The 72,089-nt window shown below is 45.1% G+C and overlaps 2 protein-coding genes and 1 long non-coding RNA gene across 3 annotated transcripts; 2 read left to right on the plus strand and 1 right to left on the minus strand.

The window, feature by feature from the left end:
• Nucleotides 1-12,904: 12,904 nt before the first annotated feature.
• Nucleotides 12,905-17,366, minus strand: LOC127321967 (protein NUCLEAR FUSION DEFECTIVE 4). The gene is made up of 2 exons (XM_051350917.2): nt 15,289-17,366; nt 12,905-13,212 (listed from the first exon to the last, which is right to left on the minus strand). The coding sequence occupies exon 1, from the start codon at nt 17,200-17,202 to the stop codon at nt 15,331-15,333; it is 1,872 nt and encodes a 623-aa protein (XP_051206877.1). The 5' UTR covers nt 17,203-17,366; the 3' UTR covers nt 12,905-13,212; nt 15,289-15,330.
• On the plus strand, nt 13,498-15,087 carry LOC127322101 (uncharacterized). The gene is made up of 2 exons (XM_071826300.1): nt 13,498-14,157; nt 14,240-15,087. The coding sequence occupies exons 1-2, from the start codon at nt 13,690-13,692 to the stop codon at nt 14,984-14,986; spliced, it is 1,215 nt and encodes a 404-aa protein (XP_071682401.1). The 5' UTR covers nt 13,498-13,689; the 3' UTR covers nt 14,987-15,087.
• A 38,546-nt stretch (nt 17,367-55,912) lies between the features above and the next one.
• LOC127321962 (uncharacterized) lies at nt 55,913-56,366 on the plus strand. The gene is made up of 2 exons (XR_007864456.2): nt 55,913-56,040; nt 56,136-56,366. It is a non-coding gene; the product is annotated as an uncharacterized lncRNA (long non-coding RNA).
• The last annotated feature ends 15,723 nt before the right edge of the window (nt 56,367-72,089 follow it).

Genomic DNA, 72,089 nt, shown 5'->3' on the forward strand with positions numbered 1-72,089 from the left:
TCCGAGTGGATGGCGATCGACGCCACCATCATCCGCTGGCTCTTCCTCACCATCTCGCCGGACATCTTCAAGACCGTCATTCGTGAGGGTGATGACGCCCACACGGTGTGGACAAAGATCAACGGCCTCTTCACTAACAATAAACTTCAGCGGGTTGTTTTCTTGCAGCAGGAGTTTTTCGGCACTCCGCAGGGCGATCAGACCTTAGACGCCTACTGTCTGCGTCTCAAGGCCATCTCCAATGAGCTTCACGACCTCGGGTTACGCGTGTCCGTCCGCCTCAACGTATATACTAAGGATTACGTATGGGCAATACTGAAACTGTACCGGCGACAAGCTCCTCCTCTCCACCTGATGGGATTCGTAGCATAGAAAACAAAAATTTTCCTACCGCAAGAACGAAACACAAGCCAAGCTCTAACCTAGTAGACGGTAGCAACGAGGAGATGAAGAGACTAACCCTCGAAGATTCGCAAAGCTTAACGAGATTAGATCTCGGGGTGGATGTAGACGATCACTTGCCGCTTGCAAAAGCGCGTAGAAGATCTTGATCTCGACGGTGCCACAATCGGGCAGCACCTCCGTACTCGGTCACACGTTCGGTGTTGATGAAGACGACGTCCTTCTCCCCGTTTCAGCGGGCATCGGAAGTAGTAGATCCTCCTCGGAATCCCAGCAGCACGACGGCGTGGTGGCGGTGGTGGTGGAGATCTCCGGCACGGCTTCGCCTATGCGCTGCGGGAGATGTGGTGGAGGAGGAGGCGGCTAGGGTTTGGGGAGAGGCTAGGGTTTGGGGCGCCGACCACTTGGGGGCTGCGGCCTTGGAGGCTTGGTGTGGCCGGCCCCCTCCCCTTGCTCCTCATTATATAGGTGGAAGCCCCAAGAGTTGTAGTCCAAGTCTTCGAATAAGACCCCAACACCAAAACCTACCTTTGGTGGGAAACCTACTCAAGGAGGGAGTCCTACTCAAGGTGGGACTCCCACCTTTCCTTGGTGGGGGGTGGCCGGCCACCACAGGTGGAGTCCACCTGGGACTCCTCCCTCTAGGGTTTGGCCGGCCATGGTTGTGGAGTCCTTCCGGGACTCCACCTTCCATAGTGCGTTTCTTCCGGACTTTTCTAGAACCTTCTAGAACCTTCCATAAATGCACCGGATCATTTCCAAACTTAGAATATGACTTCCTATATATGAATCTTATTCTCCGGACCATTCCGGAACTCCTCGTGATGTCCTGGATCCCATCCGAGACTCCGAACAAAACTTTGAACTCCATTCCATATTCCATATCTACTCAAACGACATCAAACCTTAAGTGTGTCACCCTACGGTTCGCGAAGTATGCAGACATGGTTGAGACTTCTCTCCGACCAATAACCAATAGCGGGATCTGGAGATCCATAATGGCTCCCACATATTCAACGATGACTTAGTGATCGAATGAACCATTTACATACGATACCGATTCCCTTTGTCACGCGATATTTTACTTGTCCGAGGTTTGATCATCGGTATCTCTATACCTCGTTCAACCTCGTCTCATGACAAGTACTCTTTACTCGTACCGTGGTATGTAGTCTCTTATGAACCATTCATATGTTTGCAAACTAATTAGACGACATTCCACCGAGAGGGCCTAGAGTATATCTATCCGTCATCGGGATGGACAAATCCCACTGTTGATCCATATTCCTCAACTCATACTTTCCGGATACCTAATCCCACCTTTATAACCACCCATTTACGCAGTGGCGTTTGATGTAATCAAAGTACCCTTCCGGCATAAGTGATTTACATGATCTCATGGTCGAAAGGACTAGGTAACTATGTATCGAAAGCTTATAGCAAATGAACTTAATGAAGTGATCTTATGCTACGCTTAATTGGGTGTGTCCATTACATAATTCACATAATGACATAACCTTGTTATTAATAACATCCAATGTTCATGATCATGAAACTATGATCATCTATTAATCAACAAGCTAGTTATACAAGAGGCTTACTAGGGACTCATTGTTGTTTACATAACACACATGTATCAATGTTTCGGTTAATACAATTATAGCATGGTATATAAACATTCATCATAAACACAAAGATATATAATAACCAATTTATTATTGCCTCTTGGGCATATCTCCAACAGTCTCCCACTTGCACTAGAGTCAATAATCTAGATTACATTGTAAGGTACCTAACACCCATGGCATTCTGGTGTTGGTCATGCTTTGCCCTAGGGAGAGCTTTAGTCAACGGATCTGCTACATTCAGATCAGTGTGTACTTTGCAAATCTTTACTTCTCCATCTTCGATGTACTCGCGAATCGAATGAAAACGCAGCTTGATATGCTTCAGCTTCTTGTGTGACCTTGGTTCTTGTGCATTGGCGATGGCACCCATGTTGTCACAATAAATGACTAGTGGGCCCAATGCACTAGGAACCACACCAAGCTCAACAATGAACCTCTTCATCCATACCGTTTCCGATGAAGCCTACGAAGCCGCTATGTATTCTGATTCTGTTGAAGACTTCGCCACCGTGCACTGCTTGGAGCTGCACTATCTTACCGCAACACCATTCAATATAAACACATAACCAGACTGAGACTTAGAGTCATCAGGATCAGTGTTCCAACTTGCATCGGTGTAACTGGTTACAACTAGCTCTTGGTCACCGCCGTAACAAAGAAACATATCCTTAGTTCTTTTCAAGTACTTCAGGATATTCTTGACTGTTGTCCAGTGTTCCATTCCTGGATCACTTTGATATCTGCTAGTCAAACTAACAACATGCGCTATATCCGGTCTAGTACACAGCATGGCATACACTTTCTTCTGCCGTAGCCGGACCTTGAGTCTTACTCAAGACCTTACCTGGCAACATCGGTAAGAATCCTTTCTTACTTTCATCCATTCTAAACTTCTTTAGAACCTTGTCCAGGTATGTACTCTGTGAAAGCCCTATTAGGCGTCTTGATCTATCTCTATAAATCTTGATGCCTAAAATGTATGCTGCTTCACCAAGGTCCTTCATTGAAAAACACTTATTCAAATAACCTTTTACGCTGCTCAATAGTTCTATATCATTCCCAATCAATAATATGTCATCTACATATAATATCAGGAATGCTACAGAGCTCCCACTCACTTTCTTGTAAATACAGGCCTCTCCATAGCACTGTATAAACCCGAAGTCTTTGATCACCTTATCAAAGCGTCGGTTCCAACTCCTGGATGCTTGCTTCAGTCCATAAATGGAACGCTGAAGTTTGCATACCATGTTAGCATTTTTAGGATCGACAAAACCTTTGGGTTGTACCATATACAACTCTTCCTCAATGTCACCATTAAGGAACGCCGTTTTGACATCCATCTGCCAAATCTCATAATCGAAAAATGCAGCTATTGCTAACAAAATCCTCACAGATTTTAGCTTCGCTACAGGTGAGAAAGTCTCATCGTAGTCAACTCCTTGAATTTGTCGGAAACCCTTTGCGACAAGTCGAGCTTTATAGACAGTAACATTACCATCAGCATCTGTTTTTCTCTTGAAGATCCATTTATTCTCGACAGCCTTACGGCTATCAGGTAGATCTACCAAAGTCCATACTTTGTTATCATACATGGATCCCATTTCGGATTTCATGGCTTCTCGCCATTTGTTGGAATCTGGGCTCATCGTCACTTCTTCATACGTCGCAGGGTCCTCATCATTGTTGTCCACAATCATGACATTTAGACAAGGATCATACCAGTCTGGAGTGGTACGTTCCCTTGTCGATCTGCGAGGTTCAGTAGCTACTTTGTTCGAAGTTTCATGATTTTATCATTAGCTTCCTCTGTTACCGGTGCGGGCGGCACAGGAACATCTTTCGGTACTGCGCTACTCTGATCAACGAGAGAAGGTTCAGTAACCTCGTCGAGTTCTACTTTTCTTCCAGTCACTTCTTTAGTGAGAAACTCTTTTTCAAGAAAGGTTCCGTTCTTGGCAACAAAGATTTTGCTTTCGGATCTGTGATAGAAAGTATACCCTATAGTTTCGTTAGGGTATCCTATGAAGACGCATTTCTCCACTTTGGGTTCAAGCTTGTCCGGTTGTAACCTTTTTACATAGGCTTCGCAACCCCAAACTTTAAGGAACGACAGCTTAGGTTTCTTATTAAACCATAATTCATACGGTGTCATTGCAACGGATTTAGATGGTGCCCTATTTAAAGTGAATGCAGCTGTCTCTAATGCATAACCCCAAAATGATAATGGCAAATCAGTAAGAGACATCATAGAACGAACCATATCTAAGAGAGTTCGATTACGACGTTCGGACACACAATTGCGCCGTGGTGTTCCCGGCGGTGTCAACTGTGAAAGTATTCCGCATTTCTTTAAATGCATGCCAAACTCATAACTCAGATATTCGCCTCCGCGATCAGAACGCAGAAACTTGATCTTCTTGTTACGTTGATTTTCTACTTCACTTTGGAATTCCTTAAACTTCTGGAAAGTCTCGGATTTATGTTTCATGAAATAGATATACCCATATCTACTCAGATCATCTGTGAAGGTTAGAACATAACGATAACCACCGCGCGAGGCTACACTCATTGGTCCGCATACATCGATATGTATGATCTTCAATAAGTCTGTAGCTCGCTCCATAATACCAGAGAATGGAGTCTTAGTCATTTTTCCCATTAAACATGCTTCACATCTATCAAGTGACTCAAAGTCAAGTGACTCAAGTAGTCCATCAGAATGGAGTTTCTTCATGTGTTTCACTCCAATATGACCAAGACGACAGTGCCACATATAAGTAGAATTATCATTCAGTTTAATTCGCTTAGCATCAATGTTATGAACATGTGTATCGCTACTATCGAGACTTAATAGAAATAAACCATTCTTCTCAGGCGCATGACCATAAAAGATATTATTCATAAAAATAGAACAACCATTATTCTCAGACTTAAATGAATAACCGTCTTGCATTAAACACGATCCAGATATAATGTTCATGCTCAACGCAGGCACCAAATAACAATTATTGAGGTCTAAAACTAATCCCGATGGTAGATGTAGAGGGAGCGTGCCGACAGCGATCACATCGACCTTGGATCCATTTCCAACGCGCATCGTCATTTCATCCCTCGCTAGGCTTCGTTTATTCCGTAGTTCCTGTTTCGAGTTACAAATGTGAGCAACCGAACCAGTGTCAAATACCCAGGCACTAGTACGAGAACCAGTGAGAAAAACATCTATAACATGTATATCAGATATACCTTTCTTCTTCTTGACAAGGCCGCTCTTCAGATCAGCCAAGTACTTGGGGCAATTCCGCTTCCAGTGCCCCTTCCCATTGCACTAATAGCAGTCAGTATCAGGTTTAGGGCCACCCTTAGGCTTCTCAGGAGGAGCGGCATCTTTCTTGCCGCCCTTCTTGAGGTCCTTCTTAGGTTTGCCATGTTTCTTGAACTTGGTGGTCTTATTGACCATCAACACTTGGTGCTCTTTCTGTATCTCAATCTCAACAGATTTTAGCATGGAGAAGAGTTCAGGTAACTCCTTGTTCATGTTCTGCATATTGTAGTTCATCACGAAGTTCTTGTAACTTGGTGGCAGTGATTGGAGAACACGATGAATACCCAGTTGATTGGGGATGATAATCCCCAAGTCACTGAGCTTCTCCGCGTGTCCGGACATAGCGAACACGTGCTCACTAACGGAGATGCCCTCTTTCATCATGCAGCCAAAGAACTGCTTCGAGGCCTCATAGCTCTCCACAGCCGCATGAGTTTCAAAGATAACTTTGAGCTCATTGATCATATCACAGGGGTCATGGTGCTCAAAACGCTTTTGGAGCTCTGACTCTAGGCTTCATAGGATGGCACACTGAACTTGAGAGTACACTTTAGTCCGATTCTCGAAAGCATTCCTTTCTTCCTCGGATACTGCAGGAGGTGGTGGGGAACCTAGCGGTGCATCAAGCACATATTGCAGATTTCCGCCATTGAGGAAGATCCTCACATGACGGAACCAGTCGGTGAAGTTGCTACCATTGCTTTTAAGCTTTTCTTTCTCTAGGAACTGGTTAAAATTGATTGATGGGGACGCCATGATCTACAACATATATTTGCAATAGTTTAGACTAAGTTTATGACAAATTGAGTTCAAATTTTAATTCAACAAAATTAAAAAACTAGGTGAACTCCCACTCAAAACAATATCCCTCGCATTATCTTAGTGATCACACGAACCAAATCCACCACACCAAATCCGATCATCACGAACAAGATGTAATTTCAATGGCGAACACCCAAGTGTTCATCATATCAATCATATGACTCATGCTCTACCTTTCGGTATCCCGTGTTCCGAGACCATGTCTGTACATGCTAGGCTCGTCAAGGCAACCTTAGTACCCGCGTGTATAAAACTGGCTTGTACCCTTTGTATGCACATGTAGAATCTATCACACCCGATCATCACGAGATGCTTCGAAACGACAAGTCTTAGCAACGGTGCATACTAAGGATGAACACTTTATTATCTTGATATTTAGTGAGAGGGATCATCTTATAATGATACCGTCGCGATCTAAGCAATATAAGATGCATAAAAGGATTAACATCACATGCAATTCATATGTGATATGATATGGCCCTTTTGTCTTTGCGCCTTTGATCTTCATCTCCAAAGCACGGACATGATCTCCATCATCAACGGGCATGATCTCCATCATCGTCGGCGTAGCACCAAGGTCAATGGCGCCGTCTTCATGATTGTCCTCCATGTAGCAACTATTACAACTACTTTGAAATACTACTCAACATGAAATTTAAAGACAACCATAACGCTCCTGCCGGTTGCCACAATATAATAATGATCATCTCATACATATTCATCATCACATTATGGCCATATCACATCACCAAACCCTGCAAAAACAAGTTAGACGGTTCTAATTTGGTTTGCATATTTTACGTGGTTTAGGGTTTTCGCATAAGATCCAATCTACCTACGAACATGAACCACAACGGTGATACTAGTGTTGTCAATAGAAAGAGTAAGTTGGATCTTTACTATAGTAGGAGAGACAGACACCCGCAATGCCACTTATGCAATACAAGTTGCATGTCGAGCGTGGAGCAAATCTCATGAACGCGGTCATGTAAAGTTAGCCCGAGCCGCTTCATCCCACTATGCCACAAAGATGCAAAGTACTCGAACTAAAGACAACAAAGCATCAACGCCCACAAAACAATTGTGTTCTACTCGTGCAACCAATCTATGCATAGACACGGCTCTGATACCACTGATTCGATTCGTAGCATAGAAAACAAAAAAATTCCTACCGCAAGAACGAAACACAAGCCAAGATCTAATCTAGTAGACGGTAGCAACGAGGAGATGAAGAGACTAACCCTCGAAGATTCGCAAAGCTTAACGAGATTAGATCTCGGGGTGGATGTAGATGATCACTTGCCGCTTGCAAAAGCGCGTAGAAGATCTTGATCTCGACGGTGCCACAATCGGGCAGCACCTCCGTACTCGGTCACACGTTCGGTGTTGATGAAGATGACGTCCTTCTCCCCGTTCCAGCGGGCAGCGGAAGTAGTAGATCCTCCTCGGAATCCCGGCAGCACGACGGCGTGGTGGCGGTGGTGGTGGAGATCTCCGGCAGGGCTTCGCCTATGCGCTGCGGGAGATGTGGTGGAGGAGGAGGCGGCTAGGGTTTGGGGAGAGGCTAGGGTTTGGGGCGCCGGCCACTTGGGGGCTGCGGCCTTGGAGGCTTGGTGTGGCCGGCCCCCTCCCCTTGCTCCTCATTATATAGGTGGAAGCCCCAAGAGTTGTAGTCCAACTATTCGAATAAGACCCCAACACCAAAACCTACCATTGGTGGGAAACCTACTCAAGGAGGGAGTCCTACTCAAGGTGGGACTCCCACCTTTCCTTGGTGGGGGGGTGACCGGCCACCACAGGTGGAGTCCACCTGGGACTCCTCCCTCTAGGGTTTGGCTGGCCATGGTTGTGGAGTCCTTCCGGGACTCCACCTTCCATAGTGCGTTTCTTTCGGACTTTTCTAGAACCTTCTAGAACCTTCCATTAATGCACCGGATCATTTTCAAACTTAGAATATGACATCCTATATATGAATCTTATTCTCTGGACCATTCCGGAACTCCTCGTGATGTCCTGGATCCCATCCGAGACTCCGAACAAAACTTTGAACTCCATTCCATATTCCATATCTACTCAAACGACATCAAACCTTAAGTGTGTCACCCTACGGTTCGCGAACTATGCAGACATGGTTGAGACTTCTCTCCGACCAATAACCAATAGCGGGATCTGGAGATCCATAATGGCTCCCACATATTCAACGATGACTTAGTGATCGAATGAACCATTTACATACGATACCGATTCCCTTTGTCACGCGATATTTTACTTGTCCGAGGTTTGATCATCGGTATCTCTATACCTCGTTCAACCTCGTCTCATGACAAGTACTCTTTACTCGTACCGTGGTATGTAGTCTCTTATGAACCATTCATATGTTTGCAAACTAATTAGACGACATTCCACCGAGAGAGCCCAGAGTATATCTATCCGTCATCGGGATGGACAAATCCCACTGTTGATCCATATTCCTCAACTCATACTTTCCGGATACCTAATCCCACCTTTATAACCACCCATTTACGCAGTGGCGTTTGATGTAATCAAAGTACCATTCCGGCATAAGTGATTTACATGATCTCATGGTCGAAAGGACTAGGTAACTATGTATCGAAAGCTTATAGCAAATGAACTTAATGACGTGATCTTATGCTACGCTTAATTGGGTGTGTCCATTACATCATTCACATAATGACATAACATTGTTATTAATAACATCCAATGTTCATGATCATGAAACTATGATCATCTATTAATCAACAAGCTAGTTATACAAGAGGCTTACTAGAGACTCATTGTTGTTTACATAACACACATGTATCAATGTTTCGGTTAATACAATTATAGCATGGTATATAAACATTCATCATAAACACAAAGATATATAATAACCAATTTATTATTGCCTCTGGGCATATCTCCAACATCACCGCCGGCCTCAGCGAGGACCTCGGCAACGCCGCCTCCAACCTCACCCTCATGGCCAACCCCACCTTCGAGCGCGCCGTCGACTATCTCCGCCTTGAGGAACGGCGCCTCAAGGGTGTTCGCGCCCGCGCCGTCCACTCCGCCCTCGCCGTCGGGTTCAGCCACGGCACCCCGCAGCCACCTCGACCTCCTGTGCCCACCGCGCCTCAACAGCTACCGCAGCAAGGTGGTGGCGGTGGTGGTCGCAACCGCTGTCGCGACCGTGGTGGTCGCGGAGGTGGCCCTCGCCCCGGGTACCCGCAGGCACCGCCGTCGTGAAGTGGCGGCTACAACCCCTGGATCGGGGTCGTCCACGCCTACACCATGCCCGTGCCCCTCCCCCCGCATCATGGGTCCACGTCCGTCGATGCATCAGGCTCTCTTCGCCGCGCCGCAGCCGGCCCCTGGCGCCCTACCCTACGGCGACTTCGCGCCGTACGCTGCTCCACCACCGACCGCGCCGCCCCCCTAGGACCCTGCACTCTACACCGCCCTACAGTACGCGCCCTCTCCGGGCTCCTACACCGGCTGCAAATCACAATGCATTGATGTGAGACAAATACATGTACCTATATAGGTCACAACCTCAACTATACATGGAAGGAGGTGAGCCCGTCATAAATACAGCAGATATACGTAAAGATATACACATATCTCAACAATATATACCAATTACTAGGTGAGATGGAAGTAGGGAAAAAATAGACAGCGCGTACAAAATAGATCTGGCCGCTGGGTTTCTCTCGCCCCAAACTCTTAGCAATCCAAATAAACCAAAATGTGGTGTTTGAAATGGATCGGATGGTTAAAGATGGCCTAACGCCATGATCATGTTATAGTTAAGCCGGTGGTTCCCTGCCATTGCTGCTCTGTCTCTGGTGATGGTACTGCACAACATATGCGGCTGCCCCAGCTTCTTAGAGCATCTCTACCGGCGCCCCCAAATAGGCGCTGCCACCTCCGTTTGGGGGTGCCGGCACAACATCTTTCATTTGGGAGAGCTGCTTCCACACCGGTGCCCCCAAACAGGCGGCGCCGATAGATAATTTGAATTTAAAATCTCAAACATAAGCATAGAAATTTGAATAAGTCTACGAATAAGAAGTTTGGGCCAACACACGGCCACCAAATTCGAATAAGTCTACGAATAAGAAGTTCGGGCCAACACACGGCCATCAGATCGCCGTTTCCGGCGCAAAAAAAGGCTTTCCAAGCCAGATGATCACATGATCACACGAAGGAGGTCACGGGCAGCGCAACCTCGGCGGCTTGCTCATCGGCGGCCCGCGGCAGCTCCGTCGCTGCAACAGGATCCACGGTCGCCGGGGGGGGGGGGGGGGGATGAACGTCGAGGGTGCCGGGGCAGACATGAACGAGGATGGTGCCGGGGGAGACATGAATGGGGACAGTGCCGGGGTAGACATGAACGTGGACGGTGCCGGGGAAGACGCCGACGCACCTCGCGCCGCCATCACCTCTTGGCCGATGCACTCGCGGTACATCTCGTGCCACGCCCGCGCCAAGGGGTCCATCTTCTCCATGTCGGCCATCAAGATCTTCGATTCTTGAGACATTTTGGCCAACGAGAGCTGCGTCGCTTCGTTGGTGGCCTTCATGGCAGCGACGTGAGCTTCCATCTTCGCCGCCTCCACCCTCTCCCTCTCCAACTCGATCTTGGCGTCTTGCTTGTCGAGGATGACCTTCCACACGACGGCGGCTCTATCGGCAGCTTCCTTGTTCTCCACCGAGAAGGAGGTGATCATCTTCTCGATGGAGGCGTCCATGGCTGCCAAAACCGACGCTGCATTCTTGTCGGCCTTGGCCTTCTTGTTGCCAATGGGGCGCCCGGTGGAGGCGCCGACTGGATCGACCGGCCCATCTTCCCCGTCCTTCAAGAGAGTGGATAGGAGGTCGTCCCATTTCTTGCAACGTTGGAGCTTGTTGTAGCAATGCATAAACGGGAAATCCTTGTCGTCGTTCATGTGCTTGTACATGTCGAGGGCATCGCGCATCTAACAACATATGATGCAAAACAATGAAACAACATTGATCATCAATTCATATGCACCAACATTGATCATCAATTCATATACATCATCAATTCGTATGCGACAACATTGATCAACAATTCATATGCACCAACATACATCATCAATTCATATGCAACAAGATTGATCAACAATTCATATGCAAATAAGATAGAGATCATACCCAATCGACCATCGTCTTGCCGCTCTCCTTCCGGCCATGCCTTGATCTTCTCGTAAAATCCGTGGAACTTGCTACACGCCGCCTTGATCAAGTTCCAACGGTGAGAGAGGGCGCCCTCGTTCCGGTTCATCTCCATGGTGGCGTAATCACCATAGTTCTTCTTCTCGTTGAAACAATCGAGAATGCGCTGGTAGTACTTGCCCCCGGTTTGGTTTGCGCTGGTGATGGGGCAAAAACTCACTTGCTTCCACGCCTTGATGAGGCATTCATCCTCCAAGGACCTCCACCTGGGACCACGAGTGCCGGTGGACCGCCAGCGCGTCCTCCTCACGCTGGCGCCGGTCTCGGCGTCGATCAGCTCCTCCTGGACTTCCTTCTCACCTTCGTCCTCGTCGGCCTCTTCTTCGTAGTCGTAGACCGGGGGTTCGTAGGCATGGCCGCGTATGATGCCGTTCAGGATCTCCTCCTCGCCGGCAAAATACACATAAAGTTACAAACTTTCAGTCGCCGCCGGTGTCTACGATGCATACAACACATAAAAAGTAAGGAAACACACCTCGTCCTGGCTCATGGACATGCCGGACACGCTGCCGAACACCTGGTGGGTGTGCCTGTCGTCGTCGGGGAAGAGGTGGCGGGGAAGGCCGGTGCCGTCCGTCACGTGACCCTGGACCTCGGTGCGGCGCAGGTCAGGCGAATCATTCAGGTCGGGGAAGCTAAAGGCGCCGCTGCCCCGAGCCGTTGAATCCGGCGAGAACGGCGCGTTGTTGTCGACGGTCATGTCGCTGTCGCCGAACTCGGGGGAGTAGGCGGTGCGACCGTCCATCTGCGACAGCCGCATCTGCGAGATCGACGGCGCGTCCGAGGTGTACCCCGCGTAGCAACCCGGCGAACGACGGGGAGCTCGAGATGCTGTTCAGGCCGCCGCCCAAGCTCAGGCACGCTTCCGCAGAGGCCGCCGCTTTCTTTGCGTCGAGGGCGGCGATGCGGCACCTCCTGCGGTCGGCCGTGATGAAGGCGCGGAGGTCCATCTCCGTCTCCCACTCCTCCCGCGACATGGTCGACGGCTTCTCCTTCGGCGCTACGGTGCGCGTCTTCGGCGACGCCTTCGTCGGCGGCTTCACTGCCTTCACCGGAGGCTTTCTCTTCGGTGCCATGGCGCGGCGGCGAGGGTTTTTCGGGTTGGAGGCTGGATGGGAGATGGAGCGACTGGCGGGAGATATGAGCGGCGGAGGGAACGGGGTTTTCGGGGAGAAGATGTATATTTTGTTGTTGTGCGGCTGACAGACGGCTCCCACGCCCAAAATTTTCAGCCCCGCGAGCACCGGTGCGGCCAATTCGCGCCCTTGGCGAAGGGGCCGGTACGGGGTTACCGGCGCTTTTATTGGGCTCCAAAAATCACCAGCGCCATTTGGGTCGCGCCGAGCCCATTTTGACTCCCGGCCCCAGCCGGTGGAGATGCTATTAACGCCAGTACGTGTACCCCACGTCGTAATCAAGACCGTACAAGATCTACACATCGATGGAGGAGGATAAAAAACGCAGCAAGGAAGGATGAACTCACTTTATGTTGACGCGTTCGTTCCAGTCTCTGTGCAGTGCTACGCGACAAACATGGACCAGTGTCAGCGACTGGCTGGCATCCCAACCCCCCTACCCACCGCCGTGTTCCGGCGTCCTTCTCTACTCCTTTAATTAGCGCCACGTCAGCCGTCACGACTCACGTCGCCCTACAGTCGTCGCTCAAGACCAGAATTACATACACAAAACGCTAAAAATACGTATACAGCTTCCGCATCATCCGGAGCGGTGTGAACGCAAGCGTAGGGGTCATGCGCAGTCGTCATCTGATGTTAGGCCGGTGCCAGCGCAGGCGGTAGCGGAGGCGGTAGCGGCGGCGACGGGGCGGGAGAGGGGCGGGAGGCGGGCGGGACTGGAGCGGCGGGCGCTGGCTGGCTCGCCCGGCGGTAGCGCCCGCTACCGCCGCCGTCGCCCGCGTTGGCGGCGAGATGGAGGCGGGAGCGGGGCGGGAGGCGGGGCGGCGCGTTGGCGGGCCGGGGCGGGAGGTGGGCGGGCGAGAGGGCGGGCGGGAGTGGGCGGTAGGCGGGCGGGAGTGGGGCGGGAGCTGGGCGGTAGCGGGCGGGAGTGGGGCGGGAGAGGGGCGGGAGCGAGTAACGGCTAGCTGACGTGGCGCGACCTGATTGGTCCACGTCAGCTAGCCGTTGCTGGTTCAAAATTTCAGCTCCACCCCTATAAATACCCCCATTTGTTTCACTCACACTCCACACCCATCTCATCTCCATTCATCACCTTTCCTCTCTCAACTTCTCCACCATGTCCGGTTGGACTCCACCAGATTTCACCACGTTCACGGATCTGATGCAAGACGGGTCACCAATAGACCTCGAAGGTGTCTCTCCGACACATCGTCGCACCAATGTAGCTTCTTCGCCGATTCCCCGAGTTTTATGGTCCCCCGGCGCACCACCTCCGGGGCCATATGGCCCATACGCTCCACCTCCGGCGCCTCCGGGGCCATATGGTTCATTTCTTCCGCCTCCGTATCCATACCCCCAAGCACCTCAAAATGCTCCACCTGTAGGTAGCGGGAGTGGCACTGTACCCCCGTACCCACCACCTTCGTATGGGTCATACCCTCCACCTCCGTATCCATACGCGCCATATGGTCCGTACCCCCCACCACCTTCCGAAGCTCCAAGCTCCGAGTCCAATGCCGCGGAAACAATCGTACCACCGCGTGCAAAGAGGCTTGACTGGACTGTCCAGGAAGAGGAGAAACTGGTACTTTACAAACCCATCACATATTTATTGCATTATTGGTTCTTGCTACGATTTGTCACTAACAATATCTATTTCGGGGTAGGTTAATGCTTGGCTTTTTAACTCCAAGGACTCTGTTGCCGGTAATTGCAAGACCGGCACTAGTTTTTGGGGTGGGATAGCTGCAACCTTCAACGCTACCGCGGATCCTTCCCGTCATCGGACCTCGAAGCAGCTGAAGGATCATTGGAACGCCTACAACAAGGAGGTGTCCCTGTTCAATGCATACCACATCCAAGAAACAAATATGCGTCAGAGTGGAGCAGACGATGATATGGTCATGAAGGCGGCAATGGAGAGGTACGCCGCAGACAAAAGAGTGACGGGGCCGTTCAGAAAGCTCCACTGGTGGAATGCTGTAAAAAATGAAGCGAAGTGGAAAGGACAACATGGTCCTGGTAGTGGAACCGACTCCAGTTCCAAGAGAATCCGTCTAGGACCTTCTGGTGAGTTCAGCTCTAGCGACGCGACAGGCGACACGGAGGAAGAGCGTCCAATGGGCCGCGATAGGGCCAAGGCCGCGGTACGTAAGGGCAGGAGGAAGGGGAAGGAAACCTCATCAAGCAGTGAGGTAGGAAGTAAATCCTTCGCGATGAGTAACATGATGAAGAGTTTAGTGAAGGCTAAGCTATTCAAGCAATGGAACAAAATGAAAGACCGATCAACCGTCGACATGAACGAAGCAGAAAAGCGCAAACATGCGAAGGCCATGAAGATGGTGGAAAAAGAGCTTGGTCTGGAAGATGATGACGACGAGGAGGAGGAGCAGGAACAAGAGGAAGAAGAGTAGAATTTTTATTTATTATGTAATTTTTAATATTTATTATGCAATTTATTAACTATTATGTAATCGGAAATATTTTAAGTTGAATAAAATATTTTCTTGCATTATTTTGAATGTCTAAACAAAATCGAGTGAAATAACTTAATGTGAAAAAGAAATGGTGATGTGGAGGAGAGAGAAGTGAGAGTGGGGACTATAGCCCATGCATTGGCACCGTGTGGTGAGAGTGGGGTGAGAGTGGGGTGAGAGTGGGCCAAAAGCTGACGTGGCGGGGCGGGAGCGGGGCGCTGGGTTGGCACCAGCCTTAGGTGGCTGCTTCAGAGTTGACCAGGTCAAGCCTCCAAAGTTTCTCACCTCGCCTCGCTTCCCTTTGCGTTCGTGCCATCGGCCGGCGCTGAGTCCTCCTTCTCCGGCGTCCGCCGCTGGTCGACTGGCAGGCGTCCGTCGCCGGCGCCGTCGCGGAACCTGGCGTAGATGTCGCCCTTGTAGAAGCTCCACGTCCTCCACACCAGCACCAGCGACACCACGGCGCCGAACGCCGTGGCCGCCGTGATGATGAGGAACGAGCGCTTGAAGCACTCCACCCCGAGGCACACCTTGTCGCGTCCGCTCCCCGCCGCGAACCCGCCGCCCGGCTGCTTGTCCGCCTCAGCGTCGTAGAGCCTCCCGGCCACCAGCACGTTGAGGATGTAGGCGCCCACGGGGCTGGCCATGCCGCCGAAGTTGTAGAGCGTGGAGTAGTACTTGAGCCCGAACACCTCCGAGATGATGGCGAACACCAGCGGCCACTGCGCGCCGAAGCAGAACCCGATGATCACCGACGCCGCGTACAGCGACTGCGGGACGCCAAGCGCGATCAGCACGTGCCCCGCGCACGCCAGCAGGAGCACCACCGTCAGCATCAGCGTGCGCGGGAACCGGTACCGCTCCAGCAGGGCCTCCGAGGCGAAGCCCGAGGTGACGCGGCCGGCGTAGTTCCAGATGCTGATGAGGGACACGAAGGTGTTGATGCTCTTGGCAGGGTAACCCAGGGACTGCCCGATCTGCCCCATGTTGTCGATCGCAGTCAGCGTGCCGCCCACGCCGCAGATGGTCGCCACGAACAGCACCAGCATGTCCACGCTCACCAGCGCCTGCAGGATCGTGTAGTCCTCACCTCGAGCCGGCGGACGGAACATGGTCTTCACGCACCCGCCGAACGAACCCATACACGAGGAAGAAGACGACGGCGGCGGCGCCTGCTCCTGCTGCTCATCTGCTTTGCTGTTGGTGGACATTTGGAGGCCGTGTGCATCGGCCACCGTGATGGTTGGCGGCGGCTCGTTGGCGGCGTCGATCTCGCGCTCGCGGTGGATCTTGTACTCCTGCTTGATGACGACGCAGAGCGGGAGGAAGAGCACGATGAGCAGCGCCGTGGCCGCGATGGCGTACGCGGCGTGCGAGAAGGCGAACTGCTTCTGCACGACGATCATGACGAGCAGGTAGCAGGCGAGGCCGATGGAGATGTAGAGGAAGCAGAAGAAGGGGTCCACGCTGGTCTCCTGCCCGCCGCGTCGGCGCGGGTACGGCATGATCCGGATGGTGTGCACGAACACCACGGAGATCGCCGCCGGCAGCCACGCGATGAGGAGGATCAGCGACTTGGCGTCGTCGCCGTAGAAGGCCAGGTACAGCTGCGTGTACACGGCGCCGCTGAGCCCCACGAAGCCCTTGAGGATCCCGAGCACCACCCCGCGGCTCTCCGGGAAGTTCTTGACGCAGGTGACGAGCGCGCCGGTGTTGGCGAAGGACTGCGAGTTGGCGCCGACGAAGATGTAGAGGCAGACGAGCCACACCGGCGGCCGGGCCGTGCGTCCGTCGACGGCGAGGTAGACCATGAGGTAGCCGACGAGGTTCATGGCGGCGCCGATGGCGAGCACGACCCAGGGCGGCGTGACCTCGTTGATGAGGCCCGAGAAGACGCCGAGGTTGGCGCCCAGGTCCTTGAAGAAGGAGATGGTGTTCAGCGTCTGCTGGTCGTACCCCAGCGCCGACTTGAGCGTCTTGGAGTAGATGCTGAAGATGTAGGTCGCCCCCGACGCCGTCAGAATGGCGAAGCTGGCGAACACCGTGAACCACCGCCCCACCGCCACCTGCCGGGCGAACGGCGCCGTGAAGACAACGCTCAGCCGGCCCTTCGGCGCCGCCGCCGGCGACGTGCCGGCGCCCGTGTCGAACACCATGTCCGGCGCGCTTCTGCTGCCGGTGGTGGTGGTGGTGTTTCTCTGTCCTTTATCCAATGGTTTCGTGGTTGGTTTGTGGTTGGTGCGTGTCTCTACTACTACACCTAATAATAATGTACTCACTACAGATCTTCTTAACGATGTAGCAGTATGTTGGTTTGTGTGGTCGTTGGGGTTAATAGTATGTTTATTACGTTTATATAGGGCGAGTTGGGAGGGGGCAAAAGTGTGGGGGAGAGATATTTCAGTCAATCAGGCGCACACTCTTTCACATAGCTTTCGCTTCATGGCCTAAACGAGTAATTGGATTTCACACATCTACAAACACTACAAGAGAAAGTAGCTTTGAGAAATGTCTGCTCGTGACAGATACGTGCCAAGAAATATATACCTTTAAAGATTCGCCAGTGCTTCCTCAAAAAACAAAAGATTAGCCAAAACGAAAATAACTCCACTCGCAATTAGTCTGACCCCAATTGACCCCAATTGCATTACACCACTTGTATAGAATATTTTTAGAAATTTGATTACATTTTCTTATCTTATGCAAAGTTTTTCTATTAGCTCATGTTAATTGCCTAGGGTTAATCCCGCTCAAACATGGTGTATTTTTCAAAAATTTGCATTCTCTAATTTTCGTGTCAGAAACTATATGGCTTATATTTAAAAACGGAGGGAGTATGATATAGTGCATCGTTCACAGGTATAAAATCAGCACAAGTCACAACTTCTTTGTTAAGTTTTTACATCCTCCCCTCATATCTTTGTTAAGTTGGTCAAAACTTCTTTGTCGCCTCCCCTCTCATGTCTCATCTCCACTGTCTCTTCCCTTTCCGAGAGTCAACCAAAATTTCTCGGCTTGCTACTCTCTCATTTTTTTTAGAGAAAAAGGGCCTCGCCCCGGTTCCAAATATATTGAAACCAACATCACCAACAGTATCACCAAACGATCACACAACTCCACACACCCCTACCACGCTTATCTTACAACACATCCAACCAAAACATAACAGTTTTAACCCCAACAACAGGGGGGAAACACAGCCAGCAGTTTTTGAGGCAAACACAGACTTGCACAGAAAACACACCAAACCACCAAGATAGACCTCATCATCCAAGCTCAGGGACGGTTTAGGACCTGGAAGCCAGCGCCATCACCCACTAGGACTAAATCGTTCGCCTCCATCGTCCTCCTACGATCCTCGGCAGTGATCAGCATCGGCCCAAAACCCCTTGTGTTTTTCATAGCACAGACCTCCAAAGCTGACCTGGCCCTCTTCTGAGGAGTCAACCAGGCTCCGGCCACAACAGCAGCGGTGGCCGCCGAGCTGAAGCCTCCAACTTGTTCAGCAGCGTCATCAGTTCTCCTCTTCCTTCCTCCTTCAGGAGGATTTTCCATTGCACACAACTGCAGACCAAGTGTTTCCACAGACCCTGCATGCCAAGCCATTGAGAACGATTGAAGACAAAGTCATTTCTGGTAATCCAGATAGCTCTCAACACATCAGCAAAGATCATATTAATGTTACAATTCTTCTTTTTGTTAACCCAGAGAGCAGAAATGTCATGCATACTTGAAACTTTAACATTAATATCCAAGGCAATACCAATCTCTCTCCAGAGTTTTGCTGCTACCACACAGTCAAAAAAGAGATGTTGACAAGACTCCACTTCATTGCAAAACACACAAGTCAAGTCATCAACATTCTGTCTTTTGACCAAGTTATCTCTAGTGAGTAACTTGTTATGGAAAAGTAACCAGAGAAAGAAATGAATTTTTGGGGGAACTTTAAGTTTCTGACACAGTGAATATTAACAAGGGTAATTCCAGCAAAGTTAATCACATCATACATAGATTTCACACTATATGAACCACTAGCCTCCCACATCCAAATCGGACTATCTTTTGTACCATCGAAAGAGATAGATTGGGCAATTTGTTGGATTTCAAACCATTGCAGCATTAATCTATGATCAAAACATCTCCTAAAAGTCACTTTCAAATTAGATCCATCCCAAAGATCAGCAATAGATTTATTTTGCTCATTCACTAGGAAATAAATTTCCCAGTATTGAATGGCCTGAGAGCAAGAACCAAACCAGTGATCCTCCCAGAACTTAATGTTCTTGCCATCACCAATTTTCCATTGATAACCCATTTTGGCAGCCTTGGCAGCCCACATAACTCCTTTCCAAAAGGGAGACACACCATTTAAAGAACAAGCAAAAATATTTGGGTTATCCAAAGTATACTTAGTATCCACAATTTTCATCCATATTTTATTATCACTTAAATGATATCTCTTAATCCAAGAGGCTAGTAGGCACATGTTCATCTCTGCTAAATCAGGGATGCCCAAGCCTCCATACTTATTCTTCCTAGTAACCAAACCCCAGTTGGCTAAATGATACTTATGGTGCCCCTCATAATTGTCCCATAAGCAGTGATCCATTTGGGAATTAATAAGGGCAATGGCCCATTTAGGGAATTTAATCACACTAAGGAGATAGAGAGGGATACTAGCCAAAACACTTCTCACCAGCTCTAATTTAGCAGCATGATTAAGAAGTTTCCCTCTCCAACCACCAGCTCTGTTAAGAATTTTATCCACAACAGGTTGAATATCCTCTTTCCTAAGTTTACTGTGATGAAGAGGGACCCCTAAATAATTCATAGGGAATGCTCCCAGCTTACAACTCAGAGATTGTGCAATAAGCTGAGCATCCTCTTCATCAACATTAATAGGAACAAGGTCACACTTATGGAATTTATTCTCATCCCAGACATGTGTTCAAAACAGGCTAGAATCCATTTCAAATTTATAGCAGTTTGTAAATTGTTTTCTAAAAAGAGGAGGGTATCATCAGCATATTGCATACTAATAACCCACCCCCTCCTAGATTCTGCATAAGCCCAGCAATCTGTTTATCCACAGCTGCTTTGCAAAGCACCTTGGTGAAGACATCAGCCAAAAAAATTAAAGAGGATTGGTGAGATAGGATCCCCCTGTCTCACCCCTCTGCTGGTGAGGAAAACTGACTATTACAGTCATTAATTCGAACACCAACAGAACCCTTATGTAAGAGACCCTCAATGATAGACATCCACCTTGGGCTAAAGCCCCTCATCCTCATAACTCTCAACAGAAAATCTCTATCAAACCTATCATAAGCCTTTTCATAGTCAAGTTTGAAAATAAAACCAGATTGACTTTTATGCACATGCATCATGAATGACTTCATGAGCAGATACTACACTCTCAAGAATATACCTGCCTTTAATAAAGGCAGTTTGGTTAGGGGAAATAAGTTCCTCACTAACAACACCTAACCTGTTAGTAGCACACTTAGAGAAAATCTTAAACTGCAATTGGTCAAAGCTATAGGTCTGAACTTCTGTATAGTTACAACATCAGGTTCCTTTGGAATAAGAGTCAGGAGATAAAAATTCAATCTATAAAGATCAAGTTTCCCTTCATTCCAATCTTTTACCATAGCCATGAAATCAGCTCTAATGAGCTCCCAAAAATGTTGATAAAACAGAAAAGAAAATCCATCAGGACCAGGAGCACCTTCAACATAAGAGCCAAAGATGGCATCCTTAACCTCTTTCTCAGAAAAATCAGCATTAAGCATATTATTATGATCTTGAGACACCAAATCCTCAGGGTCCCAAAAATCATCCAACAAGTCAATGTCAAGGCAAGGTTCTTTGCAAAACAGATTCTTATAGTAACAGCAATATCCAACATACCTTTATTGTCCTCAACCATACCAGCCTCCCCTTTCAATCGAAAAATTTGTTTCTTCCTTCTCCTCTGGTTAGCTACAGCATGAAAATAAGCAGTATTACGATATCCTTCTAAGATATATCTATCTCTAGCTCTTTGCCTAGCCTTAATCTCCTAAATACCCCAAATTTTAGTTAAATCATCAGAAATCTTTTTCATCCTTTTTTGGAATTTGGAGATAAACTTTGAGTTTCAGAAAGAATGCCAAGAAGATCATACTCAGCCACCAAACCTTGCTTAAGTTTCCTTTGAGCAGATTCAATGTTAGCAGACCAACCTTTTAGACCTTTCCTAGTATTCCTCAACTTAAACTGCCATCTATCAAGAGAATTCTTGTGGTGGCAAGGAATTTGCCAGAATTTAGCAACCACTTGATCAAAATCCTCAACCTTAAGCCACCATTTCTCAAATCTAAACTGTTTAGTGTGATGAATTTTCTGAGCACCAGTGTCCACAATCAGAGGAGTATGGTCACTGCCTACTCTAGGCTTAGAAGAAAGGCTACTAGCAGGGAATAAAGCATTCCAACACGTATACACAAAAACTCTATCTAATAAGGCCATGACCAAATTATCTTGGTTATTGGCCCAAGAGAATTGTCTACTAGGTTTTTTTAATTCCAACGGATTGAATTTATTAATCCAATCATTAAACAGGTTGGTCCAATGCTGGTTTATGTTGCCAGTGTTTTTCTCACATTTTTCTCTAATGAAATTAAAGTCACCACCCACTAAAGTGGGACCATTCCAACAAGCCATGACATTATGCAGTTCATTAATAAAATCTAATTTATGCTCTTTATAAGAAGAACCATAAACAACAATGACTCTCCACACAGTGTTGTCTTTCTTGGCTTTAATATGCACAGATACACAGTAAGACAAAATGTCCCACTTAACTATGTCAAAAACCTCACTACTAATCCCAACAAGAATCCCACCAGCATATAGGGATTCGTAGCATAGAAAACAAAAAATTTCCTACCGCGAGAACGCAATCAAAGCCAAGATGCAATCTAGAAGACGGTAGCAACGAGGGGATGAACGAGACTAACCCTTGAAGATTTCCAAAGCCTACAAGAGGAGGCTCTTGTTGCTGCGGTAGACGATCACTTGCCGCTTTCAAAACCGCGTAGAAGATCTTGACGGTACCACAATCGGGCAGCACCTCCGTACTCGGTCACACGTTCGGTGTTGATGAAGACGACGTCCTTCTCCCCGTTCCAGCGGGCAGCGGAAGTAGTAGCCCCTCCTTGAATCCCGGCAGCACGACGGCATGGTGGCGGTGTCGATGGAGATCTCCGGCGGAGCTTCACTAAGCGATTGCGGGAGAGGTGGAGGAGAGGAGGCGGCTAGGGTTTGGGAGAGGGGTGGCCGGCCACTTAGGGGGTGCGGCCAAGCTATGGCTTGTGGTGGCCGGCCCCCTCCCCTTGCCCCTCATTATATAGGTGGAACCCCCAAGTGTTGGATGATACGCGTACAACACGCGTCCGTTGGGAACCCCAAGAGGAAGGTGTGATTGATACGTCCCCGACGTATCCATAATTTCTGTCGTTCCATGCTTGTTTTATGACAATACTTACATGTTTTGCTTGCACTTTATGATGATTTCATGCATTTTCCGGAACTAACCTATTAACAAGATGCCACAGTGCCAGTTCCTGTTTTCTGCTGTTTTTGGTTCCAGAAAGGCTGTTCGGGCAATATTCTCGGAATTGGACGAAATAAACGCCAAACCTCCTATTTTTCCCGGAAGGCTCCAGAACACCGAAGAAGAGTCGGAGAGGGGCCAGGGGGCCACCACACCACATGGCGGCGCGGGCCAGACCCTGGCCGCGCCGGCCTAGGGTGTGGCGCCCCCAGGTGCCCCCCTGCGCCGCCTCTTAGCCTATAAAAGCCCTTTCGACCTAAAAACACCGTACCAATTGACGAAACTCCAGAAAGACTCCAGGGGCGCCGCCACCGTCGCGAAACTCCAATTCGGGGGACAGAACTCTGTCCCGGCACCCTGCCGGGACGGGGAAGTGCCCCCGGAAGCCATCTCCATCAACGCCACCGCCTCCGCCATGCTCCGTGAGTAGTTCCCCCATGGACTACGGGTTCTAGCAGTAGCTATGTCGGTATTCTCTCCCCCATGTACTTCAATACAATGGTCTCATGAGCTGCCTTACATGATTGAGATTCATCTGATGTAATCGGTGTTGTGTTTGTTGGGATCCGATGGATGATACATTATGATTAGTCTATCTATAAAGTTTGTGAAGTTATTGTTGCTGCAATCTTGTTATGCTTAATGCTTGTCACTAGGGCCTGAGTGGCATGATCTTAGATTTGAGCTCTATACTTATTGCTTAGATTGTATCTACAAGTTGTATACACATGTCACTGTCCGGAACCAATGGCCCCGAAGTGACAAGAATCGGGACAACCGGAGGGGATGGTAGTGATGTGAGGATCACATGTTTTCACGGAGTGTTAATGCTTTGCTCCGGTACTCTATTAAAAGGAGTACCTTAATATCCAGTAGTTTCCCTTGAGGCCCGGCTGCCACCGGCTGGTAGGACAAAAGATGTTGTGCAAGTTTCTCATTGCGAGCACGTACGACTATATACGGAAAACATGCCTACATAATTAATAAGCCTGATGTTCTTTCTTAATGCTTTGATTCCTGTCAATTGCCCAACTGTAATTCGTTCACCCAACACTTGTCACTTATTGGAGAGTTACCACTAGTGTAGATCGCTGGGAACCCCGGTCCATCTCTCATCATAATATACTTGTTCTACATGTCATTGGAAGTAGTATCAACTATTCTCTGGTGCCATTGCTCCCATATTGCTATTACTGCTGCTGTGTTACTGTTACTATTGCTCTCATATTACTGCTACTTTCACATCACCCCTGTTACTAGTGCTTTTCCAGGTGCAGCTGAATTGACAACTCAGTTGTTAAGGCTTATAAGTATTCTTTACCTCCCCTTGTGTCGAATCAATAAATTTGGGTTATACTACCCTCGAAGACTATCGCGATCCCCTATACTTGTGGGTCATCAAGACTGTTTTCTGGCGCCGTTGCCGGGGAGGCATAGCTCTACTCATAAGTTCACCTGGGGAGTACACTCTACCTCTCTCTCTATTTTATTTTATTTTGTTTTGCTTAGTTTACTTTTGTCTAGTTTATTTGTGCTTAGTTTATTTCTGTCTAGTATTAGTTTGCGTAGTTTACTTTTGCTTAGTTTATTTTTGTCTTGTTTTACTTTTCCTATATACCCAAAAATCCATAAAAATTTGAAAAACCGAAAAATTAAAAACTGCTATTATGGGAGAACCTACAACCTACTTGGAGCTTATGGAATGTTATAATTGTTATAGAGAATCAAGAACTGGGAAAATAATGAGTGCTATGATAGAAAAATTAAATACAATTGCTAGAATCTTGCTTAGACGCCATGATATAAACTGTTGCTCTCAACAGGATACTAAACATCTTAAATTTCAATGTGGCTTTAGTGAGGAATATTTTATTAAGAGCTATAATCGGAATTGCTATATTCATTATGGGTTCGAAGAGGTAGAGCAATTTGTCTTATTTATGGGAGCCTCTGAGATAGAATCCTTCATGGTTGAGAATTATGAAACTTGTGCTATTTGTAAGGACCTTAAAGATTATGTCTCTACTATCCTTAATTCTTGCATAGAATGCTACAGTAGGAATCCTTATATCCTTGATTATAAAGAGAGACACATTAATGCACAAGAATGCACTCACAAATTGCAGGAACCGGTGGAAGAAGAAACTGATGAACCTGAAAGCTCATTGGATGAAAAAGAGGAGGAAATTAATGAACCTGAAAGCTCGTTAGATGAAAAAGAAGAGGAGAGCGACGAACAAAAGGGGGAAGAATGGATTAGCTACCCATGCCAACCTTCTAATGAGAGTAACTCTTTATCTCTTACACTATTTGATTGTCCTCCATGCTTACCGAAAGAGGTTGAATGTTATGTTCCTGTGGATTCTCTTGAAATATTCCCTATGAGTAAAACTTGTGAGAATAATTATGCTACTGTTATTTATGATAATCCATGCTACTTTGATAAATCTGATGATAATGCTTTGTTTGTGCCTGATGTCGAAATGCATGGTACTAAAGAATTTTGCTTAGCAAATGTTTATGATAAAGCTCTAGATGATGGTCCTATGTTACTTGATACTATTAATTGTACTACTAATGAAAATGGGATTGGAGAATTCTTGACTTTATCTATGAGTCCCATATCTCTTGAGATTGATCAATCATCTTGTTATATTATTGATAAAAGTGTGTTTGAAAGTTTTAATCCCACTATTCTTGAACTTGATAAAAATTATATGTTTGTGGATCATGAAAAGTATGCTGCATGTGATAGTTATATTGTTGAGTTTATTCATGAAGCTACTGAAAATTATTATGAGAGAGGAAAATATGGTTGTAGAAATTTTCATGGTACTAAAACACCTCTCTATATGCTTAAAATTTTGAGGTTACTCTTGTTTTATCTTCTTATGTTTGTCACTTTGTTCTTCATGAATTTATTTGTGTACAAGATTCCTTTCCATAGGAAGCATGTGAGACTTAAATGTGTTTTGGATTTGCCTTTTGATGCTCTCTTTTACTTCAAATATTATTTCTTGCGAGTGCATCATTAAAACTGCTGAGCCCATCTTAATGGCTATAAAGAAAGCAACTTCTTGGGAGATAACCCATGTGTTATTTTGCTACAGTACTTTATTTTATATTTGTGTCTTGGAAGTTGTTTACTACTGTAGCAACCTCTCCTTATCTTAGTTTTGTGTTTTGTTGTGCCCAGTGAAGCCTCTAATCGAAGGTTGATACTAGATTTGGATTTCTGCGCAGAAACAGATTTCTATCTGTCACAAATCTGGGCTGTTTTCTCTGTAGAAAAATCAGAAAATTATGCCAATTTACGTGCGTGTTCCTCAGATATGTACGCAACTTTCATTAGTTTTGAGTTTTCTGATTTGAGCAACGGAAGTATTTTATTAAAATTCGTCTTTACTGGCTGTTCTGTTTTGGCAGATTCTGTCTCTGTTTTTTGCATTGTCTCTTGTGGACTTTAAGCGAGGTTTTCTAGACGTAGAGAGCTGTAGCTAATGTTTTATTGAGTTCTTACAATGTGCCACTACAGGACCAAGGTGGATTCAAATTTTTTGAGTACTAACCCCTCTAATGAAGTTTATGAGAAGTTTGTTGTGAAGGAAGTTTTCAAGGGTCAAGAGAGGAGGATGATATATGATCAAGAAGAGTGAAAAGTCTAAGCTTGGGGATGCCCCCGTGGTTCATCCCTGCATATTTCAAGAAGACTCAAGCGTCTAAGCTTGGGGATGCCCAAGGCATCCCCTTCTTCATCAACTTATCAGGTTTCCTCCCCTGAAACTATATTTTTATTCGGTCACATCATATGTGCTTTACTTGGAGCGTCTGTGTGCTTTTATTTTTGTTTGTGTTTGAATAAATTCGGATCCTAGCAATCCTTGTTTGGGAGAGAGACACGCTCCGCTTTTTCATATGAACACTTGTTCTTCGTTTTACTTTTAATGTTCAATGATAAAAGTTGGAAGCTACAATACTTATCTTTATTTGGTTGGAAAAGGAAAATGCCTCATATGTCTTGGATAATTTGATACTTGGCAATTGTTTTGAGCTCTCAAGTAGATCATAAGTTTTTGCATGTAGTTTAAACCTATTAGTGGAGAACTACCGTAAAGCTTGTTAAAATTGGTTTGCATAATTGATCTCTCTTAAGGTCTAGATATTTTCTGGTAAAAGTGTTTGAGCAACAAGGAAGACAGTGTAGAGTATTATAATGCTTGCAATATGTTCTTATGTAAGTTTTGCTGTACCGGTTCATACTTGTGTTTGCTTCAAACAACCTTGCTAGCCTAAACCTTGTACTGAGAGGGAATACTTCTCATGCATCCAAAAACCTTGAGCCAAAACCTATGCCATTTGTGTCCACCATACCTACCTACTATGTGGTATTTCCTGCCATTCCAAAGTAAATTGCTTGAGTGCTACCTTTAAACAATTCAAAATGCTTCTCAATTTGTGTTAATGTTTTATAGCTCATGAGGAAGTATGTGGTGTTTAGCTTTCAACCTTGTCATTTACTTTTGACGGACTCTCATATGGACTAGTGGCACATCCGCTTATCCAATAATTTTGCAAAAAGAGCTGGCAATGGGATTCCCAGTCCCGAATTAATTAACTTAAATAGACACTCCTCCATGGTATGTGATTGTTGGAAGGCTCCCAAAGGATTCGGTTAGCCATGGCTTGTGTAAGCAAAGGTTGGGGGGAGTGTCATCATCATAATAAAAATAAAATAAAAAGGCACTCCTTCATGGTATGAGATTGTTGGCAGGCACCCGAGGATTCGGTTAGCCATGGTTTGTGAAAGAAAGGTTGGAAGGAGTGCCACATAAATATGCAAATAATTCATGGGAGCCGCTCTTGAAAGTCCGGTTGGCGAGGTAGTTAGTGTACCCATTACCATTCGTTGACAACAACAAACACCTCTCAAAATTTTACTTTTTATGCCCTCTATATGTTTTCAAAACCAAAACTCTAGCACAAATATAGCAATCGATGCTTTCCTCTTTGAAGGACCATTCTTTTACTTTATGTTGAGTCAGTATACCTACTTCCTTCCATCTTAGAAGCAAACACTTGTGTTAACTGTGCATTGATTCTTACATACTTGCATATTTGCATTCATCATATTACTTTGTGTTGACAATTATCCATGAGATATGCATGTTGAAAGTTGAAAGCAACCGCTGAAACTTATATCTTCCTTTGTGTTGCTTCGATGCCTTTACTTTGAATCTATTGCTTTATGAGTTAACTCTTGTGCAAACTTTTGATGCTTGTCTTGAAAGTACTCTCCATGATAAGTTTTGCTATATGTTATCTACTTGTTAGCAACTATAGATCATTGCCTTGAGTCACTTCATTCATTTCATATGCTTTGTAATAGTATGATCAAGGTTATGTAAGTAGCATGTCACTACAGAAATTATTCTTTTTTATCGTTTACCTGCTCGGGACGAGCAGGAACTAAGCTTGGGGATGCTGATACGTCCCCGACGTATCCATAATTTCTGTCGTTCCATGCTTGTTTTATGACAATACTTACATGTTTTGCTTGCACTTTATGATGATTTCATGCGTTTTCCGGAGCTAACCTATTAACAAGATGCCACAGTGCCAGTTCCTGTTTTCTGCTGTTTTTGGTTCCAGAAAGGCTGTTCGGGCAATATTCTCGGAATTGGACGAAATCAACGCCAAACCTCCTATTTTTCCCGGAAGGCTCCAGAACACCGAAGAAGAGTCAGAGAGGGGCCAGGGGGCCACCACACCACATGGCGGCGCGGGCCAGACCCTGGCCGCGCCGGCCTAGGGTGTGGCGCCCCCAGGTGCCCCCCTGCGCCGCCTCTTCGCCTATAAAAGCCCTTTCGACCTAAAAACACCGTACCAATTGACGAAACTCCAGAAAGACTCCATGGGCGCCGCCACCGTCGCGAAACTCCAATTCGGGGGATAGAACTCTGTCCCGGCACCCTGCCGGGACGGGGAAGTGCCCCCGGAAGCCATCTCCATCAACGCTACCGCCTCCGCCATGCTCCGTGAGTAGTTCCCCCATGGACTACGGGTTCTAGCAGTAGCTATGTCGGTATTCTCTCCCCCATGTACTTCAATACAATGGTCTCATGAGCTGCCTTACATGATTGAGATTCATCTGATGTAATCGGTGTTGTGTTTGTTGGGATCCGATGGATGATACATTATGATTAGTCTATCTATAAAGTTTGTGAAGTTATTGTTGATGCAATCTTGTTATGCTTAATGCTTGTCACTAGGGCCCGAGTGGCATGATCTTAGATTTGAGCTCTATACTTATTGCTTAGATTGAATCTACAAGTTGTATACACATGTCACTGTCCAGAACCAATGGCCCCGAAGTGACAAGAATCGGGACAACCGGAGGGGATGGTAGTGATGTGAGGATCACATGTTTTCACGGAGTGTTAATGCTTTGCTCCGGTACTCTATTAAAAGGAGTACCTTAATATCCAGTAGTTTCCCTTGAGGCCCGGCTGCCACCGGCTGGTAGGACAAAAGATGTTGTGCAAGTTTCTCATTGCGAGCACGTACGACTATATACGGAAAACATGCCTACATAATTAATAAGCCTGATGTTCTTTCTTAATGCTTTGATTCCTATCAATTGCCCAACTGTAATTCGTTCACCCAACACTTGTCACTTATTGGAGAGTTACCACTAGTGTAGATCGCTGGGAACCCCGGTCCATCTCTCATCATAATATACTTGTTCTACATGTCATTGGAAGTAGTATCAACTATTCTCTGGTGCCATTGCTCCCATATTGCTATTACTGCTGCTGTGTTACTGTTACTATTGCTCTCATATTACTGCTACTTTCACATCACCCCTGTTACTAGTGCTTTTCCAGGTGTAGCTGAATTGACAACTCAGTTGTTAAGGCTTATAAGTATTCTTTACCTCCCCTTGTGTCGAATCAATAAATTTGGGTTATACTACCCTCGAAGACTATCGCGATCCCCTATACTTGTGGGTCATCAGTGATGCGTACAGCGGCAAGTTTTCCCTCAGTATGAAACCAAGGTTTATCGAACCAGTAGGAGCCAAGAAGCACATTGAAGGTTGATGGCGGCGGGATGTAGTGCGGCGCAACACCAGAGATTCCGGCGCTAACGTGGAACGTGCACAACACAACCAAAGTACTTTGCCCCAACGAAACAGTGAGGTTGTCAATCTCACCGGCTTGCTGTAACAAAGGATTAGATGTATAGTGTGGATGATGATTGTTTGCATAAAACAGTAGAACAGTATTGCAGTAGATTGTATTTCAGTATAGAGAATTGGACCGGGGTCCACAGTTCACTAGAGGTGTCTCTCCCATAAGATAAACAGCATGTTGGGTGAACAAATTACAGTTGGGCAATTGACAAATAGAGAGGGCATGACCATGCACATACATATTATGATGAGTATAGTGAGATTTAATTGGGCATTACGACAAAGTACATAGACCGCTATCCAGCATGCATCTATGCCTAAAAAGTCCACCTTCAGGTTATCATCCGAACCCCCTCCAGTATTAAGTTGCTAACAACAGACAATTGCATTAAGTATTGCGCGTAATGTAATCAGTGACTACATCCTTGAACATAGCACCAATGTTTTATCCCTAGTGGCAACAGCACATCCATAACCTTAGAGGTTCTTGTCACCCCTCCAGATTCACGGAGACATGAACCCACTATCGAGCATAAATACTCCCTCTTGGAGTTACTAGCATCAACTTGGCCAGAGCATCTACTAATAACGGAGAGCATGCAAGATCATAAACAACACATAGACATAACTTTGATAATCAACATAACAAGTATTCTCTATTCATCGGATCCCAACAAACGCAACATATAGAATTACAGATAGATGATCTTGATCATGTTAGGCAGCTCACAAGATCCGACAATTAAGCACAATGGGGAGAAGACAACCATCTAGCTACTGCTATGGACCCATAGTCCAGGGGTAGACTACTCACACATCACTCCGGAGGCGACCATGGCGGCGTAGAGTCCTCCGGGAGATGATTCCCCTCTCCGGCAGGGTGCCGGAGGCGATCTCCTGAATCCCCCGAGATGGGATTGGCGGCGGCGGCGTCTCTGGAAGGTTTTCCGTATCGTGGCTCTCGGTACTGGGGGTTTCGCGACGGAGGCTTTAAGTAGGCGGAAGGGCAGGTCAGGAGGCGGCACGAGGGGCCCACACCATAGGGCCGCGCGGCCAGGGCAGGGGCCGCGCCGCCCTAGGGTTTGGCCGCCTCGTGGCCCCACTTCGTCTCCTCTTCGGTCTTCTGGAAGCTTCGTGGCGAAATAGGACCCTGGGCGTTGATTTCGTCCAATTCCGAGAATATTTCGTTACTAGGATTTCTGAAACCAAAAACAGCAGAAAACAGCAACTGGCTCTTCGGCATCTTGTTAATAGGTTAGTTCCAGAAAATGCACGAATATGACATAAAGTGTGCATAAAACATGTAGATATCATCAATAATGTGGCATGGAACATAAGAAATTATCGATACGTCGGAGACGTATCAGCATCCCCAAGCTTAGTTCTGCTCATCCCGAGCAGGTAAAACGATAACAAAGATAATTTCTGGAGTGACATGCCATCATAACCTTGATCATACTATTTGTAAAGCATATGTAGTGGATGTGTAGGATAACGTTGCATAGAAAACAAAAATTTTCCTACGGTGAACACGCAATCCAAGCCAAGATGCAATCTAGAAGACGGTAGCAACGAGGGGGTATCGAGTCTCACCCTTGAAGAGATTCCAAAGCCTACAAGATGAGGCTCTTGTTGCTGCGGTAGACGATCACTTGCCGCTTGCAAAAGCGCGTAGAAGATCTTGATCACGATCGGTTCCGGCGCCACGAACGGGCAGCACCTCCGTACTCGGTCACACGTTCGGTTGTTGATGAAGACGACGTCCACCTCCCCGTTCCAGCGGGCAGCGGAAGTAGTAGCTCCTCTTGAATCCGACAGCACGACGGCGTGGTGTCGGTGGCGGTGTAGAAGTCCGGCGGAGCTTCGCTAAGCAATGCGGGCAATATGGAGTGGAGGAGCTTGGCTAGGGTTTGGGAGGGGGTAGCCGGCCACTCTATGGGGGGCGGCCAGCTTATGGTCTTGGGTGTGGCCGGCCCCCTCCCTTGGCCCCTCATTATATAGGTGGATCCCAAGTGTTGGTGTCCAAGTCTTCGAATAAGACCCGAAACCAAAACCTTCCATAGGAGGGGGAAACCTAGCCCAACTAGGACTCCCACCCAAAGGTGGGATTCCCACCTCCCATGTGGGGGGTGGCCGGCCCCCTATGGTGGAGTCCACTTGGGACTCCACCCCATCTAGGGCTGGCCGGCCATGGAGGTGGAGTCCCTTGTGGACTCCACCTTCCTTGGTGGTTTCTTCCGGACTTTTCTAGAACCTTCTAGAACCTTCCATAGAACCTTCCGCGACATTTTATTTCACATAAAATGACATCCTATATATGAATCTTATTCTCCGGACCATTCCGGAACTCCTCGTGATGTCCGGGATCTCATCCGGGACTCCGAACAAATATTCGAACTCCATTCCATAATTCAAGTGCTACCATTTCAACATCCAACTTTAAGTGTGTCACCCTACGGTTCGAGAACTATGCGGACATGGTTGAGTACTCACTCCGACCAATAACCAACAGCGGGATCTGGAGATCCATAATGGCTCCCACATATTCAACGATGACTTTAGTGATCGAATGAACCATACACATATATTACCAATTCCCTTTGTCTCGCGATATTTTACTTGTCCGAGGTTTGATCTTCGGTATCACTCTATACCTTGTTCAACCTCGTCTCCCGACAAGTACTCTATACTCGTACCGTGGTATGTGGTCTCTAATGAACTCAGTCATATGCTTGCAAGACATTAGACGACATTCCACCGAGAGGGCCCAGAGTATATCTATCCGTCATCGGGATGGACAAATCCCACTGTTGATCCATATGCCTCAACTCATACTTTCCTGATACTTAATCCCACCTTTATAGCCACCCATTTACGCAGTGGTGTTTGGTGTAATCAAAGTACCTTTCCGGTATAAGTGATTTACATGATCTCATGGTCATAAGGACTAGGTAACTATGTATCGAAAGCTTATAGCAAATAACTTAATGACGAGATCTTATGCTACGCTTAATTGGGTGTGTCCATTATATCATTCACACAATGACATAACCTTGTTATTAATAACATCCAATGTTCATGATTATGAAACTAATCATCCATTAATCAACAAGCTAGTTTAAGAGGCATACTAGGGACTTCTTGTTTGTCTACATATCACACATGTACTAATGTTTCGGTTAATACAATTCTAGCATGATATATAAACATTTATCATAAACATAAAGATATAAATAATAACCACTTTATTATTGCCTCTAGGGCATATCTCCTTCAGTCTCCCACTTGCACTAGAGTCAATAATCTAGATTACATTGTAATATACCTAACACCCATGGCATTCTGGTGTTGGTCATGCTTTGCCCTAGGGAGAGCTTTAGTCAACGGATCTGCTACATTCAGATCAGTGTGTACTTTGCAAATCTTTACTTCTCCATCTTCGATGTACTCGCGAATCGAGTGGTAACGCAGCTTGATATGCTTCAGCCTCTTGTGTGATCTTGGCTCTTGTGCATTGGCGATGGCACCCATGTTATCACAATAAATGATTAATGGGTCCAATGCACTAGGAACCACACCGAGCTCTACAATGAACCTCTTCATCCATACCGCTTCGGATGAAGCCTCTGAAGCCGCTATGTACTCGATTCTGTTGAAGACTTCGCCACCGTGCACCGCTTCGAGCTTGCCCAGCTTATCGCAGCACCATTCAATATAAACACGTACCTGCATTGTGACTTAGAGTCATCGGGATCGGTGTTCCAACTTGCATCGGTGTAACCGTTACAACGAGCTCTTGGTCACCTCCATAACAAAGAAACATATCCTTAGTTCTTTTCAAGTACTTCAGGATATTCTTGACCGCTGTCCAGTGTTCCATTCCTGGATCACTTTGATATCTGCTAGTCAAACTAACAACATGTGCTATATCCGGTCTAGTACATAGCATGGCATACATGATAGATCCTACTGCCGAGGCATAGGGGATGTTACACATCCTTTCTCTTTCTTCTGCCGTAGCCGGTCCTTGAGTTTTACTCAATACCTTGCCTGGTAACATTGGTAAGAACCCTTTCTTACTTTCGTCCATTCTAAACTTCTTTAGAATCTTGTCCAGATATGTACTCTGTGATAGCCCTATTAGGCGTCTTGATCTATCTCTATAAATCTTGATGCCTAATATATATGATGCTTCACCAAGGTCTTTCATTGAAAAACTATTATTCAAATAACCCTTAACACTGCTTAATAGTTCTATATCATTCCCGATCAATAATATGTCATCTACATATAATATCAGGAATGCTACAGAGCTCCCACTCACTTTCTTGTAAATACAGGCCTCTCCATGACCCTGTATAAACCCGAAGTCTTTGATCACCTTATCAAATCGTCGGTTCCAACTTCTTGATGCATGCTTCAGTCCATAGATTGAACGCTGAAGTTTGCATACTTTGTCGGCATTTTTAGGATCGACAAAACCTTTGGGTTGTACCATATACAACTCTTCCTCAATGTCTCCATTAAGGAACGCCGTTTTGACATCCATCTCGCCAAATCTCATAATCGAAAAATCCATCTAATGATAACAAAATCATCAAAGATTTAAGCTTCGCTACAGTAGAGAAAGTCTCATCTTAGTCAACTACTAGAATTTGTCGGAAACACTTTGCGACAAGACGAGATTTCTAGACAGTCAAATTACCATCAGCATATGTTTTACTCTTGAATATCCATTTATTCTCTACATCCTTACTGCTATCTGGTAATTCTTCCTAAGTATATAGTTTGTTATCATAGATGGATCTGATTTCGTATTTCATGGCTTCTTGCCATTTGTTGGAATCTGGGCTCTTCAGCGCTTCTTCATACGTCGCAGGTCCTCATCATTGTTATCTACAATCATGACATTTAGACAAGGATCATACCAATCAGGAGTGGCACGTTCCCTTGTCGATCTGCGAGGTTCGGTAGTTTCCTCGTTCGAAGTTTCATGATCATTATCATTAGCTTCCTCTGTTGCCGGTGTAGGCGGTACAGTACAACTTCCGATCGCGCTACTCTGATCAACGAGTATAGATTCATCAATCTCATCGAGTTCTACTTTTCTTCCAGTCACTTCTTTAGTGAGAAATTCTTTCTCAAGAAAGGTTCCGTTCTTAGCAACAAAGATTTTGCCTTCGGATTTGTGATAGAAAGTGTACCCTATAGTTTCCTTAGGGTATCCTATGAAGACGCATTTCTCCGCTTTGGGTTCTAGCTTGTCCGGTTGTAACTTCTTTACATAGGCTTCGCAACCCCAAACTTTCAGGAACGACAGCTTAGGTTTCTTATTAAACCATAATTCATACGGTGTCGTTTCTACGGATTTTGATGGTGCTCTATTTAAAGTGAATGCGGCTGTCTCTAATGCATAACTCCAAAATGATAACGGCAAATCTGTAAGAGACATCATACTACGAACCATATCTAAGAGAGTTCGATTACGACGTTCGGACACACCGTTTCGTTGAGGTGTTCCGGCGGTGTCAATTGTGAAAGTATTCCGCATTTCTTTAAATGCATGCCAAACTCATAACTCAGATATTCACCTCCACGATCAGATCGTAGAAATTTGATCTTCTTGTTACGTTGATTTTCTACTTCACTTTGAAATTCCTTAAACTTCTCGAAAGTTTCGGATTTATGTTTCATGAAATAGATATACCCATATCTACTCAGATCATCTGTGAAGGTTAGAACATAATGATAACCACCGCGCGATGCTACGCTCATTGGTCCACATACATCGGTATGTATGATTTCCAATAAGTCAGTAGCTCGCTCCATCATACCAGAAAATGGAGTCTTTGTCATTTTACCCAGTAGACATGCTTCGCATCTATCACGGGCCTCAAGGTCAAGTGATTCAAGTAATCCATCAGGATGGAGGTGCTTCATGCGTTTCACTCCACTATGACCAAGACGATAAAGTGCCACATATAAGTAGAATTATCATTAAGTTTAATTCGCTTAGCATCAATGTTATGTATATGCGTATCACTACTATCGAGATCTAATAGAAATAAGCCATTCTTTTGTGGTGCTCGACCATAAAAGATATTATTCATAAAAATAGAACAACCATTATTCTCAGACTTGAATGAATAACCGTCTTGCATTAAACAAGATCCAGATATAATGTTCCTGCTCAACGCAGTACATAATAGCAATTATTTAGGCTTAAAACTAATCCCGAAGGTAGATGTAGAGGAAGTGTGCCGATTGCGATCACATTGACCTTGGATCCGTTTCCAACGCGCATCGTCACTTCATCTTTCAGCAGCTTGTCATTTATTCTTTAGTTCCCGTTTCGAGTTACAAATATGAGCAACCGAACCAAGATCAAATACCCAGTACTAGAACGAGAACCAAGAAATGAACATCTATAACATGTATATCAAATATACCTTCTTTCTTCTTCTTGACAAGGCCGCTCTTCAGATCAGCCGGATACTTGGAGCAATTACGCTTCCAGTTGTCCCTTCTCCTTGCGGTAATAGCACTCAGCATCGTGCTTAGGGCCGTTCTTAGGTTTCATAGGAGGCGTGGCAGCTTTCTTGCCACCCTTCTTGAATTTTCCCTTAGACTTGCCCTGTTTCTTGAAACTGGTGGTCTTGTTGACCATCAACACTTGGTGCTCTTTCTTGATCTCAATCTCAGCAGCTTTTAGCATGCCAAAAAGTTCAGGTAACTCCTTGTTCATGTTCTGCATATTGTAGTTCATCACAAAGTTCTTGTAACTTGGTGGCGGTGATTGAAGGACACGATTAATCCCAGTCTGTTAGGAATCACTATTCCCAAGTCACTGAGTTTCTTCGCATGCCCGGTCATGGCGAGCATGTGCTCACTAACGGAGCTGCCTTCTTCCATCATACAAATTGAAGAAATGTTTCGATGCTTCATAGCATTCCATCGCCGCATGAGTCTCGAATATAGCTTTCAGCTCATTCATCAACTCATGAGGATCATGGTGCTCAAAACGTTTTTGAAGATCGGATTCCAGATCGCACAGATGGCACACCGAACTTGAGAGTACCGAGTTTTCCGAGTCGCGTAAACAGCTTTTACTTCATCGGATTCATTTTCTGCAGAGGGTCACCTAGCGGTGCATCAAGCACAAATTGCAGATTTCCGCCGTAGAGGAAGATCCTCACATGACGGAACCGATCGGTGAAGTTGCTACCGTTGCTCTTAAGTTTCTCTTTCTCTAGGAACTGATTAAAATTGATTGGGGACGCCATCTCTACAACATATATTTGCAATAGTTTAGACTAAGTTTATGACAAATTGAGTTCAAATTTTAATTCAACATAATTAAAAACCTAAGTGAACTCCCACTCAAAACAATATCCCTCGCATTGTCTTAGTGATCACACGAACCAAATCCACCGCACCTAAACCCGATCATCACGAGAAAAGGTGTGATTTCAATGGCGAACACTCAAAGTGTTCATCATATCAACCATATGATTCATGCTCTACCTTTCGGTATCACGTGTTCCGAGACCATGTCTCAGACATGCTAGGCTCGTCAAGGCCACCTTAGTATCCACATGTGCAAAACTGTCTTGCACCCGTTATATGTACTTATTGAATCTATCACACCCGATCATCACGAGGTGCTTCGAAACGACAAGACTTGGCAACGGTGCTACTAAGGATGAACACTTTATTATCTTGATATTTTAGTGAGGGATCATCTTATAATGCTACCGTCGCGATCTAAGCAAAATAAGATGCATAAAAAGGATTAACATCACATGCAGTTCATATGTGATATGATATGGCCCTTTTGTTCTTGCGCCTTTGATCTTCATCTCCAAAGCACGGATATGATCTCCATCATCTTCGGGCATGATCTCCATCATCGTCGGCGTAGCGTCAAGGTCAATGGCGCCGTCTTCATGATTGTCCTCCATGTAGCAACTATTACAACTACTTTGAAATACTACTCAACATGAAATTTAAAGACAACCATAAGGCTCCTGCCGGTTGCCACAATACAATAATGATCATCTCATACATATTCATCATCACATTATGGCCATATCACATCACCAAACCCTGCAAAAACAAGTTAGACGTCTCTAATTTGGTTTGCATATTTTACGTGGTTTAGGGTTTTCGAGAGAGATCTAATCTACCTACGAACATGAACCACAACGTTGATACTAATGTTTTCAATAGAAGAGTAAATTGAATCTTTACTATAGTAGGAGAGACAGACACCCGCAAAGCCTCTTATGCAATACAAGTTGCATGTCGAACGAGGAACAAGTCTCATGAACGCGGTCATGTAAAGTTAGTCCGAGCCGCTTCATCCCACTATGCCATAAAGATGCAAAGTACTCAAACTAAAGATAACAAGAGCATCAACGCCCACAAACCATTGTGTTCTACTCGTGCAACCATCTATGCATAGACACGGCTCTGATACCACTGTAGGATAACGTTGCATAGAAAACAAAAATTTTCCTACGGTGAACACGCAATCCAAGCCAAGATGCAATCTAGAAGACGGTAGCACCGACGGCCAAACGAGTCTCACCCTTGAAGAGATTCCAAAGCCTACAAGATGAGGCTCTTGTTGCTGCGGTAGACGATCACTTGCCGCTTGCAAAAGCGCGTAGAAGATCTTGATCACGATCGGTTCCGGCGCCACGAACGGGCAGCACCTCCGTACTCGGTCACACGTTCGGTTGTTGATGAAGACGACGTCCACCTCCCCGTTCCAGCGGGCAGCGGAAGTAGTAGCTCCTCTTGAATCCGACAAAGACGACGGCGTGGTGTCGGTGGCGGTGTAGAAGTCCGGCGGAGCTTCGCTAAGCAATGCGGGCAATATGGAGTGGAGGAGCTTGGCTAGGGTTTGGGAGGGGGTAGCCGGCCACTCTATGGGGGGCGGCCAGCTTATGGTCTTGGGTGTGGCCGGCCCCCTCCCTTGGCCCCTCATTATATAGGTGGATCCCAAGTGTTGGTGTCCAAGTCTTCGAATAAGACCCGAAACCAAAACCTTCCATAGGAGGGGAAACCTAGCCCAACTAGGACTCCCACCCAAAGGTGGGATTCCCACCTCCCATGTGGGGGTGGCCGGCCCCTATGGTGGAGTCCACTTGGGACTCCACCCCATCTAGGGCTGGCCGGCCATGGAGGTGGAGTCCCTTGTGGACTCCACCTTCCTTGGTGGTTTCTTCCGGACTTTTCTAGAACCTTCTAGAACCTTCCATAGAACCTTCCGCGACATTTTATTTCACATAAAATGACATCCTATATATGAATCTTATTCTCCGGACCATTCCGGAACTCCTCGTGATGTCCGGGATCTCATCCGGGACTCCGAACAAATATTCGAACTCCATTCCATAATTCAAGTGCTACCATTTCAACATCCAACTTTAAGTGTGTCACCCTACGGTTCGAGAACTATGCGGACATGGTTGAGTACTCACTCCGACCAATAACCAACAGCGGGATCTGGAGATCCATAATGGCTCCCACATATTCAACGATGACTTTAGTGATCGAATGAACCATACACATATATTACCAATTCCCTTTGTCTCGCGATATTTTACTTGTCCGAGGTTTGATCTTCGGTATCACTCTATACCTTGTTCAACCTCGTCTCCTGACAAGTACTCTTTACTCGTACCGTGGTATGTGGTCTCTTATGAACTCATTCATATGCTTGCAAGACATTAGACGACATTCCACCGAGAGGGCCCAGAGTATATCTATCCGTCATCGGGATGGACAAATCCCACTGTTGATCCATATGCCTCAACTCATACTTTCCGGATACTTAATCCCACCTTTATAGCCACCCATTTACGCAGTGGTGTTTGGTGTAATCAAAGTACCTTTCCGGTATAAGTGATTTACATGATCTCATGGTCATAAGGACTAGGTAACTATGTATCGAAAGCTTATAGCAAATAACTTAATGACGAGATCTTATGCTACGCTTAATTGGGTGTGTCCATTATATCATTCACACAATGACATAACCTTGTTATTAATAACATCCAATGTTCATGATTATGAAACTAATCATCCATTAATCAACAAGCTAGTTTAAGAGGCATACTAGGGACTTCTTGTTTGTCTACATATCACACATGTACTAATGTTTCGGTTAATACAATTCTAGCATGATATATAAACATTTATCATAAACATAAAGATATAAATAATAACCACTTTATTATTGCCTCTAGGGCATATCTCCTTCAGGATGCAGCGATCAAAACAATGTATATGACATGAGTAAACAAGTGAATCATATAGCAAAGACTTTTCATGAATAGTACTTCAAGACAAGCATCAATAAGTCTTGCATAAGAGTTAACTCATAAAGCAATAATTCAAAGTAAAGTCATTGAAGCAACACAAAGGAAGATTAAGTTTCAGCGGTTGCTTTCAACTTATAACATGTATATCTCATGGATATTGTCAACATAGAGTAATATAATAAGTGCAATATGCAAGTATGTAGGAATCAATGCACAGTTCACACAAGTGTTTGCTTCTTGAGGTGGAGAGAAATAGGTGAACTGACTCAACAATGAAAGTAAAAGAATGGTCCTCCATAGAGGAAAAGCATCGATTGCTATATTTGTGCTAGAGCTTTGATTTTGAAATCATGAAACAATTTTGTCAACGGTAGTAATAAAGCATATGTATCATGTAAATTATATCTTACAAGTTGCAAGCCTCATGCATAGTATACTAATAGTGCCCGCACCTTGTCCTAATTAGCTTGGACTACCGGATCATCACAATGCACATGTTTTAACCAAGTGTCACAAAGGGGTACCTCTATGCCGCCTGTACAAAGGTCTAAGGAGAAAGCTCGCATTGGATTTCTCGCTATTGATTATTCTCAACTTAGACATCCATACCGGGACAACATAGACAACAGATAATGGACTCCTCTTTTATGCATAAGCATGTAACAACAATTAATAATTTTCTCATATGAGATTGAGGATGTATGTCCAAAACTGAAACTTCCACCATGGATCATGGCTTTAGTTAGCGGCCCAATGTTCTTCTCTAACAATATGCATGCTTAACCATAAGGTGGTAGATCTCTCTTACTTCAGACAAGACGAACATGCATAGCAACTCACATGAAATTCAACAAAGAGTAGTTGATGGCGTCCCCAGTGAACATGGTTATCGCACAACAAGCAACTTAATAAGAGATAAAGTGCATAAGTACATATTCAATACCACAATAGTTTTTTAAGCTATTTGTCCCATGAGCTATATATTGCAAAGGTGAATGATGGAATTTTAAAGGTAGCACTCAAGCAATTTACTTTGGAATGGCGGAAAATACCATGTAGTAGGTAGGTATGGTGGACACAAATGGCATAGTGGTTGGCTCAAGTATTTTGGATGCATGAGAGGTATTCCCTCTCGATACAAGGTTTAGGCTAGCAAGGCTATTTGAAACAAACACAAGGATGAACCGGTGCAGCAAAACTCACATAAAAGACATATTGTAAACATTATAAGACTCTACACCGTCTTCCTTGTTGTTCAAATTCAATACTAGAAATTATCTAGACCTTAGAGAGACCAAATATGCAAACCAAATTTTAGCATGCTCTATGTATTTCTTCATTAATGGGTGCAAAGTATATGATGCAAGAGCTTAAACATGAGCACAACAATTGCCAAGTATCACATTACCCAAGACATTTATAACAATTACTACATGTATCATTTTCCAATTCCAACCATATAACAATTTAACGAAGAAGAAACTTCACCATGAATACTATGAGTAGAGCCTAAGGACATACTTGTCCATATGCTACAGCGGAGCGTGTCTCTCTCCCATAAAGTGAATGCTAGGATCCATTTTATTCAAACAAAACAAAAACAAAAACAAACCGACGCTCCAAGAAAAGCACATAAGATGTGATGGAATAAAAATATAGTTTCAGGGAGGAACCCGATAATGTTGTCGATGAAGAAGGGGATGCCTTGGGCATCCCCAAGCTTAGACGCTTGAGTCTTCTTAGAATATGCAGGGGTGAACCACTGGGGCATCCCCAAGCTTAGAGCTTTCACTCTCCTTGATCATGTTGCATCATACTCCTCTCTTGATCCTTGAAAACTTCCTCCACACCAAACTTAGAACAACTCATTAGAGGGTTAGTGCACAATAAAAATTAACATGTTCAGAGGTGATATAATCATTCTTAACACTTCTGGACATTGCATAAAGCTACTGGACATTAATGGATCAAAGAAATTCATCCAACATAGCAAAAGAGGCAATGCGAAATAAAAGGCAGAATCTGTCAAAATAGAACAGTTCGTATTGACGAATTTTATCGAGGCACCAGACTTGCTCAAATGAAAATGCTCAAATTGAATGAAAGTTGCATACATATCTGAGGATCACTCACGTAAATTGGCATAATTTTCTGAGTTACCTACAGAGAAAACAGCCCAGATTCGTGACAGCAAAGAAATCTGTTTCTGCGCAATAATCCAAATCTAGTATGAACTTTTCTATCAACGACTTTACTTGGCACAACAAAACACTAAACTAAGATAAGGAGAGGTTGCTACAGTAGTAAACAACTTCCAAGACACAAAATAAAAACAAAGTACTATAGTAAAAACCATGGGTTGTCTCCCATAAGCGCTTTTCTTTAACGCCTTTCAGCTAGGCGCAGAAAGTGTGTATCAAGTATTATCAAGAGACGAAGTGTCAACATCATAATTTGTTCTAATGATAGAATCAAAAGGTAACTTCATTCTCTTTCTAGGGAAGTGTTCCATACCTTTCTTGAGAGGAAATTGATATTTTATATTACCTTCCTTCATATCAATGATAGCACCAACAGTTCGAAGAAAAGGTCTTCCCAATATAATGGGACAAGATGCATTGCATTCAATATCCAAGACAACAAAATCAACGGGGACAAGGTTATTGTTAACGGTAATGCGAACATTATCAACTTTCCCCAAAGGTTTCTTTGTAGAATGATCAGCAAGATTAACATCCAAATAACAATTTTTCAGCGGTGGCAAGTCAAGCATATTATAGATTTTCTTAGGCATAACGGAAATTGCACCAAGATCACATAAAGCATTACAATCAAAATCTTTAACCTTCATCTTAATGATGGGCTCCCAACCATCCTCTAGCTTTCTAGAAATAGAGGCTTCGCGCTCTAGTTTCTCTTCTCTAGCTTTTATGAGAGCATTTGTAATATGTTGCGTGAAAGCCAAATTTATAGCACTAGCATTAGGACTTTTAGCAAGTTTTTGCAAGAACTTTATAACTTCAGAGATGTTGCAATCATCAAAATTCAAACCATTATAATCTAAAGCAATGGGATCATCATCCCCAATGCTGGAAAAAATTTCAGCAGCTTTATCACAGGCAGTTTCAGCAGTTTTAGCAGTTTCAGGTAGTTTCTCGCGCTTTGCATTAGAAGTGGAAACATTGCTAACACCAATTCTTTTATTATTAATAGTAGGAGGTGCAGCAACATGTGTAGCATTAGCATTACTAGTCGTGGTAATAGTCCAAACTTTAGCTACATTCTTCTCTTTAGCTAGTTTTTCATTTTCTTCTCTATCCCACCTAGCACGCAGTTCAGCCTTCAATCTTATATTCTCATTAATTCTAACTTGGATGGCATTTGCTGTAGTAACAATTTTATTTTCAATATCCCTATTAGGCATAACTTTCGATTTCAAAAGATCAACATCAGCAGCAAGACTATCGACTTTAGAAGCAAGTATATCAATTTTTCCAAGCTTTTCTTCAACAGATTTGTTAAAGGCAGTTTGTGTACTAATAAATTCTTTAAGCATGGCTTCAAGTCCAGGGGGTGTGTTCCTATTATTATTGTAAGAATTCCCATAAGAATTAGCATAACCGTTACCATTATTATAAGGATATGGCCTATAGTTATTACTAGAATTGTTCCGATAAGCATTGTTGTTGAAATTATTATTTTTAATGAAGTTTACATCAACATGTTCTTCTTGGGCAACCAATGAAGCTAACGGAACATTATTAGGATCAACATTAGTCCTATCATTCACTAGCATAGACATAATAGCATCAATCTTATCACTCAAGGAAGAGGTTTCTTCGACAGAATTTACCTTCTTACCTTGTGGAGCTCTTTCCGTGTGCCATTCAGAGTAGTTGATCATCATATTATCAAGAAGCTTTGTTGCTTCACCAAGAGTAATGGACATAAAGGTACCTCCAGCAGCTGAATCCAATAGATTCCGCGAAGAAAAATTTAGTCCTGCATAGAAGGTTTGGATGATCATCCAAGTAGTCAGTCCATGGGTTGGGCAATTTTTGACCAAAGATTTCATTCTTTCCCAAGCTTGAGCAACATGTTCAGTATCTAATTGTTTAAAATTTATTATGCTACTCCTCAAAGATATAATTTTAGCAGGGGGATAATATCTACCAATAAAAGCATCCTTGCATTTAGTCCATGAATCAGTACTATTCTTAGGCAGAGATAGCAACCAATCTTTAGCTCTTCCTCTTAATGAGAAAGGGAACAATTTTAATTTTATAATGTCACCATCTACATCTTTATACTTTTGCATTTCACATAATTCAAAAAAATTATTAAGATGGGCAGCAGCATCATCAGAACTAACACCAGAAAATTGCTCTCGCATAACAAGATTCAGTAAAGCAGGTTTAATTTCAAAGAATTCTGCTGTAGTAGCAGGTGGAGCAATAGGTGTGCATAAGAAATCATTATTATTTGTGGTTGTGAAGTCACACAACTTAGTATTTTCAGGGGTGGCCATTTTAGCAGTAGTAAATAAAGCAAACTAGATAAAGTAAATGCAAGTAACTAATTTTTTTTGTGTTTTTGATATAGCAAACAAGATAGCAAATAAAGTAAAACTAGCAACTAATTTTTTTGTATTTTGATTTAGTGCAGCAAACAAAGTAGTAAATAAAACTAAGCAAGACAAAAACAAAGTAAAGAGATTGGGATGTGGAGACTCCCCTTGCAGCGTGTCTTGATCTCCCCGGCAACGGCTCCGGAAAAAGAGCTTGATACGCGTACAACACGCGTCCGTTGGGAACCCCAAGAGGAAGGTGTGATGCATACAGCGGCAAGTTTTCCCTCAGTATGAAACCAAGGTTTATCGAACCAGTAGGAGCCAAGAAGCACGTTGAAGGTTGATGGCAGCGGGATGTAGTGCGGCGCAACACCAGAGATTCCGGCGCCAACGTGGAACCTGCACAACACAACCAAAGTACTTTGCCCCAACGAAACAGTGAGGTTGTCAATCTCACCGGCTTACTGTAACAAAGGATTAGATGTATAGTGTGGATGATGATTGTTTGTAGAAAACAGTAGAACAATATTGCAGTAGATTGTATTTCAGTATAGAGAATTGGACCGGGGTCCAAAGTTCACTAGAGGTGTCTCTCCCATAAGATAAACAACATGTTGGGTGAACAAATTACAGTTGGGCAATTGACAAATAGAGAGGGCATGACCATGCACATACATATTATGATGAGTATAGTGAGATTTAATTGGGCATTACGACAAAGTACATAGACCGCTATCCAGCATGCATCTATGCCTAAAAAGTCCACCTTCAGGTTATCATCCGAACCCCCTCCAGTATTAAGTTGCTAACAACAGACAATTGCATTAAGTATTGCGCGTAATGTAATCAGTGACTACATCCTTGAAAATAGCACCAATGTTTTATCCCTAGTGGCAACAGCACATCCATAACCTTAGAGGTTCTTGTCACCCCTCCAGATTCACGGAGACATGAACCCACTATCGAGCATAAATACTCCCTCTTGGAGTTACTAGCATCAACTTGTCCAGAGCATCTACTAATAACGGAGAGCATGCAAGATCATAAACAACACATAGACATAACTTTGATAATCAACATAACAAGTATTCTCTATTCATCGGATCCCAACAAACGCAACATATAGAATTACAGATAGATGATCTTGATCATGTTAGGCAGCTCACAAGATCCGACAATTAAGCACAATGGGGAGAAGACAACCATCTAGCTACTGCTATGGACCCATAGTCCAGGGGTAGACTACTCACACATCACTCCGGAGGCGACCATGGCGGCGTAGAGTCCTCCGGGAGATGATTCCCCTCTCCGGCAGGGTGCCGGAGGCGATCTCCTGAATCCCCCGAGATGGGATTGGCGGCGGCGGCGTCTCTGGAAGGTTTTCCATATTGTGGCTCTCGGTACTGGGGGTTTCGCGACGGAGGCTTTAAGTAGGCGGAAGGGCAGGTCAGGAGGCGGCACGAGGGGCCCACACCATAGGGCCGTGCGGCCAGGGCAGGGGCCGCGCCGCCCTAGGGTTTGGCCGCCTCGTGGCCCCACTTCGTCTCCTCTTCGGTCTTCTGGAAGCTTCGTGGTGAAATAGGACCCTGGGCGTTGATTTCGTCCAATTCCGAGAATATTTCGTTACTAGGATTTCTGAAACCAAAAACAGCAGAAAACAGCAACTGGCTCTTCGGCATCTTGTTAATAGGTTAGTTCCAGAAAATGCACGAATATGACATAAAGTGTGCATAAAACATGTAGATATCATCAATAATGTGGCATGGAACATAAGAAATTATCGATACGTCGGAGATGTATCATTGGACTACAAGTCTTCGAATAAGACCCCAACCCAAAACCTTCCATGTGTAGGGAAACCTACCCAAGGAGGGATTCCCACCTCAAGTGGGACTCCCACCCTTCCATGAGGGGGGGTGGCCGGCCCCCTTGGTGGAGTCCACCTAGGACTCCACCCCTCTAGGGTTGGCCGGCCATGAGAGGTGGAGTCCTGATACGCGTACAGCACGCGTCCGTTGGGAACCTCAAGAGGAAGGTGTGATGCGTACAGCGGCAAGTTTTCCCTCAGTAAGAAACCAAGGTTTATCGAACCAGTAGGAGCCAAGAAGCACGTTGAAGGTTGATGGCGGCGGAGTGTAGTGCGGCGCAACACCAGGGATTCCGGCGCCAACGTGGAACCTGCACAACACAACCAAATTACTTTGCCCCAACATGACAGTGAGGTTGTCAATCTCACCGGCTTGCTGTAACAAAGGATTAGATGTATAGTGTGGATGATGATTGTTTGCAGAAAACAGTAGAACAAGTATTGCAGTAGATTGTATTCGATTAAAAGAATGGACCGGGGTCCACAGTTCACTAGAGGCGTCTCTCCGATAAGAATAAGCATGTTGGGTGAACAAATTACAGTTGGGCAATTGACAAATAAAGAGGGCATGACCATGCACATACATGTTATGATGAATATTGTGAGATTTAATTGGGCATTACGACAAAGTACATAGACTGCTATCCAGCATGCATCTATGCCTAAAAAGTCCACCTTCAGGTTATCATCCGAACCCCCTCCAGTATTAAGTTGCAAACAACATACAATTGCATTAAGTATGGTGCGTAATGTAATCAACAACTACATCCTTAGACATAGCATTGATGTTTTATCCCTAGTGGCAAAAGCACATCCACAACCTTAGAGGTTTCTGTCACCCCCCCCAGATTTAATGGAGACATGAACCCACTATCGAGCATAAATACTCCCTCTTGGAGTTACAAGTATCAACTTGGCCAGAGCCTCTACTAGCAACGGAGAGCATGCAAGATCATAAACAACACATAGATGATATTGATAATCAACATAACATAGCATTCACTTATTCATCGGATCCCAACAAACGCAACATGTAGCATTACAGATAGATGATCTTGATCATGTTAGGCAGCTCACAAGATCCAACAATTATAGCACAATTAGGAGAAGACGACCATCTAGCTACTGCTATGGACCCATAGTCCAGGGGTGAACTACTCACACATCACTCCGGAGGCGACCATCGCGGTGAAGAGTCCTCCGGGAGGTGATTCCCCTCTCCGGCAGGGTGCCGGAGGCGATCTCCTGAATCCTCCGAGATGGGATTGGCGGCGGCGGCGTCTCTGGAAGGTTTTCCGTATCGTGGCTCTCGGTACTGGAGTTATTATCGACGAAGACTTAAGTAGGCGGAAGGGTAGGCCAGGGGGCGATGCGAGGGGCCCACACAACAGTCCGGCGCGGCCAGGGCTTGGGCCGCGCCGCCCTAGTGTGTCGCCGCCTCGTCGCTCCACTTCGTTTCCTCTCTGGACTTCTGGAAGCTTCGTGGAAAAATAAGATCCTGGGCGTTGATTTCGTCCAATTCCGAGAATATTTCCTTACTAGGATTTCTGAAACCAAAAACAGCGTAAAAAAGAAGCGGCTCTTCGGCATCTTGTTAATAGGTTAGTGCCGGAAAATGCATAAATATGACATAAAGTATGCATAAAACATGTAGATATCATCAATAAAGTGGCATGGAACATAAGAAATTATCGATACGTTGGAGACGTATCAGCATCCCCAAGCTTAGTTCCTGCTTGTCCCGAGTAGGTAAACGATAACAAAGATAATTTCTGAAGTGACATGCCATCATAATCTTGATCATACTATTGTAAGCACATGTAATGAATGCAGCAATCCAAGACAATGGTAAATGTAATGAGTAAACCAATGAATCATATAGCAAAGACTTTTCATGAATAGTACTTTCAGGACAAGCATCAATAAGTCTTGCATAAGAGTTAACTCATAAAGCAATAATCCAAAGTAAAGGCATTGAAGCAACACAAAGGAAGATTAAGTTTCAGCAGTTGCTTTCAACTTGTAACATGTATATCTCATGGATATTGTCAACATAAAGTAATATAATAAGTGCAATATGCAAGTATGTAGGAATCAATGCACAGTTCACACAAGTGTTTGCTTCTTGAGATGGAGAGAAATAGGTGAACTGACTCAACATAAAAGTAGAAGAAAGGCCCTTCGCAGAGGGAAGCATCGATTGCTATATTTGTGCTAGAGCTTTGATTTTGAAAACAAGAAACAATTTTGTCAGCGGTAGTAATAAAGCATATGTATCATGTAAATTATATCCTACAAGTTGCAAGCCTCATTCATAGTATACTAATAGTGCCCGCACCTTGTCCTAATTAGCTCGGATTACCTGGATTATCACCGCAATACATATGTTTTAACCAAGTGTCACAAAGGGGTACCTCTATGCCGCCTGTACAAAGGTCTAAGGAGAAAGCTCGCATTGGATTTCTCGCTTTTGATTATTCTCAACTTAGACATCCATACCGGGACAACATAGACAACAGATAATGGACTCCTCTTTAATGCATAAGCATTCAAAAACAATTAATTTTCTCATATGAGATTGAGGATATTTGTCCAAAACTGAAACTTCCACCATGGATCATGGCTTTAGTTAGCGGCCCAATGTTCTTCTCTAACAATATGCATGCTCAAACCATTCAACTCATGGTAAATCGCCCTTACTTCAAACAAGACGGACATGCATAGCAACTCACATGATATTCAACAAAGAGTAGTTGATGGCGTCCCCGGGAACATGGTTATCGCTCAACAAGCAACTTATAAGAAATAAAATGCATAAGTACATATTCAATACCACAATAGTTTTTAGGCTATTTGTCCCATGAGCTATATATTGCAAAGATAGAGGATAGAAATTTAAAGGTAGCACTCAAGCAATTTACTTTGAAATGGCGGAGAAATACCATGTAGTAGGTAGGTATGGTGGACACAAGTGGCATAGTGTTTGGCTCAAGGATTTGGATGCATGAGAAGTATTCCCTCTCGATACAAGGCTTAGGCTAGCAAGGCTATTTGAAACAAACACAAGTATGAAGCGGTACAGCAAAACTCGCATAAAAGACATATTGTAAGCATTATAAGACTCTATATCGTCTTCCTTGTTGTTCGCCCCTTACTAGAAATTATCTAGACCTTAGAGAGACCAATTATGCAAACCAAATTTTTGCAAGCTCTATGTATTTCTTCATTAATAGGTGCAAAGTATATGATGCAAGAGCTTAAACATGAGCACAACAATTGCCAAGTATCAAATTATTTAAGATATTCTACCAATTACTACATGTAGCATTTCCCGTTTCCAACCATATAACAATTTAACGAAGAAGATTCAACCTTCGCCATGAACACTATGAGTAAAGCCTAAGGACATATTTATCCATATGCAACAGCGGAGCGTGTCTCTCTCCCACACAATGAATGCTAGGATCCATTTTATTCAAACAAAACAAAAACAAAAACAAACAGACGCTCCAAGCAAAGTACATAAGATGTGATGGAATAAAAATATAGTTTCACTAGAGGAACCTGATAATGTTGTCGATGAAGAAGGGGATGCCTTGGGCATCCCCAAGCTTAGACGCTTGAGTCTTCTTGAAATATGCAGGGGTGAACCACCGGGGCATCCACAAGCTTAGAGCTTTCACTCTCCTTGATCATATTGTATCATCCTCCTCTCTTGATCCTTGAAAACTTCCTCCACACCAAACTTAAAACAACTCATTAGAGGGTTAGTGCACAATCAAAATTCACATGTTCAGAGGTGACATAATAATTCTTAACACTTCTGGACATTTCACAAAGCTACTGAAAGTTAATGGAATCGAAAAATCCATCAAGCATAGCAAAACAGGCAATGCGAAATAAAAGGCAGAATCTGTCAAAACAGAACAGTTCGTAAAGACGAATTTCTAAGAGGCACCATACTTGCTCAAATGAAAATGCTCAAATTGAATGAAAGTTGCGTACATATCTGAGGATCACTCACGTAAATTGGCATAATTTTCTGAGTTACATACAGAGAATTAGGCCCAGATTAATGACAGCAAGAAATTTGTTTCTGCGCAGTAATCCAAATCTAGTATGAACCTTACTATCAAAGACTTTACTTGGCACAACAATGCAACAAAACTAAGATAAGGAGAGGTTGCTACAGTAGTAACAACTTCCAAGACTCAAATATAAAACAAAAGTGCAGTAGTAAAATCATGGGTTGTCTCCCATAAGCGCTTTTCTTTAACGCCTTTCAGCTAGGAGCAGAAAGTGTGTGTCAAGTAATATCAAGGGATGATGCATCTACTTCGGGGTTTGGAGTTTTCTCAACTATGCATTGTATCTTATCTATGTAAGTTTCAGAAGCTCCCTTTTCATTACCCTTAGGCTTGCTACTCTCGTCAAACAAATTTTCAGGAACAATCCAATCAAAATTCTTTTCTAGTGCCTCGCACATTCCCAAGAGCTTGCAAGGTATTGATGTTTTAATATCCCCCTCATAATTAACTTTATTAGTGTACTTTTGTCTATATTTTTCCATCTTTTCAAGGGTGCTAGCAAAGTTTGTATAAGAGCCAAGCATATTATATTTAGTAAAGACTTTTCTAGCTTCTCTTGCTACATCACCAAATTCTTTAAGAAGGGTTTCTAAGATAAAATCTTTCTTTTCTCTTTCTTCCATATCACCTAGTGTAAGGAACATATGCTGCATTATGGGGTTGAGGTTAACAAATCTAGCTTCTAACATGTGTACTAAAGAAGCAGCAGCAATTTCATAAGTAGGAGCAAGTTCTACCAAGTGTCTATCTTCAAAATCTTCAACCGTACTAATATGAGTGAAAAAATCTTCTATATTATCTTTCCCAAGGATAGACCCTCGGCTTACCGGTACATCTTTAAGAATAAACTTAGGAGGAAACATGATGAAATAAGGAAAACAAATGCAAGTAAATAATTTTTTGTGTTTTTAATATATCAAACAAGATAGCAAGTAAAGTAAAACAAGCAACTAATTTTTTTGTATTTTGTTTTAGTGCAGCAAACAAAGTAGTAAATAAAATAAATCAAGACAAAAACAAAGTAAAGAGATTGGAGGTGGAGACTCCCCTTGCAGCGTGTCTTGATCTCCCCGGCATCGGCGCCAAAAAAAGAGCTTGACACGCGTACAGCACGCGTCCGTTGGGAACCCCAAGAGGAAGGTGTGATGCGTACATCGGCAAGTTTTCCCTCAGTAAGAAACCAAGGTTTATTGAACCAGTAGGAGCCAAGAAGCACGTTGAAGGTTGATGGCGGCGGAGTGTAGTGCGGCATAACACCAGGGATTCCGGCGCCAACGTGGAACCTGCACAACACAACCAAATTACTTTTCCCCAACGTGACAGTGAGGTTGTCAATCTCACCGGCTTGCTGTAACAAAGGATTAGATGTATAGTGTGGATGATGATTGTTTGCAAAAAACAGTAGAACAAGTATTGCAGTAGATTGTATTCGATTAAAAGAATGGACCGGGGTCCACAGTTCACTAGAGGCATCTCTCCGATAAGAATAAGCATGTTGGGTGAACAAATTACAGTTGGGCAATTGACAAATAAAGAGGGCATGACCATGCACATACATGTTATGATGAATATTGTGTGATTTAATTGGGCATTACGACAAAGTACATAGACCGCTATCCAGCATGCATCTATGCCTAAAAAGTCCACCTTCAGGTTATCATCCGAACCCCCTCCAGTATTAAGTTGCAAACAACAGAGAATTGCATTAAGTATGATGCGTAATGTAATCAACAACTACATCCTTAGACATAGCATTGATGTTTTATCCCTAGTGGCAACAGCACATCCACAACCTTAGAGGTTTCTATCACTCCCCCAGATTTAATGGAGACATGAACCCACTATCGAGCATAAATACTCCCTCTTGGAGTTACAAGTATCAACTTGGCCAGAGCCTCTACTAGCAACGGAGAGCATGCAAGATCATAAACAACACATAGATGATATTGATAATCAACATAACATAGCATTCACTTATTCATCGGATCCCAACAAACGCAACATGTAGCATTACAGATAGATGATCTTGATCATGTTAGGCAGCTCACAAGATCCAACAATTATAGCACAATTAGGAGAAGACGACCATCTAGCTACTGCTATGGACACTACAAGAAATCTGTCATAATATGACTTTTTTTTATGACTGGAAATCAAAATATCATAGCTTTATGACGTTCCTAGCTTTGACTGTCCTTGGCCACTCGGGGGGGGGGGGGGGGCAAAACCCTAGAAAATCGTGACGTTATTGGGCAAAAATGTCATTGATAATTTAGGTCAAAACGTCATTAGCAAAATTAAGTGGCCTACGGCGTTTTTCCACTGCCGATTGTGACAAATCAACAACGTCATTAGCATGCCAAAAAAATTAGCCAATCAGAAGACATGAAACAACCTACCAAGGATCAGCTCCAAACTTGAATCTCAACTGTCTGAAGCATCCAACGCACCAAACCACGCGCGGGATTTTCCCATTGGCACCTAAAATTTTTGGGTCACGCGCACGACCGACCAGACCACCAAACCAAGCGCGCGACCGACCAGACCACTCCAACAAAACCGACCCGGACCGCCCCGCAGGCCAGAAACCCTAGCCATTTCCCTTCCGCCGCCCCTCCTCTTCGGCCTAGATCCCGGCCAACTCCGGCGACCTGATCCCGATCCTTCCGCTTATCCCGACGCCCAGCCCTGCCCTGCCGGCTCACCCAGCTCCAGTCCACCACCACTCTCTCCCTCCTCCCTCCTCCGCCTACCCCCGCCCGCCTCCAGGGCCCACCGATTCGCTTCGGGAGCTCTCGAATCCGGCGGCGCTCGCTGCGTGAATGCGGCTGCCTCTCGGCGGCGCGACGAAGCGTTGATTGGGTGGGCCGCGCGCGCGCGATGGGTTGCTTCTCCTGCTTCGACTCCAGGTCCGACGACGAGCGCCGCTACCCCAAGCACGGCGGCGGCGGAGGCGGAGGAGGCGGAAATGGCGCTGGCGCCGGCGGACGGGCCGCGGTGGCGTCGGCGTCATCCTCAGCCGCCCGTGGCCGGGACGAGAGGCCCATGGCGGCGCCGCGCGTCCCCGCAGGTGCGTTCGCTTCCTCTCCGATAGGGCCTTCTCCGTCGGTTGGTGCGGGTAGGATCCGAATCCGATCCCCTCCCCCCCTCCCTCGGCGGTTACCTCCTCATCCATTTCACGCCTCCGCGTGATTGTGCAGAAGGAGTCCGCCATGAAGGCGGAGGGGATCCACCGCTGCGTCGAGGACAAGGAGGCCATGGCCACCGCGCGTGCCCAGCTCGTCGCCCAGGCCGCCAAGCTCAAGAAGGAGGTCACCCTCTACGAGCGCGCCATGGAGTCCTGCTCAACATCCCCATCATGCCCCATCTCTCCCACGGTGAGCTCGTACACCAGATCCGGTCAAGGTACCACCGGCGCCCCCATCTCCCTTCCTCTTATTTTCTTGTCTTTCTACAGCATACTGCCTTAACCCTAATTCCCCCCAGGTTCACAACATGTTGCCATGCCTCTTCACTTCAAGTGTCTTCGTAGGCTATAGAATAATTGAAGAGTGACAAGCAATCTTGTCTTGTAAATAATCTGTCTGTTCCAGCTTAAAAAAATGTAAACCTGTTTTGTGTGCATATCCTATGGATCGAGCCTATATGTTCTCCTACTTTGCCCTTTGAAGGACATATATTCATATACCTCCTGATGGGGAATAGCTCCATCTTTTGTATCTCCTGTAAAAAATACAGCAAGATAGTTTACTTTCAGCCATCTTATTTTCTGTTTAAAATTGCTGCATTGGTTTTAGGTTGCAGAACCCCCATCCGGGTTTTCACCGATTTCGTTTTCATTTCATCTTCTTCTATGTATAAGTATCAAGTTACATAAACCTGAACCATGCTGTTTTATTTAACTCATTCCGAAGCAGTTTGGTCAGGCAACGTCCTCCTGTCTGCCTGAGTTGCATGGATTCTCAGTTGTGGCCATAGCTTGTCATTGCAGCAGCCACATCTGTATTGTGTGTTTGTGTCTGTCTGACTGACTATCTGTTTTCAGTTTTGTGTAAATACTATCCTGCTCAAAAGAATACCAGGTTAACATAATAAATCATGTGCGTTATTTCTCTAGTAATCCAGGAGTAATCCCAGGCTGTTATTTTTATTATGTGCATATGTTTCGTCAAATGGACTAGCCCTTATCATAAATTGAAATTGTCAATTAGATAGGCAAACCGAGCTGGAGTTCATACATACAAACAGAGTTGGAGTAATACAGCTATACATCGTCAGTATTTAACAGTGTTATCAATTGCTACACGATGGAGTAAATATTGCACTGCTACATAATGGAGTAAATATTGCAAGTTACTGTCAATTGCTAATGTTATTCTTCGGTTACTGTAACTAGTGTCATGTCCACTACTGGTGCATCTTGGTCAATTGAGTCCTTTCTCTCTCCCTGGATGTATATTAGCATGATTAATTCGGAAAAACGAATCAAGTTCTGTGATTCTCTTATTCTATTTGTATACTTGATGCATACTCGATTCTGTATTCTTCCTTGCTTTCTTGTGTACTGCATTACTCCGTGATTGCTTGGTGTGCTTTTAGGAGTAGGAATTGGCTTGCATAAATATCTTGATCATGCAGCTTAAATACAGTCCAAATTGCTACTGACAATACTCCTGCTACTATCAATACTCCCTACTGCTGATGCTAGTATTTTCTATTGCTAATAACATTATTTGAACACATTGTTATACTCCAGGACGGTGGCGTCTAGGTGATTCAGCTTGCCCCAGGCAGTAGTTTGTGTAGAAACAACAATACAGTAGCAGTAGTCTCTGTTGGCTGAGCAAGTAGTTTGTGTAACAACAACAACAACAACAGTACAGTAGCATGAGCAGTAGTTTGTGTAACAACAACAATACAGTAGCATTACAGTAATGTACTCCAGTAGCTTGCATTTTCTGGTGTCAATTGTTGAAGATCAATAGGTACAAATTCCAGTAGCTTGCTTCCACTGCTTGCTTGCAACAAATTCAGTTAACAAATTCCTGTACGTTGCTTCCAGTTCTGATGTAGCTACTTGTGCCTGTGCTTGCTTGTGCTTGTGTTGCTTACACTTTTTGCTTGCCTCACTGAATCTATCATGCACTTGCTATATATACTAGGCGCAATACAAATCTGCTTGTTCCGTTAAATTCAGTGATAATGTAAACTGTAACTTTGTTTTTTGCATTAGATAATGTACCTGCATGCTCTCCTTCAGGTATATGGACATCGCCTTCTTCGGGTGGAGTGAAATTCAAGTCTGGGAGCACCATATTGATCTGATTGCTGCTGGGTCTCTTCGTTCAGGTATGGGGCTGCTATTTTTGTAATCTGTTGCTGCTGCTTTCTTTGTTCAGCATAGGTTCTGATGTATACTGATCTGCTTTTTGTGCGAGACAAAGCTAGGTGCCAGTCGTCGACAGCCTGGGTGAGGAGTTGCTTGAGCCGGGCAAATAATCCGGAGGAGATTGTTCTCCAAGAGCTCCAGGTTGAAGAAGTTTGAAGACACTCGGTGGAAATTATGTAGTTATCAAATTTGTAGACCTAGTAATACTGTGATTGTATACACATCTGCTTGTGAGATGATCTACATTGACTAATTTTGGGTGTTATTTGAAGTATAATTACGTGCATTTTTTGTGTGTTCGATTTAAATGTGGGTTATTTATTAGCTATCAAGTTCGTAATTGGAATCTGAATAAAATGTGACCTGATGCATACCGTGAAAAAAATGAGGCCCAAAAACCACGAGCCCAAAAACATTGAAGCTGAAAATGCCAAATTCAAATAAGAATTGGGCTCGTAACAGGTCAAGGCCCAACAAAGATGAAAAAAATTAGCATTAGGCCCATATAACATACTGAATGGACCGGGCTGATTTCAGATAACGACGTTATTTTTTCATCACAATTTGGCCACGTCGGATTGCCACGCTGGACTCGGGGGCAGGTGCCCATGATGTTTTGGGAACGTCATGCCGTCAGTGACGTTTGCAAACGTCACAAAGCTCTATGACATTTTCAAGTGGAACGTCTCAAGCAGTCATTGCTGACTCCCAGATTTCGACGTTTTGAAAAGCGTCACCGTAATGTCACAAGTAGCCATCAGTGACGTTTCAGTGACACCTTTTTTGTCAACTTATGGCAGATTTCTTGTAGTGGGACCCATAGTCCAGGGCTGAACTACTCACACATCACTCCGGAGGCGACCATGGCGGTGAAGAGTCCTCCGGGAGGTGATTCCCCTCTCCGGCAGGGTGCCGGAGGTGATCTCCTGAATCCCCCGAGATGGGATTGGCGGCGGCGGCGTCTCTGGAAGGTTTTCCGTATCGTGGCTCTCGGTACTGGAGTTATTATCGAGGAAGGCTTAAGTAGGCGGAAGGGTAGGTCAGGGGGCGACGCGAGGGGCCCACACAACAGGCCGACGTGGCCAGGGCTTGGGCCACACCGCCCTAGTGTGTCGCCGCCTCGTCGCTCCACTTCGTTTCCTCTCCGGACTTCTGGAAGCTTCGTGGAAAAATAAGATCCTGGGCGTTGATTTTGTCCAATTCCGAGAATATTTTCTTACTAGGATTTCTGAAACCAAAAATAGCAGAAAATAGCAACTGGCTCTTCGGCATCTTGTTAATAGGTTAGTGTCGGAATGCATAAATATGACATAAAGTATGCATAAAACATGTAGATATCATCAATAAAGTGGCATGGAACATAAGAAATTATCGATACGATGGAGACGTATCAAGTCCCTCCGGGACTCCGCCTTCCAAAGTGATTTCTTCCGTACTTTTCTAGAACCTTCTAGAACCTTCTATAAATGCACCGGATCATTTTCAAACTTATAAAATGACTTCCTATATATGAATCTTATTCTCCGGACCATTCCGGAACTCCTCGTGATGTCCGGGATCCCATCCGAGACTCCGAACAAAACTTCGAACTCCATTCCATATTAAATATCTACTAATACGACATCAAACCTTAAGTGTGTCACCCTACGGTTCGCGAACTATGTGGACATGGTTGAGAACTCTCTCCGACCAATAACCAATAGCGGGATCTGGAGATCCATAATGGCTCCCACATATTCAACGATGACTTAGTGATCGAATGAACCATTCACATACGATACCGATTCCCTTTGTCACGCGATATTTTACTTGTCCAAGGTTTGATCATCGGTATCTCTATACCTTGTTCAACCTCGTCTCCTGACAAGTACTCTTTACTCGTATCGTGGTATGTGGTCTCTTATGAACCATTCATATGCTTGCAAGCTAATATAGACGACATTCCACCGAGAGGGCCCAGAGTATTTCTATCCGTCATCGGGATGGACAAATCCCACTGTTGATCCATATGCCTCAACTCATACTTTCCGGATACTTAATCCCACCTTTATAACCACCCATTTACGCAATGGCGTTTGATGTAATCAAAGTACCTTTCCGGTATAAGTGATTTACATGATCTCATGGTCGAAAGGACTAGGTAACTATGTATCGAAAGCTTATAGCAAATAACTTAATGACGTGATCTTATGCTACACTTAATTGGGTGTGTCCATTACATCATTCATATAATGACATAACCTTGTTATTCATAACATCCAATGTTTATGATCATGAAACTATGATCATCTATTAATCAACAAGCTAGTTAAGAGGCTTACTAGGGACTCGTTGTTTTTTACATAACATACATGTATCAATGTTTCGGTTAATACAATTATAGCATGGTATATAAACATTTATCATAAACACAAAGATATATAATAACCACTTTTATTATTGCCTCTTGAGCATATCTCCAACAGTCTCCCACTTGCACTAGAGTCAATAATCTAGATTACATTGTAAGGTACCTAACACACATGGCATTCTGGTGTTGGTCATGCTTTGCCCTAGGGAGAGCTTTAGTCAACGGATCTGCTACATTCAGATCAGTGTGTACTTTGCAAATCTTTACTTCTCCATCTTCGATGTACTCGCGAATCGAATGATAACGCAGCTTGATATGCTTCAGCCTCTTGTGTGACCTTGGTTTTTGTGCATTGGCGATGGCACGCATGTTGTCACAGTAGATGACTAGTGGGTCCAATGCACTAGGAACCACACCGAGCTCTACAATGAACCTCTTCATCCATACCGCTTCTGATGAAGCCTCTGAAGCCGCTATGTACTCCGATTCTGTTGAAGACTTCGCCACCGTGCGCTGCTTCGAGCTTGCCCAGCCTACTGCAGCACCATTCAATATAAACACGTACCCAGACTGAGACTTAGAGTCATCAGGATCAGTGTTCCAACTTGCATCGGTGTAACTGGTTACAACGAGCTCTTGGTCACCTCCATAACATAGAAACATATCTTTAGTTCTTTTCAAGTACTTCATGATATTCTTGACCGTTGTCCACTGTTCCATTCCTGGATCACTTTGATATCTGCTAGTCAAACTAACAGCATGTGCTATATCCGGTCTAGTACATAGAATGACATACATAATAGAGCCTACTGCCGAGGCATAGGGGATCTGACTCATCCTTTCTCTTTCTTGTGCCGTAGCTGGACCTTGAGTCTTACTCAAGACCTTACCTGGTAACATAGGTAAGAACCATTTCTTACTTTCATCCATTCTAAACTTCTTTAGAATCTTATCCAGGTATGTACTCTGTGAAAGACCTATTAGGCGTCTTGATCTATCTCTATAAATCTTGATGCCTAATATGTACGATGCTTCACCAAGGTCTTTCATTGAAAAACTATTATTCAAATAACCTTTTACACTGCTTAATAGTTCTATATCATTCCCAATCAATAATATGTCATCCACATATAATATCAGGAATGCTACAGAGCTCCCACTCACTTTCTTGTAAATACAGGCCTCTCCATGGCACTGTATAAACCCGAAGTCTTTGATCACCTTATCAAAGCGCCGGTTCCAACTTCTTGATGCTTGCTTCAGTCCGTAAATTGAACGCTGAAGTTTGCACACTTTGTCAGCATTTTTAGGATCGACAAAACCTTTGGGTTATACCATATAAAACTCTTCCTCAATGTCTCCATTAAGGAACGCCGTTTTGACATCCATCTGCCAAATATCAGAATCGAAAAATACAGCTATTGCTAACAAAATCCTCACAGACTTTAGCTTCGCTACAGGTGAGAAAGTCTCATCGTAGTCAACACCTTGAATTTGTCGGAAACCCTTTGCGACAAGTCGAGCTTTATAGAGAGTAATATTACCATCAACATCTGTTTTTCTTTTGAAGATCCATTTATTCTCGACAGCCTTGCGGCTATCAGGTAAGTCTACCAAAGTCCATACTTTGTTATCATACATGGATCCCATTTCGGATTTCATGGCTTCTTGCCATTTGTTGGAATCTGGGCTCATCATCGCTTCTTCATACGTCGCAGGGTCTTCATCATTGTTGTCCACAATCATGACATTTAGACAAGGATCATACCAATCAGGAGTGGCACGTTCCCTTGTCAATCTGCGAGGTTCAGTAGCTATCTCGTTCGAAGTTTCATGATCATTATCATTATCTTCCTCTGTTACCGGTGCAGGCGGCACAGGAACAACTTCCGGTACTGCGCTACTTTGATCAACGAGAGAAGATTCAGTAATCTCGTCGAGTTCTACTTTTCTTCCAGTCACTTCTTTAGTGAGAAATTCTTTCTCAAGAAAGGTTCCGTTCTTAGCAACAAAGATTTTGCCTTCGAATCTGTGATAGAAAGTGTACCCTATAGTTTCCTTAGGGTATCCTATGAAGACGCATTTCTCCGCTTTGGGTTCTAGCTTGTCCGGTTGTAACTTTTTTACATAGGCTTCGCAACCCCGAACTTCAAGGAACGACAGCTTAGGTTTCTTATTAAACCATAATTCATGAGGTGTCGTTTCAATGGATTTAGATGGTGTCCTATTTAAAGTGAATGCAGCTGTCTCTAATGCATAACTCCAAAATGATAACGGCAAATCAGTAAGAGACATCATAGAACGATGCTTGTGACGGTAAAGCACTCGTCCGTTGGGAACCCCAAGAGGAAGGTGTGATGCGTATAGCAGCGAGTTTTCCCTCAGAAAGAAACCAAGGTTATCGAACCAGTAGGAGTCAAGAAGCACGTTGAAGGTTGATGGTGGCGGAGTGTAGTGCGGCGCAACACTAGGGATTCCGGCGCCAACGTGGAACCTGCACAACACAACCAAAATACTTTGCCCCAACTTAACAGTGAGGTTGTCAATCTTACCGGCTTGCTGTAACAAAGGATTAGATGTATAATGTGGATGATGATATTTGCAGAGAATAGTAAGAACAAGTATTGCAGTAGATTGTATTCGATGTAAAAGAATGGACCGGGGTCCACAGTTCACTAGTGGTGTCTCTCCAATAAGAAATAGCATGTTGGGTGAACAAATTAGAGTTGGGCAATTCACAAATAGAGATGGCATGACAATGCACATACATATTATGATGAGTAGTGTGAAATTCAATTGGGCATTACGACAAAGTACATAGACCGCTATCCAGCATGCATCTATGCCTAAAAAGTCCACCTTCGGGTTAGCGTCCGCACCCCTTCCAGTATTAAGTTGCAAACAACAGACAATTGCATTAAGTATGGTGCGTAATGTAATCAACACAAATATCCTTAGACAAAGCATTGATGTTTTATCCCTAGTGGCAACAGCACATCCACAACCTTAGAACTTTCTGTCACTGTCCCAGATTTAATGGAGGCATGAACCCACTATCGAGCATAAATACTCCCTCTTGGAGTTACAAGTAACGACTTGGCCAGAGCCTCTATTAGCAACGGAGAGCATGCAAGATCATAAACAACACATAGATGATAGATTGATAATCAACATAACATAGTATTCCATATTCATCGGATCCCAACAAACGCAACATGTAGCATTACAAATAGATGATCTTGATCATGTTAGGCAGCTCACAAGATCTAACAGTGATAGCACAATGAGGAGAAGACAACCATCTAGCTACTGCTATGGACCCATAGTCCAGGGGTGAACTACCCACGCATCACTCCGGAGGCGATCATGGCGATGAAGAGTCCTCCGGGAGATGATTCCCCTCTCCGGCAGGGTGCCGGAGGCGATCTCCTGAATCCCCCGAGATGGGATTGGCGGCGGCGGCGTCTCTGGAAAGTTTTCCGTATCGTGGCTATCGGTACTGGGGTTTTCTCGACGAAGGCTATATGTAGGCGGAAGGGTAGGTCAGGGGGCGACGCGAGGGCCCCACACGCCAGGGCCGCGCGACCAAAGCCTGGGTCGCGCCGCCCTGTTGTGTCGGCGCCTCGTCGCCCCACTTCGTTTCCCTTTCGGTCTTGTGGAAGCTTCGTGGAAAAATAAGACCCTGGGCGTTGATTTCGTCCAATTCCGAGAATATTTCCTTACTAGGATTTCTGAAACCAAAAACAGCAGAAAACAGCAACTGGCTCTTCGGCATCTTGTCAATAGGTTAGTGTCGGAAAATGCATAAATATGACATAAAGTGTGTATAAAACATGTGAGTATCATCAATAAAGTAGCATGGAACATAAGAAATTATAGATACGTTTGAGACGTATCAAACGAAACATATCTAAAAGAGTTCGATTACGACGTTCGGACACACCGTTTCGTTATGGTGTTCCCGGCGGTGTCAATTGTGAAAGTATTCCACATTTCTTTAAATGTATGCCAAACTCATAACTCAGATATTCACCTCCGCGATCAGATCATAGAAATTTAATCTTCTTGTTACGTTGATTTTCTACTTCACTTTGGAATTCCTTAAATTTCTCGAAAGTTTCGGATTTATGTTTCATGAAATAGATATACCCATATCTACTCAGATCATCTATGAAGGTTAGAACATAACGATAACCACCGCGCGAGGCTACACTCATTGGTCCGCACACATCGGTATGTATGATTTCCAATAAGTCTGTAGCTCGCTCCATAATACCAGAAAATGGAGTCTTAGTCATTTTTCCCATTAGACATGCTTCGCATCTATCAAGTGACTCAAAGTCAAGTGATTCAAGTAATCCATCGGTATGGAGTTTCTTCATGCGTTTCACTCCAATATGACCAAGACGACAGTGCCACATATAAGTAGAATTATCATTCAATTTAATTCGCTTAGCATCAATGTTATGAATATGTGTACCACTACTATCGAGATCTAACAGAAATAAACCATTCTTTTCAGGTGCTCGACCATAAAAGATATTATTCATAAAAATAGAACAACCATTATTCTCAGACTTGAATGAATAACCGTCTTGCATTAAACAAGATCCAGATATAATGTTCATGCTCAACGCGGGTACAAAATAACAATTATTGAGGTTTAAAACTAATCCCGAAGGTAGATGTAGAGGGAGTGTACCGACAGCGATCACATCGACTTTGGATCCATTTCCAACGCGCATCGTCACTTCATCCTTCAATAGTCTTCATTTATTCTTTAGTTCCTGTTTCGAGTTACAAATATGAGCAACCGAACCAGTATCAAATACCCAGGTACTAGTACGAGAACCAGTAAGATAAACATCTATAACATGTATATCAAATATACCTTCTTTCTTCTTCTTGACAAGGCCGCTCTTCAAATCAGCCAAATACTTGGAGCAATTACGCTTCCAGTGTCCCTTCTCCTTGCAGTAATAGCACTCAGCATCAGGCTTAGGGCCATTCTTAGGTTTCACAGGAGGTGTGGCAGCTTTCTTGCCACCCTTCTTGAATTTGCCTTTAGACTTGCCCTGTTTCTTGAAACTGGTGGTCTTGTTGACCATCAACACTTGGTGCTCTTACTTGATCTCAATCTCAGCAGATTTTAGCATGGCGAAGAATTCAGGTAATTCTTTGTTCATGTTCTGCATATTGTAGTTCATCACAAAGTTCTTGTAACTAGGTGGCAGTGATTGAAGGACACGATTAATCCCCAGTCTGTTAGGAATCACTATTCCCAAGTCACTGAGTTTCTTCGCATGCCCGGTCATGGCGAGCATGTGCTCACTAACGGAGCTGCCTTCTTCCATCATGCAGCTGAAGAAGTGTTTTGATGCTTCATAGCATTCCACGGCCGCATGAGTTTCTGTTATCACCAGAATTTGACCGAGTCAGAGGTGGGCCGCGATCAAGATGGGCTTGAAGATATGTGCATGGAAGAAATGCGTGAATCAGCCTTGTGTACCAAGTTTGGGCTAGTTTGCCCTTGTATCTGTAATTTATTAGATCGTATCTTAAGTTAGAAGTTAGAGTTTTACCCGTGCACGGTTAGGTGCACGCCTGAATTAGAAAGTCCCCTGGACTATAAATATGTATCTAGGGTTTATGGAATAAACAACAACTCACGTTCAACCCAAACAAACCAATCTCGGCGCATCGCCAACTCCTTCGTCTCGAGGGTTTCTATCAGGTAAGCGACATGCTGCCTAGATCGCATCTTGCGATCTAGGCAGCACAAGCTCCACGTTGTTCATGCGTTGCTCGTACTGAAGCGCTTTTGATGGCGAGCAACGTAGTTATCATAGATGTGTTAGGGTTAGCATAGTTCTTCGTATAACATGCTTACGTAGTGCAACCCTTGCATGTCTAGCCGCCCTCACACCTATCTCAGGTGTGGGGGCGGCACCCCGCTTGATCATTATCTAGTAGATCTGATCCGTTACGATTGCTCCTTGTTCTACAAGGATTAGTTTAATATCTGCAATAGTTAGGCCTTACAAAGGGGGGGAGGATCCAGCGGCACGTAGGGTGGTGTTCGCAAGTCCTAAACAGGATGTTCCGGGGATCAACTTCATGTTGGTTTTTAGGCCTTGTTTAGGATCGGCTTACGAGCACCGTGCGTGGCCGCGAGGCCCAACCTGGAGTAGGATGATCCGATTATGCGGTGAAAACCCTAAATCGTCGTAGATCTCATTAGCTTTATCTTGATCAAGCAGGACCACCATATATTCGTGCACCCCGTACGAATCATGGGTGGATCGGCTCTTTGAGCCGATTCACAGGATAACCTGAGAGCCGATCGAGGCTCGTATTTAATGTTTACGTGTATGCCATGCAGGAAACTAAGCGAGGCATCTCCATCACCTTCCTGACCAGGTATAGGTCAGGTGGCACGCCCTTGCACTTCGCATCGGACGTGTGACCAGAAGAGCATTGCGGGCCGTCGCTCGGAGGGGTCTCAGCCAGCCGCAGCTCTAGGCTCTTCCCGGCTCTACCGTGTTGACGGTCGCTACCCGCCGGTGGGTTTTGGCAGTCAACACATTCTGGCACGCCCGGTGGGACATCGAGCAAAGGAAAGCCGATAACGAGACATCGGCTGGTACGAACACGATGCTCGTCCTCCCGACGGAGCCTAGTGCTCCAGGATTACACGAGGGATATTACGAAACCTTCATGGAGCGCTTCGATCCAGCGAGTCGGCCAAGATTATTCTCACTACACGGTCTGCTTGGTTTCAACGGTGATCTAACGAATGGCGGCCACGTCGGCTACACGAATCCCAACGGAGCCGAGGTACGAGTATAGCACATTGGCATAATACAAAGCCGATATCTGCAGTCACCTGTCAGATTCGGCTCGGGGGAGGCATATGGTTAGCAGACAGACGCATGGGTAAGAAAATGTCAGGAGCCGATGTAAAATCGACCAGTAAAAAAAAAATTGTAGCAAGTACAGAAAGATCCAGTCCAGTGAAACATCATCTGTCTCTGAAGGCCCTACTGAAGAAACACGCCGAGGGCGAGAACGGCGTCGATACGGACGCGATCCGCCTCAGCGATCTCAGCCTTGTCATCCTCGTCCTTACCCGTCACCAGCTGATTGCTCAGGGTACGGATTTCAGCCAGATCGGCCTTCAGATCGGCTGTGAGGCCTTTTGCTTCGTCTTGAGAACGGGCAACAAGGGCTTCCTTGTCCTGGATGAGCTGTTTGGTCACCCTTACCCTCTCTTCAAGATCCTCCAGCTCCTTGCGCAGGGTCTCGAGTTCGGCGCGAGTGGCAGAAGTATCCGTCTTGGCGTCCAGAGCAGCCTTCTTCTCATTGAGCCGTCGACACTTTTCGGCAATATCGGCTCTCAGCGGAAGTTGGGAGTGGCGAAGAGTAATCCTTTGGCGAGCCGATTGCACCCTTGACTTAAAGACCGGCAGGGTAACAGCGGGCCAGAGCTTCACTTGCAGGGTCATAGGAAGATGAAGCTGGATATCCTCGAGAATGCCTTTGGCTTCCTCGGAATCTTCAATCAGAGTCTCAGTTGGGGCAGAAAGCAAGTCTTTGAGACGCTGGAGTGGACCACGGACCATACTAGGGATCGGCTCCCCACTTGCCTTGGAAGAAGTTGGTTCGATGGATTCTGGGTCGAACGTAAGCAAGCTCGAGAGATCACAACCCTGGTAGGGCAAACAAAGTGAGTTTAGCAGGCAATGGTGGAATTGATGGAGCCAAGGAGGAGAGACATACCTCTCCCAAGGAAGGGGGAACAGCCGATGCAGTGACGATCGGCTTTTCTGTGGACTGAGATGGGTTAACCATTTGGGCAGCCGCCACCGCCGAGGTGGCCAGGTCCAGAGTGGCGGACGGCATCTGTATCTCCTCAACGTCTCCGCTAGAAGTTTCTTCGGCCTGCAAGAGGAAGTGATTAGCCGATCCATACGTAACGACAGGAAAGCATGAAGTATGATCAAGAAGATGATTACATTTGAAACCTCCTGGCTTGATGAGGAGGCTCGTGGGTTCTTGCGAGCCCTTTTGACGCAGCGGCGCTTTGTGCGTGACCCCGATCTGCTCGGGGCTTGGGGGGCAGGAGGTTCAGTGATCGACCTTTTCTTGAAAGCCGGCGCTGGTGAAGCCGTCTGGCTTTGGGTGGTGGACCTCTCGGAATTACCCGAGCTTGAGTCCCCTTGACTGGTTTCCTCGGCCCCGCTGGAGGTTCCTTCAGTGGAGGGCTGTAGGAAAGAACACGAGCGTATTGTAAACAAATGGTTGAAAGCGGACAAGTGTCTGCAGGGTCTGAACCAACTTACACGCAAGCTTTCTTGAGCCGGAGCTTTACGCTTCAGGGTTTTTCTGGCAGCCACCTTCCTCACCGCCGTCCTCGCCTGAGTCGAGGCTCGGGGGGCAACCGGCCCCGAAGATGCTTTACTTTTGGGAGCCGATTTCGGTGAAATCGGCTGACCCTGCATTATGACTTTCTTCAGGGGTGGCGAGCTCTGGCAGAAGAGAACCACTGGTGCAGGAGGGAGGAATACGAAAGGGGAACCGTCAGCTTGTGTGGGAGCCGGACCATCTTGTTGCTGCCAGGAGAAAGAGTTAGGTCACAGACAATCACCATAAGGCGGATACAGGAAATGTTTAAGTAATGGTACCACAGTGCAGGGATGTCATACTCGGCGTCAAGCTCTCTCAGCAGCGGTCCTAGAGCCCTCCTGAAGACGTGGGTCTTCCACATAGACCACCAAGTTTCAAAACCATCGGTAGTGAAGGAGAAGCGGAGGTCGTGAGGAATTGGGATGGCCAAAGCATCAAAGAAGGTATAACACCTTTGGGCAGTAAGGATGTCAGGCAGGTCAGCTCTACTCGCTGTCAGATGGTGTAAGAAGAAGTGTGGAGGCACCTGTCCGAGACCAAGCTGTCGGGCTGCCACTACCGGTTGGTAGCACTCATAACCGGGCTTTGTGATCCGGTTCGAGGTACTCATGCCAACAGGGAGGAAGCAAGGACGAATCATGATGGAGTACAAATGCTGTGTGCTGGCGTCATCGGCAAGGTCATCCAATCGGAAAGAGACTGGGTTTTCAAAGTTTGCCGATTCAGTATAAGGATCGAACAGGGGGTTGTCCAAACCTTGGAAGAAAATCTTAAACCACCCTGCTGCTTCCTTGGGGATCAGCCTGCTGCCCGGGAGACCATATAGGGCTTGGCCGTAGCTGGTGCATCGAATTTCCTTTCCATTCACATCCGGAAAGGTGCAGGTGGTCAGTGATGGGAAGTCTGGAATTTGGTTTTGGAAGTATAGTTGGGCCCACAACTGAATGAACCACCAGGGGCCGCCAGTTTTGACTGTCTTTCGAGAGAACAGTTTGACAGACATCAGTTGAAGGGATCGATAAATCTCTCCAAGAAATAGTTTGCCTAGGCCGAGTTGGGTGCCTTTAGCAAGTTCATAGGCCAGGGAGAGGTAATTCTTGGTGGGAGCAAGTGATGGGCCGCAGAATATGAAGTGCTCCAGCCAGAAATTCAGAAAGGCTGTGTGCTCCCTCTCTGTCACGGGGCCTTTGTTTTTCATGTAACGATTGAGGTAGGCACCCCAGCTGGTACACTCTTTTTTAGAGGAGAGAGTGAAAGGGACTTTTGGCAGTTTGAATGCAGAAGGGCTGGGGGATGCAATGTCTAGCCCTGTGATCATGGCCACATCCAGCAGGGTTGGTGTCATAGGGCCATGACCAAACATAAAGCAGTTCAGTGCATCAGACCAGAAGTAGCCGATGGTTTTCAGGATGTTCTCATTCTTCTCAAGAGGAGATAATGATAATGACAGGGCATCGGCTATCCCTATGGTTTCCCAAGTAGCATAGTGGGATTTTGATACTCTATTGTACCATGCCACCCAACCTTCAGGAGGATTAGGCCAGGCTCGTAGGCAGTCGGCCCAAGAAGTTAGATCTAGGTTTTGGCTCACAAAGGGGATTCTGTTAGCTTCGCACGAAATTAACAGGGCAGGACTCTCAGAAGAACGAGGACCGAGGCACATCGAATTTGCAAGAGAAGGGTGTGGCAGGAGGATATCTGAAGCCTAAATTAGTAGCGGAGCGAAACATTAATTCAGGTGTTTGCCATTAATCTCATGTCAAGTCGAACGGCGAGAGGAGGTTGAGGATTACCTTCAGTCCGGAAGCCGTGGTATCGGTGTTGGATGATTCCGCCATGGGATGCGTTGAAGGAGCCGGGGGCGGCGTGGTCGAGATCTGTGTAGGTGGTTGTGGGTTGGAACTGCTCAGGCGGCGATTTGGGGATCTGAGTTTGCCTTTTCAGATGGAGGTCGCAGGTTACCGTTTGGAAGGGCGGCTAGGTCGACGTTCCTCGTGTTTTTATAATGGAGACCGATGCGGTGCCATTGGCTCTTTTTGGAGATTGTGTGACTTTGACCATCGGCAAAACAATTGATTGGAGAATACTTCTTCATTAACAGAGGAGGGTTTGTTACAATGAAGAGCCGATTGCTCAAAGGGGAACAGAAGAAGGGCCGATTGCTCGCATCTTACTGATGCTATGTCACTAGTCCTTGCTGCCCTCGTCGTCAGCATCGTAGCTGTCACCGGCGCTGCTTCTGGAGAATTCCTCGTCACCGCTGCTCTAGCCCTCGACTGGAGTTTCTTCCTCTGCGTCGTCATCATCATCCTCACTATCTACCCAAAGTCGGAGGCGCTTCGCCGGCGGATATCCAGTGGAGGAGAAGGAGTCATCCTCCTCCTCTTCTTCATCCGTATCTTCGTCTTCTTCTTCCTTATCATAGGAAGTGGGATTCCTCCAGGAGGAAGACATTGCTATAGGGAAAGAGGGTTTTTAGTGCTGGTAGCAAGGACACTGGAAGGGGATGAAGGAGGCTAGTTAATCGAGAAGCTGAGGAGACAGGGCATAATGATGATGGACGTTGCAAATGGCTCTGCTCTGCCGCGACATGACCCTTCAGAGAAAAAACAGAGTGGTTTTGGAATTATCATTACCAAAACCAGGGGGGCATGTGTTATCACCAGAATTTGACCGAGTCAGAGGTGGGCCGCGATCAAGATGGGCTTGAAGATATGTGCATGGAAGAAATGCGTGAATCGGCCTTGTGTACCAAGTTTGGGCTAGTTTGCCCTTGTATCTGTAATTTATTAGATCGTATCTTAAGTTAGAAGTTAGAGTTTTACCCGTGCACGGTTAGGTGCACGCCTGAATTAGAAAGTCCCCTGGACTATAAATATGTATCTAGGGTTTATGGAATAAACAACAACTCACGTTCAACCCAAACAAACCAATCTCGGCGCATCGCCAACTCCTTCGTCTCGAGGGTTTCTATCAGGTAAGCGACATGCTGCCTAGATCGCATCTTGCGATCTAGGCAGCACAAGCTCCACGTTGTTCATGCGTTGCTCGTACTGAAGCGCTTTTGATGGCGAGCAACGTAGTTATCATAGATGTGTTAGGGTTAGCATAGTTCTTCGTATAACATGCTTACGTAGTGCAACCCTTGCATGTCTAGCCGCCCTCACACCTATCTCAGGTGTGGGGGCGGCACCCCGCTTGATCATTATCTAGTAGATCTGATCCGTTACGATTGCTCCTTGTTCTACAAGGATTAGTTTAATATCTGCAATAGTTAGGCCTTACAAAGGGGGGGAGGATCCAGCGGCACGTAGGGTGGCGTTCGCAAGTCCTAAACAGGATGTTCCGGGGATCAACTTCATGTTGGTTTTTAGGCCTTGTTTAGGATCGGCTTAAGAGCACCGTGCGTGGCCGCGAGGCCCAACCTGGAGTAGGATGATCCGATTATGCGGTGAAAACCCTAAATCGTTGTAGATCTCATTAGCTTTATCTTGATCAAGCAGGACCACCATATATTCGTGCACCCCGTACGAATCATGGGTGGATCGGCTCTTTGAGCCGATTCACAGGATAACCTGAGAGCCGATCGAGGCTCGTATTTAATGTTTACGTGTATGCCATGCAGGAAACTAAGCGAGGCATCTCCATCACCTTCCTGACCAGGTATAGGTCAGGTGGCACGCCCTTGCACTTCGCATCGGACGTGTGACCAGAAGAGCATTGCGGGCCGTCGCTCGGAGGGGTCTCAGCCAGCCGCAGCTCTAGGCTCTTCCCGGCTCTACCGTGTTGACGGTCGCTGCCCGCCGGTGGGTTTTGGCAGTCAACAGTTTCAAAGATAGCTTTCAGCTCATTGACTAACTCATGAGGTTCGTGGTGCTCAAAACGTTTTTGAAGATCGGCTTCCAGACTGCATAGGATGGCACACTGAACTTGAGAGTCCGGCTGCGCGTTCGGTTAATTTGGTTAAGTCAGTTCGGTTAATACGGTTTTTCAGTTAATACGATTTCAATACTTCGGTAAATACGGTTTCGTATAAAAATACGGTACGGTTTCGGTAATAACCATAAAATATCGGTTCGGTTTCGGTAATAACCAAACTAACCAAAGTTGACGCGAATATTTGAATAGCACATAAATTTACGGACATAAATTTTTTATTTGTTTATTTCTATGATTAAACGGAATATTTTGCAAGAGAAAGACACAAAAATACAAAAGAATGCGGCCAAAATAAAGATCGTAGCTGTGGTTGGTAATCGAACTCACGACCTATGCCCAAAATGACACAAATGTACACGCCTATACCATCAGGCTGGGATGCTTTCACTGTGTACATTTAAATTCAAAGCTTATATGACCGTAGCCTGCGAAGTTTAGCTGGACATGAGAAAAAAAGTGTGCATCAGCTGGGAAATTCGGTTTCATTCGGTTTAACCGAATTATTTCGGTTTTTAACCGAATTAACCGTTTCACATACGGTTAGCTATTTTGCTAACTGTAACCTAACTGAAAACTGAAAAAAACCATAATTTGGTTACGGTTAGGTTTTTTCCGGTTCGGTTTTCGGTTTCGGTTCGGTTATGCACGGCCGGACTTGAGAGTACCGAGTTTTCCGAGTCGCGTAAACATTCTTTACTTCATCAGTTTCTGTTTCTGCAGGAGGGTCACCTAGCGGTGCATCAAGCACATATTGCAGGTTTCCACCAGCGAGGAAAATCCTCACATGACGGAACCAGTCGGTGAAGTTGCTACCGTTGCTCTTAAGCTTTTCTTTCTCTAGGAACTGGTTAAAATTGATTGGGGACGCCATAATCTACAACATATATTTGCAATAGTTTAGACTAATGTTTATGACAAATTGAGTTCAAATTTTAATTCAACAAAATTAAAAATCTAGGTGAACTCCCACTCAAAACAATATCCCTCGAATTGTCTTAGTGATCACACGAACCAAATCCACCACACCAAGTCCGATCATCACGAGACAAGATGTAACTTCAATGGCGAACACTCAAAGTGTTTATCATATCAATCATATGATTCATGCTCTACCTTTCGGTATCACGTGTTCCGAGACCATGTCTATACATGCTAGGCTCGTCAAGGCAACCTTAGTATCCGCATGTGCAAAACTGGCTTGCACCCGTTGTATGCACTTGTTGAATCTATCACACCCAATCATCACGAAATGCTTCAAAACGACAAGTCTTGGCAATGGTGCTACTAAGGATGAACACTTTATTATCTTGATAT

Source organism: Lolium perenne, chromosome 2, assembly GCF_019359855.2.
Source record: "Lolium perenne isolate Kyuss_39 chromosome 2, Kyuss_2.0, whole genome shotgun sequence".
Lineage (NCBI taxonomy): Eukaryota > Viridiplantae > Streptophyta > Magnoliopsida > Poales > Poaceae > Lolium > Lolium perenne.

Bases quoted from the DNA above. Each gene is read 5' to 3' on its own strand.
- LOC127322101 (XM_071826300.1), top strand. From the start codon at position 13,690: ATGTCCGGTTGGACTCCACCAGATTTCACCACGTTCACGGATCTGATG. The intron at 14,158-14,239 runs GTACTTTACAAA...ATTTCGGGGTAG, and splicing joins TCCAGGAAGAGGAGAAACTG to GTTAATGCTTGGCTTTTTAA.
- LOC127321967 (XM_051350917.2), bottom strand. From the start codon at position 17,202: ATGGTGTTCGACACGGGCGCCGGCACGTCGCCGGCGGCGGCGCCGAAG.